Genomic DNA, 72,089 nt, shown 5'->3' with positions numbered 1-72,089 from the left:
AGTTTCTGACTGGGCGAGCCGGGGAGCTTCATCCGGTGCATTACTGAAGGGGAAGAAGGAGAGGTGAGGCTATCAGTGGATGATTTGGGGGTTAGGTGATTGGGTGAGGAAGGGGAGAAAGGACTGTCGTCAAAGACATTCCCATCGGGGCTTTCGCAGATAGGACTTGGTGAACTCCCCGTGGAGCTAGTGCTGTGGTGATGCTGATGGTGGTGATGATGTCCACCAACCCGCATGCTGGCGGCAAGTTTCTGCAGGTAGGGGAATCGACGCTTGGTCGAAGGGGATGGACTGTAAGAATCCCCACTAGCTTTTGCGGAATGGTCGGAGTCATTGCCATGGTCGCTGCTGTCCGGTTTGTGCAGAAGTGTGGTATCTAGTGAACGGACAGCTCGCAGCTTTTGCTTGGGTTTTGGTATCTGCAGAGCCGCCGATGTCTGGACCAAAGCTGGACTAGATTCAGCTCCGGTCGTGGTCATTCGGGCTGAAGGTGGTTCCTCCTTGTATCTAATAGCTCCATTGGTCTTACAGGATTCCTGACCCGTCGGGGTAGGTTCCAAGCTTCGGGTTGACCTCAACTTAAGGTGCTCCCGAGGGACCGTTGGACCGGTTGTACGATAGACCAGTACTTCTCTCCGCAGGTCTAACGTCTTCGGCCTCGAGACACGATTCTTCGCGTCGAGTGCCAACACAGCGGACGTCGCCGTACCATCGCTGTCGGGCGAATCCGACGACGAGCTCTCGTCCGAGTCCAGATACTCAATATCTTTGACTGACATACCAAAGGAATCATCCAGTTCATCGTAGGACATTGGCCAATCCATTGTTTGCGTGCTTGATGTCATGCATCGGCCACCGTGATATCGTGTGGTCTTTCGTGGACTATGGATCGACGTCGGAGAGAGTTTGCTAGGAGGTTCGATCAATACACTTCCAACGTTACTCGAGTTATGTCGCTGCTGACTAAATTCCATAGTATCAACCCCTTCTCCCTCTCGAGAAATGGTTTGTTATATTCCAGGTAATATGGTCCTTGTAAATCACCGCGGCTAAGGAGTGGAGGAGGCGAAATTTATGGAGTCATTCTGAACTTTGGCACAGTACGAAACTTCGTTAACGAAGAGAGAAACGAGTGATGATAGCTAACATTCCACACTACCGGCTATTGGTTAAATGGTATGAGGTGTGATCCGTTATGAAACCTCGCAGACACAGTGATGAAAACACCGAGCCTTCTATCGTTGCTAGCAGACGACGTCAAACAAGTTTGATCCTAAATTGCAGTAAAATCGCAAAGCGACAAGTCAATGGACCAAGCTTCATAGATCAATATGTACACGCTTCGAATTCAAACAGACAATTTACACTGGCGATTGGCAAAAAATGTATTTGGCACATCAAAACAAAGCAAAAATTTGAGTTCGGTAACTGTCAAAAATACAAGTAATTCAACTGGTTGAGAGTTCGCGATGCGTCCTGGCTCGTTGAACGCACGGACTTATACTATTGACTTTTGGAAGTGTTCATTATGCGGGCGAGCGGGATCTTGAATTGAGAGAAGGACGCAGGGCGAGCGAGCGAGTGCGCACTGAGGTGAGGCGTACGCACTCATCTCGAATACTTGTGGTGATTGAAGATCGATGATAACGATATGATGTAAAAGCTGCTCGTTTAGGCAACGAGTTTGGAGCTCCTTGGTTTAGGCAAGGCTACATACATGTACAACCTGGCACCTCCTTGGTTAAGGCCGCCGGAATGCACTTGCACACAGTACACAAAATGAATTCGAATATTTCTTTCAATCTAATCCTTACAAGTACTTCATTTGACAAAAAAAAAGACAATATTAACAACCAAAAATTAAATAGCATACAGTGTGACCATTTTCATGTTTTGCACATAGAAAAAATTTGAATACGGTATTTATGGCCAGGATAAGCCCCCACCTCCGTCCACCCACCCACCCAAACAAACAAACAACAACAGACAAAACAAAACAAATCGTCAGATATCTTTCTTTAATTTTGGAAAACGTTGATGAGAAGCACAATGTTAAGTCCTAAACTAATTAGAATTTGTTATTCATTTTATTGGGTTAAAAACCAATTTAGATCCTAGCCTGGGATGTAAACTCCAACGAACTGCAGTAGACACCTTTAAACAGCCTTGCCACATCTTAGAATTTGAATACCTTGCTTTTTATCAACCCAAATTCTAAAAACCCTTCTCAATTATTTTTTTTTCGGGGGGGGGGGGGAACGAAATTTTGACAATTATTTAACAGTTATTGTAACGAATTTGCTTTAAAACGATATTTTAGTTTAACTTAGACGACAAAGTCATATTGTATTAGTTGTGCAAACAATAGGACTGCTTACACGTCTCACTCTCTCTCTCCCCAGTCCATTTTGTTTGTGTGTTTCTCTCTCTCTCTCTCTCTTTCTCTCTACCTCTTTCTCCCCTATGTACATGTATTTACACTATCTAGATGTGTGTCTGTGTATCTGCCTCTGTCTTTTTCTATCTTCTCTTTCTCATCATATTCACCATATTTGAAACCTTATTATTCTATAATACGCGTGAATATTTTGTATGTTTCTATTTTTGAAGGGGGGGTACACAAAATAAAAGCGTATGTTACCATTACGTGAGCAGAGTGTATATGTCTTTGTTGAATTGCGATGGTATTTCGTGTTGTATTTATTTCTCGAAAAATGTCTTGATATACATGTAGTTATATGAAAGTGGTGAGGGGGTGGTGGTGGACAAATGCATGTATTTGAACCATACGCTCATTGTGCCCCGTATTGTTGGGGCATACAGATTCAGTGCACACAAAATTAGCATCGAAGGCCATTACTAAATGCAAAGATTTCTACACTAGGGGGCGCTATGCGAATTCGCTCCTGATTGTCTCATTGGGTTTCGCACAAACTGAAAAAAATAATCAATGTTTCCATGCTGGTGGTATGTAAACGTAAATTGTAAATTACTTTCGTCATCAACGTTCAATACGTGTATCATGCTTCAGAGATTAGGTGTGTTTTTTGTTTCGGGGTGTTTTTGCTTTTTGTGACGTATAGCCGTGGTCTATATTTTGATTTGAACGATTTAGATATCAGATGTATTTAAAGAACATACACATTTATAGGATTACTGGTAAAAATAATTGTTGTTTGGATGTGAGCCCTACTATTTTTAACCGGATTCTAATTTTAACCATCCCAAATCTGTATCTTGTTGACGTATGTTGCAAACTCAATATTACATATAATTAAACAAAAATGAACAATCTATATATATAAATAGCTACACAATATGTGAAGATCATGAACCACTGTGTTATCATGTTATTTCAACGAATTTAACGAATGAACGCCGATTGAACTATAAAAAAAAAACAGAATACTACTCCGCTGCTTATACTAAAGAACATGGCATATACCTACATTCAAATATAAATGTCAAAGTGGACAGAGAGAGATTCTACTATATTTTGAAATGAAAATGAAGTGAAAATTACCTTGGAATTATTTTTTTCTTAATTCTAAACTGTTCATGTAAAACTCTACAAAATCGAATAATACAGATTTTCTTCAAATTTTAACAAGCGTATATCTTTCCTCCTTTGAATATATATGCATTTTAGAAGTTATTTTCATGACGGTTTTGACATTTTTCAGATAAAACGAGACGAAAAATCAGACAGAAACAAAAATCATTCTAAGCCAGAACATACAACCAAATAATGTGTAGGCGTATTTTCAAGTGCGCCAATATGAATTTATCGACTGCAACCAAATTAATAATTTCTGACCGAAACAATAATTACTCAGATATCCAATTAGAAAGTCTTACTACCAAAAGAATGCTTGATAAAACCTGCGAATGTGAAAATTAAGTTACATGAATGCACTTCAGCTGAAGTAGGGCGATTTTTACACACGAACTCGGATGGGTCTAATCTGATGACGTCATCAAATCATGCTCGACCTTGGATTTGACTTTGTAACTTAAGACGTCCTTCCCCCGCACTCTTCAATTTCCATACAGTCGAGAGCGAAACGTAATAGCAAACCAAGCACGATAGGAGCTACAGATAAATTTGAGTTGTGGTCATGCAATAATAAAATGTGAAAGACACTGTGTGGAAGCCATTGGGCAGGTTGACCATGTAAGCATATAAGTATTGTTGTATACTGTGAGGTTTTAGAATCATCCAAAGGATAAGAAATTGGCTCAGTCTTAATTGCTAAGAGTCACAATCAATGTATATAGAAATTAATTCATGGGACTACACAAACATGAGGCATGAATGTTGTGGTCCACAATCTTTAGTTGTTACTTGTCTTATTTCGATTAGGCGGTCATTTGTAGAGCCATCCTTTTTTCAGGGGACGTTTTTCTATGCTACGTAAAACGAAAGAAAAGGCTCACAAATTATTTTTCACTTTCCCAGAACTCAACTTTTTCTTTAAGGATTTGAGATTGTGATTTTATTAGCGGTACACGATAGACCGGAGGGGCGCTGGGATTCCTTAAGGAGAGCTCCAGCAATAGCCCCCGATCCCCCCCCCCCAAAAAAAAAAAATGAAAAAATGAAAAAATGAAAAAATGAAAAAATGAAAAAATGAAAAAAAATGAAAAAAAATGAAGAAAAAAATGAAAAATGGCAGAAAAAAATAAGAATGAAAAGAGCATGAGGTTTCATAATTATGTTGCACTATGCATCATTTTGATCTGTAACATTGAACTTGAGTAGGAGTGGGAAGTAGTTTGAACATAATGCCGTGAAATGTGTCCAAAAAAGTTTAAGTTTGATTACAATTACTTTCTTAACCCTGTAATTTAAGTAAAACGAAGCCTCAAAAAGTCAAGATGCAAAAATGAACGGCTGAACCTCTTTTGATTTCTAAACGTGAAGTAAAAGCCAAGTTTAATACCATGAAAGAATCATGTGTGGGTGTGTTTGTGTAAAATTTAAGATGGAGAAATATCAGATGTACAAACGGCTTGATCTAGGCCAACTGGGTTCTAGTAAGCGGTGAAGGTTGAAATCCCTCACTCATTTTACGTTTTAGACTCCACCCTCCAGCCTCAACAAATTAATGATATTTCGAGATCGTCGTCAACATCAACAGCGCATTCAAATTGTCAACGTCCAGCCGCAATTGAGCTTCATGCGGGAGTCTGGTGCACGAGTCTAACTCGTTGTAAAAATACCCCGAGAGGACGATGGGTGCATTGACGTCACGGATGAAGATTTCCCTCTTGCTTCTTAACTTTGAAGAAGAGAGAGAAGAGTAGAATGGACAGGGATACCATCATCGAGAGAATGAGAGAAAGAGATAAATAGACGGAAATGGATAGAAAGAGAGAGAGAGAGAGAGAGAGAGAGAGAGAGAGAGAATGAAGAGGGAGGCAAGACAGGGGAGAGAGGAAGTTCGAGAGAGGGGAGAGTGAGAGAAAGGAGTGAGTGAGAGAGGGTATTGGTCGCCATGGTAACCGATCAGTCATACTATCTTGAGATGGCTGTATAAGATGCTTTTGGAGGTTGAAGTTGTTCAAAACGTACCCATTATGCTTGCATCTTTTGCTGTCGTGCATTTATAAGAGGAAAAAAATGGCACTGATCGGCAATGGAAAAAGAAAAGGTTACAACAAAATCGTATTTCTCGTTGAAAGAGTTCTCGATGCAAATTGTATTCACATGATGTAACAGCGTATAAGCTACAAGGAAATATATTTATGCATCTCGTATGTTAACATAGATATAAGGTTATACTCACAAATACTGCATTATAATAGGATGTTTTCGAAATGTAATCATATCTAATGCATGAATCTATGTTAAAGTGACTCGGTAACATTGCCTCAGATTCCGAAACGTAACCCTGGATTTATCTCATGCTGCAATCATAATGATAAACATTTAGGTTTGTCAGGAATCTAATGAATTTTGAAAATCGAAATTTAATTTTTCGTTTTCTAACGATTTTGATAACACTACAGTCTATGGGGGAAAATGAGTATGGTAAAACCTGTCACTCAAAAAATGTTTACTTTTTGAAGCTCATTTTTTAAGGGTTTCAATATTACACCGTATCAAAGACACTTAGGGCCATGCATCTCAGATTTAACATTGTTAAACGATGCCTTTAAGTGCTATATTACAACTTATTTCATTTACCTGTTACGAATAATTGCATTTTAAAAGTCCGAATGCGAATTGCGTACATTACGTATTGTTGGGTAGGGCAAGCCATAATGTTTGTCCTACCTAGCAACAGTTAATGTGAGCATTTGAAATACAATTGTTCATAACAGGTGAATGAATTTATATGTAACATGGCACTTAACATAGATTTATGCATTTAATTTGATTACATTACGAAAATGGTCTATTAGATCACATGCTATTTTTTAATACTAAATGCATGATGCCTTATTTTTTTCGTTTATCAAAAGAATGCTAAATTAAGCCTTTTTTTTTGGGGGGGGGGGTGGTTCATTAAATGAATGACCTGTGACTACTTATTGTTATTTTTATGTTATTATTAATGAATGCAAGTTTATTATACTAATGGCCCTATCGTAGTTTCCATTGATTGATGATTAATTGATTTTATTTGTCAGGTATATATCAAATATCAAAAAGTTAAAATTATGACATAAAATAAATAATAGGGAACAATTGAATTTAATAATGAGAGATTTTAAAAGGAGAAAGACAAAGAGAGACTAGGGACACGAGATTAAAAGAGGAAGAGAGAATGATAGAGAGACAGAGAGATAGATAGAGAGAAAGAGTGAGAGAGGGAGAGATGGAGGGAGAGAGAGGGATAGAAAAGAGATTTGGGGAGGGGGCTGATGAAGGATGAAAGACTGCTTACCTGAATAGATAATGGAAGTTAAACCGTTCGTGCCACCCATTAACATGGTAGAGACGACTTGCAATAGCTGCTTTAAAGAGGCATTTTCCTCATTATCATGATCCCTATATCCAACACATCATATCCAGCCATACATAAAACAGCAGCAGCAGCAGTAATATAAATCAAAATGACTTGAATACTGAATCTAAATATTGGAACTATTCCTGTGACCAAAGCTTTATTCAACATTTAGACAGATAAAGATATACAGAATATGCTTTTCTTTTGCACGCTCTATTGTTATTGTGATGGTACATGTATCTCTCATTAAAAAAAATCTTTCATATTCAATCATTTATATTATTCATTATCTCGATACATGCATTATGAATACAACACAGTCAGAAGAGCATAAAGAGACTGAACTTTAATTTGTATGACAGAGCACAATATTTGCGTTAATTCCATGAATGCGAAATGTAGTTCCGTTCTAATTGACATGCATTGCAGCATGTCATTATCTTACTTTACATTCTGCACAAATTAATGTACTCAAAAACGACTGGTACAATTTGTTCACCCATCCCTTTCAATGTTAAATTCTCCTTCATGCTTCATTGTTTAACGTGATCCAATTTAGCTACGCTTTCACAGAACCTTGTTTCAATATACAGGATAACCTTGAATTATTTTAAATATCCTTTTAACTTGTTGTCTCATGATATCTAACTTCTATCTTTGTCTCGATAAGCACGTGAAAACTTGGAGGTTTACTAGCTTCAAAGAATCAGCAAATGCACACAAAAAAAAATCATGAAAAAGATAGATAGAAAGCGTCAATAAAAAGAAGCATTTTCAATGACTCAATGGCAAGGCTTACCTGAAACAATATAATTTTCTGATATAATATCTGTATAATTGTAGTTTCCTTTGAAATCTGACAACTTACAAGTTAAATTACATTTGGCATCAATTGAATTAATTATGATTCCTAGAATATATGAGATGCATTGTGTTCTTTTTTCTTAAAGTAATAACTTTATAATGTAAATATTCTACTTGGTCTTTATAGCAGAACTAGTAAAAATAGTAATATAGAATAAGGGGAAAGAGACTGATAATATGTAGTCCGACGAAACTGGATATATTCATATGTTTATATTATAAGAAGACAAACTCTCCATTAAACAGATTTATATAATATTTAGGTTTTATTTAGAAGAGTACATTAGGAAACTTCATCACCTCTATCCTTTACTTTCTTTCTTTTTTTTTCTTTTTCTTCTGTTTTGGGTTTTTATCTGATTTTTAAAAAAAATGTGGATATCTTTCCATATGTTAATGTGTCAGCGCTCAAGATATTCTCTCTGTCCTCTCTCTCTCTCTCTGTCTCTCTCTCTCCCTCTCTCTCTGTCTCTGTCTCTTTCTGTCCCTCTCTCTCTGTCTCTCCCACTTCCATCCTCAAATATCGTATACAAATGATAAACAAGTTGTATGTTAATGACGGGAGGGAGGGAGGGTATCTGGCAAAGAAGTTATTTGTATATACTATTCCCCTATATTGGTATCAAAGAGGTCGGCAAGCCCCCCCCCCCCCCCCCCCGTCTCCATCCAACATATCCACTCCTCCACGTAGCATTATCACACTGTCGTCTCTCTCGTTAGATTTGATTAATGGGCATAGTCGTTCTAACACAAGACGAAACAACCAAAGCCAGATCAAACTAAAGAACAAGCCAGCATCATAACGACCTTGGTGGGGTCGAGGTAAATTTGTGTCGCTTATACAATTTCGAAATAGTATAAGAGGAAATAGGAAGTGGAAAGGTTGAGTTTTATAACCGTTGTCCGCTTGACCGCATTTTTTTTCTTTCAAGCTATACTCAAATGTGGTATATAAACCTTATACTCATGGGGACAGAGACGTAGATACAGGGGGCATAGGGGAAAACGTGCCTCCCCCCATCGAAATAGGAAGAAAAAACAACAATTGCAATGCAAATCAAGTTTAGTTAAATATAATGTTTTTATTTTTAGGCTTTTCTTTGGCAATTGTAAGTGATTTTTACTTTCCCCTCTTTTATCTTGTAAATCGGCTCACTCTTACGACCTAAAGAACTTATGATTTTTTTATACTCATGATCTCATGATTTGTCTTTTGCATCTTTTGGATATTGAATTATGTCCTATGTAATTATGTATATTTATATACAAGCGCTATCTGTATCTGTATACCAGCGCTATATAAATCTGAGATATTATTATTATTATTATGTATATTTATGTATATATTTGTGTAAGTTATGTATATTATACCATCAATTAATGAGGAGAGTCTCCTACATATACTCAGTTTCTTTGGGTAATCCCAAAACATTATATTGGTGTTGATGACTTTCAGTTATTGTATTTATTATTGTAATTCTTTTTCTTGTTTTCTTTGTTTATTGTTCTTGGAAATGAAATAAAACGAAAAATCACAATGAAAAGAAGTCACGGGGTAAAGAAAAAGAAAAGTCAGAGATGAAATGCGGACAAAAAAAGTAACAGAAGAAATGGGGGAAAAAAGTAAGAAATTAGGACGATAAAACCTCTCCCACCCCTAATCGAAAGCCTTTTTAATTAGTCATTATTCGAGTGAGACCGCCCCCAATGACGCTTATGCCCCCCCCCCCCTTAGTGGCCGGACTTACGCTACGCCCCTACATGGGAAGATGGAGAAAGCACGAGAATTTTAGGATTATTTGGAAAAGTGTGACAATGACGAGGGGTATATACGGGTGATGATATCAGCATCAAAGTTGTTCTTCCTTCAAAGGCTGCGACTATTACTACCCCAGTAATTGCCACCTTGGTGGAGAGTGTCAAATGTGGATTGATATCTTGCTATTTTATGACATCAATGCCGGGCCAGGATTCGAACCCTCAACCCTAGGATTGAAAGTCAAGTGTATGAACCACTGTACCACGACGTTTCTTGAAGTGAAGCAAATCGACTATGGAAACAACAGCTAATGATTACTGATATAAGTACATCAAGAATTCGTTTAAAAAAAACTACATTAACAAGATCGATGCCATGTATCTCAATTTACCAAATTTTTCCCAACAGCATATGCTATCTGTTTGCATAATGCCCTCTATTCTGATTCCCCCTATCAAACGCTTCTGTACCCTATTTTATTCTGTCACTTTAATTCGACCTTCAAATCTCATGGTTCTAGCACTCCATTAACAGAAGATGGGATGCATGTTTAATGCAAAGACTAACACACTCAATCACACACTCACTCACACACGCACACACAAACACAAACACACGTACACCCACTCACAAAATTCCGCCATGCCTATACTCCTAGCCTATACTGCGTATACGGACGTATTGAGGCACAATAATTGTAAGGGAGGATTTGAAATAGCTACTGTTCATTTTAGAAGGCATTCCACGCGTCACGCGAATGCGAACAAGCTATGTGACCCGTACAACAGATTGTAATGCTCGAGTGAAGGGTTGATGCATGTTTAAGTGATTGTGTATTTTGTTTATCGTGTTATCGTCACGGTGAAACATGTATTTATGGATTTATTTTCATTAGTTTTCCTTATATAGAACATTAATAATTAGATGTATAGTTTGTTCGTTTCTTCAAATGTCTGTGACTTAATATAATCCGATCATTCGGAGCCTCTTATAAACATCAAGCATGGTTGTTTTTAATTCAAGTTCGATTATCTCTCTTTAAAAAAAAAAACCTTTATCAGCTGAAATAATTATGACTGCCAGCATGCCACATGATTTTATATTATTATTAAAGTCTGGCGAATAATATTTATACATTATTTTTAGTATTGTTTGTTTGCTTTTTATTCTTCTCCTCTTATCTCTAAATAGTTATCGATAATACCAATAATTATATAGAGATAAGAGGAGAAGGAAAGAAGCATACAAACAATACTAAAAATAATGTATATATATCGTTCGCCAGACTCTCATACATAATATGAAATCATAATATGTAGATTACGATTATAATGTAATTTGTATGTATCATATGCCTGTTTTATAATGGCGACCCCAAAACAAGCCCTGTGCTTTTAGGAAATTTCGCCTCCTTCCTACAAAAAAAAATGGAAATGTATATCTCATAATATGTTCATTTTGTTTTTGTGAAGGAAATAAATGTTTATTGAATTTAATTTAATTGAATACTGATTAATGAGTTCGTTGGTAGTGAGTACCATGATTCATACTATGTTCATGTTTAGACGTTTAAATTATAATGGAATTATGAAATAAATAAATCTGAAATTTGACAGTAAAAACAATTGAAAAAAATATGTATATTGTTTACATTTACAACGATATGGATTGTTTTGCTTTACATTGTCATTTACATAGAAAACTCATAATTTAATAATGAGTTAGGATTATGATAGTGTCTATTTTAGTGTTTATTTCATTGTAGGTGATAATACCAATACAGGAAACTTACGATAATGATGAGGATGATGATGTTTATTTATAAGTAGTAGTTTAGTTGTTATCATTATTGTTATTACTGTTATTGCAATTATTATTGTTGTTATTATTTTTATCATTATTATTGTTATCATTATTATCATCATTATTGTTATCACTTTTATAAAAAAAAGTACTTATAATAGTTACATTAACGATAATGACAATGGGAATGATAATACAATATCCAATATAGAATGACAGAAACAGCACATAAAATGTGTCAATCTGTAATCATTTGTTTCTCATATACATGTCTAAGATGTGTCTATTATGCTATTAGACCTAGCTTTAACCATTGTGCACGCATGTTAATTCGAGCAGAAATCATATACATGCGAATAAATATTGCATTTAAATTTCAATTAAGAACAAAAAAAATCCTCAGGATATGTATTGAATGAACAGCACAGGTCATATCAGAGTGTCCGGGGTTGTTTATCAAACTCAGGGCAAAAGGGGATTTGCAACGAAAGTGTTTGGTAGTTCCGCTGTTGTAGCCACCCCCCTACAGCTCTGCCATGATTTCGGCGCCATTTTGAAGGGGGGGATCCTTTCTGTTGAAGTACCGGCTAATGTACAAAGCTACTTTGAAATTACGACGAGAAAAAAAATGGATACATGATTATAAAGGATCGGAGTTGAAATGCTCCCAGTGCTTTTATATTTCACACATCATCAATTACTATTTATATCTCTGTAGAAGATATAATTTGTGTTTTACCCTTTTCGTTAATTCTATGCGTAGTGGGTCCAACTATCGGGAGAAATTTGTGTCATTCGGGGGGAAGGGGAGGTGGGAGGCGTTCAAGAGAAGGAGCCACTGTTTAAAACAAAGAAACATAGACCTATCTCTTTATTTATCTTTTAGTTTATTATTCATTTACTTGATTATCAATTAATTTATTTATTTAACTAACTTCTTCATCTATTCATGTATTCAAATTGAACAAGGCAATATTCCTAAGTCCTAATTAGTTACACTGCCGAACACCCGCTGCGCGCACAATGCACACGTACGAACTAATTCCAGAATCAATTATATAAGGCACAGAAAAATGTAAAGAAGAGTAGTAATTATCATTGTTGAACAAATGAAATACTAATTCAAAATGCCGTTTCCCTGCACTATGTTTGATCAGATAATCAATTAGTTATTATTCTATTTTACTTCATCATCAATGATTGTTCTATTGACACTGTTTTCACAGAGATAAAAATAATTGCCGACGATCGGGAAAGCATCCTTGGCTAACACTGCAGGTCGATATTTTGTCGAATAATGCGATTTTGTGCTACATGGTGGTTAAAAAAAAAATCACATTTAATTTTTCCTACACAGCTAGCCTACTATCACACATATTTAAAGATGATTATAAAGTGCGATTTCTTAACGTCATCAAACGTTTATTGTGCGTCATTATCTGCGTTAGTCAAACTTAGAAAGGAAGTCAGTGCATGCTCCGTACACTGTAAAAAAGAATTTGTTCATTGGTAATTTTTACGTATTTTTTCCATGTAGAATTTACTTGAAAACATTAGTTTTGCCACTTACGCACTAAATTTAAGTCTTGCTAACTCAAACTTTCAATTTAGTAGAACATACGTGGAATATTTAAGTAAAATCAAATACATAAGAAATTTAAGTAATTTCAGCTTGTATTAATTTAGTAATTTTAACTCAAAATCAGAAATTATACGTATTACTCAAAAAATTTATGTTGATTATTCTTATCTTTTTAAAGTAAGGACCGATGCAGTGCGTAATAGAAATATTTACATAATTTATGAATATTCATTAAGACCAATTTAAACTCTTTTTCAAATAAAACAATTCTTTTTTGTGGTTGAATGAAAATTTAAGGACTTTAAAACATTTACTAATTCATTTAACATGGCTAAGCAAAGACAGGACAATTTTTAATTGTTACCCAGTTCAAAACAAAACAAAACTTGATATTTCAGGAAATTGTCAACCAATTTTCCTTTTAAGATGCTACGATCAAGTATATATAAAATTTGGAGCCTTTCAATATGTGTCGAATTGAAGCGTATGTAATAGTTTGTGATGGTGGTAGATATACGGTTAAATCTTAAATAGAAGTAGTGAATGATTAATGGATGTTACTTGTTAGATTAGATGGGTACCAAATCGTGCAATATGTAATCCTATCATAGCTTTTTTTTAATTATCTAAAATGATTACAATACTACTTTAATTATTTACGTTAATGTAACTCGATTTAACTGAGTGAAAATTTATTCAGCGAAATAAGTAAATTCTACTTAAGATGCCGTAGGTAATATTTACTTAATAAAAATAAGGCAATTCTTTTCCTCAATTTTATTGAGTTATTTCGACTATTATTTTTTTAGTGTAGTTCAATTCAATATCTGCATTTTACTCTGCGTACGTTTTCATATCGCAAATGGCGTGGCAGAGTGCAAGTTACTGACGCACTCCCACGTAAAGAATTGGCGCCTTGTGCGTACTGGCTGATGCACACTGGCCGTTATTTCGATTGCGACTTTACCTGCGTCGATACAGCCTACGAACATGATGCTAGGAATTAGACCTCACGGCAGTAGTTCAACACAAGTTTGGCAGTCTTCATTTTGCATTCACTTTTTGTAGATAACATTGCGCATCAGAGGCCGAAGTCGGTGACGCAGTGTTACGTCATTCAAATTACACCTCGTGTGAAACAAGCATATGCATAATGTTCGTTAAACACGAGGTGTCATTTTGATGCGATATTAACTGCACTAAATACAGCTTGTACAAGCAATCAACCTTTGCGCCAGTAAACCTACGCAACGTTTGCACTGCTAAGTATGATATCAACCTCACATGGTGCTTTAAAGACTGCGTCAACCGCTGACTCAGTCATGCGCTAGGCTAATGACGCCTCGTTTGCATTGAGCGTGAGACAACTGACAGTACCGATACTTCACAACCACCCGACATAGGCCTACATTAACAAATACAAAATACGAAGTCCGTCTTCCGTTGTATGAAGCAAGATTATATATTAATCATTCATTTAGTTCATCAAACGATATTTACTTTACTAGAGATATTAGTATTCGATAGGAAAATAGTGAACATTCCCATTGAATTTACCTTGATTAGCGTTGATATCTCTTATTTTCAAAAATAATTTCAACGATTTCTTTTTTTCTTACGATTTGAAATAAATTGATGAACGATTTAAATATTTATCCAAACATGTCGTGTTGAACAAGCAGTACCACATAGCTATTGACGTCATGACACTCTATCATTTCATCTGATTGAAGAATGTTTCAGATTTCATCGTTGAGTGTAAAATCGAAGTGAGAGGGCAAGGTTGATATTATTCCTTGTAAATTCAGCGTCTTACCGAGTGCCTGGAATCGCCATCTTAGCTGGCGATTATCCATGACGATAATATCGATCGGCTCATGGCCTGTCGTCTGCAGGGTTGAAAAGTTTGCATGGACGAAAAAAAGGTGATATTTCAACACAATCGCAAAGACTTTCAAGAAACAACCGTGGTAATTTCTATGGCATTGTTTATCGTCTTTTCAAACAGACACAAAATGCAATGACATGCTTCATAACAGGAAAAGGGTTTCTTTATGCAATACAGTAAGGTATTTAGAGAATTGCATTTGAGTTGATTTCTAGAGGATCTTTGCGATTGTTTTTTCTTTAATTTTTGAAGATCAGTGGAGATGCCATCATGAATTTCATGTACATCAAAACGTTCTCTCGGATGTTTCTTCAAATAGTAAAGCTATGATGGGTCTAAATAAAGCAAACATATGGATAACATAAAGCAGCTGCTCGTCTCTAAAAAGACGAAATCTTGACAGACGTTCTGTAATGTATAGGAGGTTATTATTTTCTCTATTCATATTCATTTTCAAATGGTTACCAAATGTCGATTAATGTTTAAGATGATGGCAGTGTAATGGCAACATAAAGATCAAGCATTCAGTCCTTTCATGTCTACCCTTACGCTATCCTCAAAATATTCAAGGAGATGTCCATGTCTTGTACATCTCTCCCTTACATGATTGCAGTACGGACAATGCAATAGGACTATATGGCACACACAATGTAAGATGTATACCCTGTGTTGGCGAGTAACGCACCCCTTCCGGAGAATAGTAGTTTTTAAAGCGCATCTATAAATAGACGTAATCATAATATTGACATTTCGAGAGCGAGTCGAAATCGCTTTAATGCATGCAGATAGAGAAAGATGCAAGAAGAGCCGGAGACAGTCGTATACAGAGACAGACAGAAAGAGAGAGAGACAGAGAGAATGAGAAGATGTAATGTCGTCCTTGTGTTCAATATCCACTCCTTATTATTCGAAGGGATGGAGCAAGTCTTTGTCTCGTATCCCCCCCCCCCCCACCGCCATCTATCCCCTCTCTCTTGCTCTTCTCCATTTCTTGTTTTTCTTCTTCCTCTCTATTTATCTGCTATTCTCGCGCTATTTACCCGCTTTATGTTTCTTGTGACGCATGTATTTACGTGGGGAGCGAGATTATGAACGTAGATCATACATAAATAAAACTGCTTCGAATACCTGTTTTTAGTTGTCTTGTAATAAATATCATCTTATAAATCTACATTTTCTCCGGCATGTTGCCTATGGAAATACAAGGTTTGAAACGTAAAAACTTGATACAGATTTCCCCTTTTCCCAATATGAGGAAAGCTATACTGTATAAAGGCTGATCTATGCGCATGTTTTATAACTGTGCTGATGGTGATTTTGTTCTATAATATATCCAAATGGAAATAAACATGAAATTAATCATTATAGAGGCTTTGTATAACCCTCTCTCTTGATTTCTCCTATCATGAAAGCCAACTTTTCCCTTTGCGATATATTTTTGTGTCTGTGAAGGTTTGAATTTGACCTTCTGAGCTATTTCTTTTACTTTATCCAAAAGTGCATACTACTTTTTTTCAAAAATTGCCCATGGCCATCATTATAACAAAAAAACAACAAAAAAACAACAAAACACCGGAATAGTAGTTGAATCTCGATACAAAGATATGCAGTATGTTCGAAATAGATATTATATTATTATATACACAATTTGTTGTCCGTAAATATTTCAAATTGGAATAATTTTTTAAACCTCTTTTCAAGAAATGATTGTGACAATATGGTATATTCTTAATAGATAGAGTTTATATCTTCTCTAAACGTTATTGATCAATCTCTATGACTCTTTAAATTGAGTAATAAAGTTTGAGAATAATTTATGTAAACTTTATTAATCAATAACGAATCATATTTATACTTCACTTCATAACAAAAAGGGTAAATAACATTTATTCCAACGTTATGGGTGTATAAGACGAATCAGAACGTTTTAAGAGTGAGACATGACATTGTATTACACAAAATGGCCACCAAGGGAATCACGGAGAGAACAAGCACAGAGTGAATTTCGAACACTTTCCTCATTTGTCTGTGTGAAAGCGATTGCTGTTTTATACGTAATACTGCTGTTTTACACAGCGTAAAACACTGTGGTCATCAAAAGAGAAAAACATGTATATCACAGTATTGTCACAGGTGATATGAACTATAAAGTGACAATGCTGTGTTAACTCTCACACTTACAGTGCTTTCAAACTATGTGACACCAAGAGCACAGTTGGTACGCGCCACGATCTAACCACAAGATGAGTTTTTATCACTTTCTAGGCGTTGATGATGAGAAAACGCTGTGTGCCAAGATTATAATATTTTCAGACTGTGTAACACTGTGTAACACACTGTGGTAGACAATTATGAAATGCACTCACCACAGTATAGCCATAGGTTAAATTTTGAGTACTTTCACCATGTTAACTGTGTTTACGTTTTGTGTGTGTCAATGTGCGACACCGTGTGACACATTGTAGTCACACTTTCCTAGTGTGGGCTATGTGGAAACACTGTGGTCACGCTCTTTATGATGTTTATGCACTGCGTAACACAGTAAAGCGAACTGTGGCAACTCAGTTGTAGTGTAGCCGTATTATAAGGGTTTCCGGACACTTTCCGAGCGCTGACTATTGTAAAACACAGTGATAACAACCACTGCTTCTCACTCTGAGACACAGTGTGGCATACTATTAGCGACACACTGTGGATGCCATGTTTGTCACAGTGTGAGGGCACCACAGAGCAGTCACGGGTTGATTTTGCATCACTTTTCCAGGTCAAGAATCATATGCCCATAAAGCAATAGGAATACATGACTAATGGATCTACCTAAGATGTGGAACTACTGAATTGCTGACAAATATACGAAGAGTGTCAAAAATATGTCAAAGAGGTGTTGTGGTGTATTGGATATGTCAACCGATTACAAAACGCAGTACGGGGTTCGAATCCCCGTCACAGCACAAATATCTTTTGGCAAGACATTGCCACTCTCCACCCAGGCGTTAAATTAGTAACGGTCGGAAGGAATTCCTCTAATTTTATGAGCAAATCAGTAGCAAAGAAGAGCCGTGGTAATATCAGAGCGCCTTGAGCACCTTGTGTAGTGGATATTATAATTATTTTTATCATCATTATTATTATTATCATTTGTAGTAAACACACTGTGATAAACTTGGTACCCACAGTGTGTCGTTTATACAATGCTACAATGTGCCTCACACTGAGAAGCAGTGTTGTCGCTGTGTTTTACAATAGTCAACAGTAGGAAAGTGTCCCGAAACCCTTATAATAATTATGTTTCAGTTCACGTGTCCTGATATGTAGTTCAATTCACGTGTCCTGGATATCCTCTGTTCCTATATTTTTGGGGTCTCATTTTCTCGATTGTTTTCTATAATAGCTTTTCACTTCGAAAATATAAAATAAATCACTTTTGTCTGAACTGTCATTGCTTTATTTGTATTTTTATCCTTACACATATTATAACTAACTGGAAGCACAGTGTTAGACTCGAGCTTACACAATCTTGAATGAATGGACAGTCTTAAATGTATTACTCTTTCAACTATCTTTCAAACTGAGAAGATTTAAACAATTATCAACGCTCTCTGATATTATGCACTTCCATAAAATCATAATTACATATTTTATTTATTTATTCGAACAATTGTTTTTATTATTCAGAATGACAAGATCAGTTGCAGGACTGTTTTGCATTTTGGCCATGTTTGATTTACATATCAGCAGATGAGTATCTGCCACTCAAAGAGGCCAGTCCTCGTCATACTGCGCTACATTGCCAAAGGTCTGTTAGCTTTGTCCATCCGGTCGCTCCTATCTAATCCGCCTCCAGGATCGAACCTTCAAAATACCATCAACACAGTGCGCTGGTGACGAAATGAATTTCATATTTATCTCACAGTATTAGCAGGGTTAAGTGATATCCAGTCGGTATATGCATGTATGTATTTGGTAGGTACAAGTTATGTCCCATACGTGTCCAAGTATTCTTGTGTCGTATTATGGAATTGTGAACATTGATTGGTGTAAGATATTTCTTTAACTTGACTGACAGGAGCTCTAGTATAGGCCAATCAACTTGACACAATCGTCAGCTAAGAGTGAAGTCTTAGATGTGGCTGGTATTGGAGGCCAAAAATTGCGCTATTTGGTTTGCTAACAGATAGAAACGTGGAATGAAAGATTACATTATCAGATTATGACCGTGCTCTACGAAGATGGGATAATCTCAGTCTCTAAAATCGTGTTTTACCAAGGAAGATAGACCGGGAGTTAGGTTCTCTATTTTTTTTAAATTAACTTTAAATCATGGTCCGTAAGCTTCATTTTGGCGTCTAAGATCACGTTTACCACAGAAACACTGAGAACTCAGACTGACTTCCATTTTTATACCCGATTTTGAACAAGAGCTTTATAACCCCAAGCGTCAATTTTAGATGTAGAATTCATGCCTTTGTTGCGTTTGTTCAAATATTATTCAAGTTTCGAAATGGTCTGTTCTGTTTTATTCTATCAATAACAGACCACATATCCTGACAGAAGAAAGGTCGTTTCAAATCATTTACACCATTTTAAGAGCTGATAGTAAAACACACCTCAGACACTCTATCATCACGTAGATGTGTTTAGTGTAATCATGCGGGTTAAATCGCATGGCAAGGGCAGACACATGATATTTACAGGAACCGGATTTTTATCTAAATCGGCTCGTTATCATATTTAATGACACGCTGTAGTATTGACACGTTAGATTGCTGCCAATTGATTGATTGATTATCAGCCTTGGCCATGTTATACTGTAAAGCGTACGGCGCCATAAGTCAATGGATAGCTCAAACATGTAAATAATCTGGTCAAATGTTAGGAAGCAAAGAACAACCAGAAACAGCATAGATATACCAGTACATTTTGTTTGGGAAACCCACATCCTCCCCATATGTGACAAACTTGGAAATTACTAGACTGTTCTCCGAAGCTCATGCAAATTGAAGGTCTTTTGTTTTAGATTCAATACTTATTTCTCAGTCCTTTCACTACAATCCTACTCACTAAGTTTATTCTTAGTTTTGAGTTACGATGGTAAAATTATGATTCTCTTCCTGGATCGCATCAATGTACTCTTTATGATACATTGATTGAATTGATATTCATTATTTTAGAATACATTCAATTAGAATCAACACCGTATCAAAATGGCTGAATTTAAAGCTAATCTGAGAGAACATGGATTTCATTCATTTTGGATTGTATATCCTGCAGTAGATTGATTTTTTGAACCAGTAAAATAAAATAAGAACTCACAAAAACTTGCTGGACATCATCTTCAGTAATACCCACAACTCTTATTTGCTCGTAGTGACCGGTGTTAAGCACATGCTGTCGGGTCTATATCACCTTTATTTCCTTTTTTTGTTCTATGCTCATTACTCAGTTCCTATATACACCTACTACCAAAATCATTTGGCACATGTCATTTATTTGTAGTCTTGAACATTCAGTGCAAGTTTTGTTGGATTCTGTGAAAATCTATTATCTATCATTACCAGAACTCAAGCATTTCTTTAACGTAATAAACATGGTAAATTACACGAAGGATACGGTTTTGCGAACAGTTTGTAACAAGAATTAAAAGATGGATTTATATGAACGGGATGTGGTAACAAAGGCTGAGTAGGGGATGGAAATTAGAACGAGAGAGGGAAGGTCACGGGGAAAACAGAGAGACAGAAAGAGAGAGAGAGAAGGGGGATAAGGATGACACGATAATATTGTACTCTCAAACAGTTTTCTCATCAGGGAATTTGGAAAGTATACGCTGAAACCATTTAAAATTTTCAAAAGAATCATTCGGACGTACATCGGAAAGCATTATTGGAAACAATACTTTGTATTAAGCGAGGCCTTGAATTATGAACGAACCAATCAATATTTTGCCACAGTCAAGCTAAATCGCTATGGATCTATTGCACATACAACGGCCCCAAAAGGTCACCCTATGATGATTCTTTCTCGCATTCAGTTGTTTTATATATAAACTGCTATACAATCTTTGTCTCCTATAAACAGTAGGAATACAAACCTGTTATATATAGCATAGTTCAATTATGAGTATCCCAAGAGGTTAAAATAATTTCCGATATAAAAAATGAGAATGGAAATAACGGGTTAACCGAATAACTATTAAAGACAAAATTGAATGTTGGTAGCGAAGGACAACAAATGCACTAATTCATTGTAAAATGTTATATAGTGAGAATGGAAATAGCGGGTTTACCGAGTAACTATTAAAGTCAAAATTGAATGTCGGTATAGCGAAGGACAACAAATGCACTAATTCATTGTAAAAATGTTATATGGTGAGAATGGAAATAGCGGGTTTACCGAGTAACTATTAAAGTCAAAGTTGAATTCATATAGCGAAGGACAACAATAATTCATCGTCACTGGTATTGAATATTTGAATGAATACATTCAACACAGAACAGAAAATAAGTTATAGACAGAAATGAGAAATTAAAGATACACGTTCTTATCGTGGCTATCCACAACTTTGCCCTGTTGTTGTTAGAATGTTTTTTTCGAGAAAAGTCAGAGTTGCTTTTGTAAACATAATAAATATACAAAATTGACTTCGGATCGTTAAGAAGAAAGATACATGGATAACAAGCAATTTACATGAATGTGAATTAAAGTTTGTTCATAAATTTATATCACAAATTCGGTTTAAAAGTTATAGCATTGACTAGCATGATATTTTGTTGCCATGATTATTAGAACTAATTAAAACATTTTGAAATAAACCTGCCAATGTAACTACTGTACATGTACCTGAATAGCCTAATGTAGATTTTTGAAATATATTTGTTTTTCGAAAAACAGAATATATTTCTTTATCTGTCGTTGGACATTTCCTAATTTAATATTTAAATAATCTCCTACTTATCATTAGGGCATCAAACACCGACTCATATTGGCTCTTTTCCGTTGTATGAATTCATGAAAACATACATTTCATGAAGATTAAATGGATATAAACATGAAAACATCCGGATGAAACCATACGTATATACCACCCCAGGATGTTAATAGCCAGGGATGAAACCATAGTATCTGCCAGAGGTGAGGGGTTTTTTTCTTCCTGATTTCAGAATAAGGATACAGCGCAATAACAAACAGGGACCTTCAAGGATTGGATCTTGTTGCAGGACATTCCGAAGGTCATGCCACGTGCCAACTTTCACGATGTTATAACACGATGTGCCACGATGTATCACGATATATTACGAGCGCTAGCCTGTCTTGCGGCTTTGGCTTTTACGGCTGCCAATGAAATTCAGATGGACGAGTCTAAGTTAATCAAATGATCTATGAACAATGAAATTATAGGGATATTGGAGACTAGTGTACCTTGCCTCATCAGTACCAAAACTTCAATGGGCTATGCAGTTATTTTCATTTAGAACAGGGAGTACATTTTTTCGAGAAATTTATCATGAAGAAAAAAACCTCTACCCGGAGGCAAGCTAGAGAATCAGAGCTCGTCCTGCATCGCGTTATAACATGGAGAAATAATATTGGGCGAGTATAAAGCATGATCGACTACAAAATTCAATCTCTGCAGTTTGTTGTATAAAGCTTGGGGAGAAGCTACTATAGGCCTATAGGGATGGTATGACAATCTAGGCTCTAATTTTAGAACCAATCAATTTGCATTTACGAAGATATATATATGTGAGTAGACCTTCTGACCAGACTGAAAACGTCATACACGAACAAACAAGGATTATTCATAGGCATTAAAGCTACAGTCCCATATACGTCCCGGACCGTCCCGGACCATCCCGGACCCCATCCGGGGTGATCCGGGATTCGGTCCGTGTTGACACCGTGTTGGCACCGGGGTGGTCCTGGATGGTCCTGGATGGTCCTGGATGGTCCTGGATGGTCCTGGGCGGTCCGGGAGTCGACCCCGGATGTTTTTGACGGTCAAAAACTGCCGGGGTGTTCCGGGACGGTCCGGGACAATAGTTTGATCCGGGGTGATCCGTGTAGCCACCGTGCTGGGTCCGGGGTCATCCGTAGTGGCGCCGGGGCGGTCCGTGTTGATCCGTGGCAGTCCGGGAGTGAGTTATTGACCGCCCAGGACCATCCAGGACCATCCAGGACCACCCCGGTGCCAACACGGTGTCAACACGGACCGAATCCCGGATCACCCCGGATGGGGTCCGGGATGGTCCGGGACGGTCCGGGACGTATATGGGACTGTAGCTTTTAAAGCATCACACTTTTTTTAACAAACAGCTTTATGCAGCGGTGTTTCTGTCAATATACTGTACACAGAATTCATACATTGAAGATTACGCAATTACGCGAGATCGATAGTTAAAAAGGCACGGGGAAAAGAATTATCATACTAGTACTATGGATATACGTGTAATTAGAGACTGTGCCAATTTCCGTTTCAGTTCTTTCTGCAGCAATAATGTCAATCGAATAATGTTGCATTTTATTCATCTTAGACTGCTTAATGAAACAGATCATCATTTGCAGCGTTTCGTATTTCGCTGTTGCTAAAGGGTTTTGTAAAATATTCAAATTACCACTATTTGGAGATAACTGTAATATATCAGTAATTAATCTACACATGTAAATCTTTCAAACAATATGGAGTGACATTTCGTCATAGTACAAGCAAAGCAAAGCAACATAAAACTTATCAACAATAGCGATAGCAATGACTACAACAACAACACAGAACAAACAAGCAAACTGGTTAGATAGCATCTTCAGTTAAAGCTTTATTTTATTTGTTTTCGGCTTGGTTGGACATAGGGCCTTTATGGTGCTTTAGTGCACATGAGGAGTAGTGTACCTTTGGGAGATCTTGACACTAAATTGATGTGGGGCCCCCAGATACGCCATCATGGTCTGTAACCTCCTCCCCCTCATCCAATATAAAGAATTTGTCTTCTGTGTCAATGGGTGAGTTCTATGAATGTGAATTATTCATGTTAGCATTGCTTGATTACGCAATCAAGGCCTCATGCATATTGCCACGCTTGTTCAGAGACTAAATTCCGCACAGATAAAAATGGAAATGATAATTATGTGAATCAATATCATCGATCATTAATTTAGCGCGCTACAAATGCGACACCCCCAAACAAATGAGCTATATTCTCAGTGGTTCTGAGGGTATGGAAAAATCGTTGAACAAACCAATAGAAATGTCCGAAGATAAAAGAAATGGCCTAAATGAGAAATTACCAAGATTTTTTTTTCTACCTCTGAAGTTTATACACAAAACAAACGTCAACTTATATTATGTGCCTATACGCCTGCTTGGTTAAAAACACATTTTGTTTTTCATAGTTGTGTGAGTTCAAAAGTGCTTTTTACATAGTACAGGGCATTTCAATTAATTTATGGCTGATTAAAAATTAGTATAATTTGATTTTATTCCCATTACTTTTCTAGAACCTTTTAATCACAGATTTTCATGATAAAACTATCATGAGAATTAAATTCAAATTAAGAGTAAATACTTTCTGTTAGTTTCATTGATAAACCAGCACACAAACACACATACACTCGCACATACTTTTTTTTTTCCATCTTGACATTATTCAATGCATTTTCAATTCATATTTCATAGATTGTACGATTGATGAAAACCCCCAAAAAAGAAATCAGTTGTAACATACCATACTCGCGCGCGCACTCACACACACAAACGTATGCACGCACACACTCAGTCATACACATTTAAAGTCGGGTAGATGAATAAATAGTGGTCCAATTAAGTAGACAATATAATCTTTTATTAATATCACTTTGTATGAATAACCTGGTGACAAGAGTTGAAATCAGGCTTTTGATCAGCTGAGCATAATTTTGAATATAATATTAGCATCAACATAATGGTCTTGCTAAATATTTAGGTGTTAGAACTGTTTGTTCGATGTTTGTAATACTGAAATCATAATATCATTGCGTGATGTCATAGACTAGGAACAAAATGAAAAATGTGTGCCAGCAAAATGTCTAAAATATATTATAGGCAACAAATAGATCAGGAACAATTATTTGCTTGCGTGAACTTCAAATATATCATCGAAACATCAAACCTTCTGGCATCAGCAATAGAAACATTAAACATTCTGGCACTAGAAAAATCAATATTCCCGCTGTGGTATACGATAGTACTATGTATAATCATCCTTCCTTGTATAGATTATCTTTCCTTGTATACGATATTATATGAATGATAATAATAATAATAATAATAATAATAGTACTATTAATAATAATAATAATAATAATAATAATCTTTTAAAATCCACTCCAAATGTAATTGTTTGTTTTACGTGTTCATTGTTATGTGTTCATATATTATGTAAATGTATTTTGTTTGAATATAGTTGATGCGGGGCCCCTCGGTGTAGCCCCAAAACTCTGGAATAACTTGCCATTTGAAGTCAGGAAATCACCATCTGTAAATATCTTTAAATCAAAACTGAAAACACATCTTTTTAATTAACAGTAAATCTAAGCATATCAGGAGCTCTTGTAGCGCAGTAAAATATATACTTAATGTTGGATAGTTTCTGCGCTCTATAAATGTATTATTATTATTATTATTATTTAAACAAGGGCTACCCATCAAATTGAAAATGACCACCGATGATATAATAACCCAAACAAATTATAACACCCACACCAAAACATGTGAATACAAGACATGCGAATCACAACTGATTCCTCGCACTCAATCACGTGACGATGCATCTTCCATGGCGTCTTCCATTCCGTCAAGGGTTCCGAGCGTTTTCCGAAGGCTATCAACTCAACGCATTGATAGAACACTGCCAAGCTACATGGCCATCAAGAGCCAGCCGACTGCAATTTACATTACCCATAACCTGTAGCGAATATCGACCTGGTGTCGGCTATGCTATTTGGGGAACAAGGCGGCGTTGGCTTTTAACGCGGCAGCAACGAGCCATCGTGCAAGCCATACAACATGCACACATTAACGTTCCCACTGGCGGTTTATATCCATACCGTATTTTATCAATCTGATGCATTATGTGAGCCAAAACAACTACACGTAGTACTGAAATGTGCATCACATATAAAACAGAAATATTTGAGGAAAGGAAACGCTAAAACGGGCGGAGTCAATGTATGGATACCCGTGAAAATCATATTTCCCGAATGTGTGAACGTTCCTTTACGAGCTAAAGCAATACGATGACCATTATTGAGCATGATGATGATTTCGGAACCCACCCCGCATGATCATATAATACGGGGGCTATTTTGGGGCGACGTCCATAGCTGGATAGAGGTGCTTGAACATGGTATTGGTATGGTGAATAATTTCCCGGATGGGTTTAGTGTGCAATCACATCAAATCATCCAATGTTTAAACGGAGAGGTGTTGACGTTTAGAACTCTTGTGCCGCCACCATTAAACAAGCACAATCTAATCAAAGCGATGTTACTGAAGAATATCATTAAACCGCATCCACTTAACATGTTTAATCCAATCTCTTTCATGTAAATATGAGGTTCCATCGTAGGACTTTGAATATTTTTATTTGCTGCTGCTATTGTTGTCAATATTGTTGTTTTAAATCACAGGAATACTTTTTGATTTAGTGTAAACAATCATTCCTTTTTCAGTAATCATGTGGAGTCGTTATTTTATGATAATATTTCCCATACTCGTCTTCATCCCCATCATGATTATCACTATTTTAGCGTCACCATCATCCTTACCATCACCGTTATCTAACCGACTTGTCATCTTCTTTATCACTGCAGTTTTCTTGCATATTGTGATAAGCTGATTCCTACATAACACACAGGATCAACGAAAAGCCATCTACACATTTTAGTTTCCTCTACACAACGTTCATAATTCTATGTGAAAAGTACATTACTTTTGGGGGTTTCAATTTAGAAGACAATAATAGTTGGAATATCAATAACGAAGGACATTTCTTACAAGTAATGTTGTAGTAATAGCCATATTGGCGGGAGGCCTTGGATTATAATCTTCATGGCCACCTGTTCGTGTAGTCCTATTTGCCCAAATGTGTGTAGCGCTTTTCAGTGTAGATATATTCCTGATGGATAAGAGTCAGCAAGGCTATTTTCTAGATAACCAATATTTCAGAACTTCGTAAATACATTTTCTTCCGTATAGAAATTTTGCGAAGCCTATCTTTTACTTTCACTTCTAACTGCGTGCTTATGATGCAACAATTTTAGCACTATGCCAAGTTATATTGGAAAGTTACGAAGAGACTGAAAATACTGCTAAACTGACACGATTGAAGAAACCTAAAGTACGAACACTTTCCAACGAGCAGAGAAGTCACCACTCACCGTACCCCTCCCCATTTTTGGGGAGGTGTTGATTAAATGGCCAGGGGTAAGTGCCCCACCCCTCGAATTTGGATTCAATGTTAACCCTATGGAGCGTTTAAACACGATGAAAGCATGCATCTGCTTCAACCCCATGCCGAAGATGGTTCCGTACCCCTGTCTGCCTCCCTATATACACCCCAACCCCATTCATCTTATTCTACCACTACATGTGAGAACCATGTAAGAAGTTTCTTTCAGTCAGAAATTGATTACATTAAACGATGCTCACTGTCATGCCTCTTAAATTGTATATCTACAATTTTGAAAATCATCCTCAGATTTTTTGAAAAACATCTTTAAAAAAAAAATATTCACAATTTTGAAAACAATCCTCAAAATATTGTCCCTGTACATTAACAGATATTATACACACATCTTTACTGACTTCATATTCATCGTAACAATCCAAGCCACCCACCTGTCAAAGATAACTCATGCTTCTAACAGCTATATCTCATGGTGTATCGTAAAATTCTAGGATAATTAATTCACGGTTAAATTGATATGCAGGCTTTATTGAAAACGGTTTTCCCTCTAATGAATGCTCATGGTAACACGATGAAGCAAGGACTTTGCAAGAGAAAAAATGTTTTCAACAAAGAGTAATGCGAATATTTGACTCATTTTGTACATCATTGAACTCCCTTTCGTGCTTTTAGCAAGTTCTAAACCATCATGAAAAAGGTGGATCAAAAAAATGTTTCATCAATTTAAGGAACAAACGAATATGGCTAGCACCGCGTTTTATTACTATTATTCCATCTCCGTTTCATGACCTTAAAGAGGCGTCAGAGAAGCGACCACTAGTTTTTTAATAGTGTTATACCCAAAGATTTTAATATAATTACCTATTACACTCAGTGCGCGTGCGCTATTTTGATTGCGCTATTACATGCCCAAATCAAGCCATTGAATCCAATTAGGCATGCAAACATTAGTGCATGCACCAGTAATTCAACGCAATGATACATGAAACTTTCACTGGTTGTAATTAATCATAACATGTAATGTCAGTAGGAGCCTCAATAACATGTAAAATCAAGGCAATGTTATTTTGTACATTTTTACATTCACTTTATGTATATCCAATCCAATCCAATCCAGGTAGTTATAAAGCGCCAATATCTAGTTGCTTAATCGAAGGCGCTGACGAACTACCAAAAATGTCTGTTCATGATTCTAACTGGGAAAGATAAAAAAAGCAGTGAATAATTGTAAGCAATCTGATATAGGTATGTCTTTAGTTGTGCGTCACAGATCTCGCCAGTCGCTGACGCACTCCTACGTCAAACGACGCCTTGTGTGCAAGGGGGATTAAAGAGCTCAACACACTTTCAGATTTTTCTCCATTTCTCTCCATTTCCTTCTTAAACCAAAGTGTTAAGGATAAGAAAAAAGGAATAGAGTGCGTTAGAGTGCGTCACTATAAGGCAGTTCTGAATTATTTGTTTAACCCTTTCCGTATCTCTATTCAATTTGTCAATTCATCTTATTTTTCCAAAAAATATATAGGAATGTATGCTTTCTAATGGCAAGTCTTCGTCTTTGCTGTACTTATTATGAATCCTGAATGCTATTACAATTCCTTCGCACCATCCTCATAAATTATTTACATCCTACTCGAGAAAATTTAGATATGCAGAGGAGGGATGAGATTAAATTAGATGAAGACAGTCCACTGCAACATTTCAGATTTTTTTTCTTCTCATGACTGGAAGATAGATGGCATTCATTATTGCAGTCATATAGGATTATTTCATGTCATAATGTGGTGTGATGTTAAAAACTAAAACAACGAGACATCACACGAGGTCTAAAATCGACCTATGACTAATATGATTATTGATTGGTTAGTTAACACATTGACCAGAAGGATGGAGAAGGAAAAAAAGGCATCAGCTCTTTGCATTCATAATACAATGTACACGTATCTATAGTCATTCCTATGATATGCTTAACCAGGCTATATAGTTTTTTAATGTAAAACATTTCACGGACTACGAGAGAAACACACACCTTAATGCAATACTGTAACTATTCAACCAAACTAAAAACGCATACAAGTTGATGGATAACAATAAAAAGGTGTGAATTTCGTACCAAAAATCAGACATTTCCAACTGCATAGACCAATCTCAAGTATAATGGCGGTTGAGAAAAGGTGAAAATGAGACGCTTACCTCAATTTTTGTATAATCCAGGAGACATTCACATGTAAATATTCCTGCCTGTTCTTTTGTTATGTGCTACAGGACAGAGGGTATTCACGTACTCATCAACAGTCAATTGGCTAACTCCCATTATTCCATCAACTCCAACTTCGCTTTCAATCCGATGACATAGACGATATGGAGGATGATCACGAAGATGAGTTTCCTTCATGTCGTAGTTTCCATGGCTCGGAGATCATCCGTGAAAAGCGAATTGTTCTGACCATAAGGAAGGTATCCGGTACAGTAGATATCAATGGAACCCCGTTAATTTCGTTTTCATTATTTATTACCGTTTGCGACCCGTACAGACGGGAGCATCAAGTTGTACGCGCGGGAATTCGGGAAGGCGACAATAATGAACGAATTAGCCGTCTGTTTTGAGATTGCTCCTTGCTCAGTCGATGTACAGCGATAAGTTATCTTCTACACATGCCGTTCAATGTTGCAATTGTAATAACAATGATATTAAGCAGACACTTGCATGCAACACGTTCTGAGGGTATCTTTTTAAGCTGTTGCCGTCTTACCGATGCTTAATGACCTAACACACTGTCAACACGGCATTCGGAAGCTCGCACACGCATTTAGATAGCAAAACGCGCGCCATAATTTTTTAGCCAGGTCTATATAGGATTTCTATACACGAGCAGAGTATGTGAGCCGCAATATTATGCATGTCCTTTCGAATAATAAAAATGCACTCAAAGTACCATGCAGCACTTGCGTGCAATAATGCTCATTGCTCTCTAAAAACGATTGAATGCACAAATAATTGTTCGAAATCAACCCCCACCCCAATAACTCACTATTATATTTCGAAGAACAAAAAAAAGAAGACATAAATAGATAACGACCAGTATAATATTTCATAGTATTTGAAAAATGTAAATGCTTGAAAACTTGAATTATATTCCTTGTTGAGACTTGACAACGGACATTTTAGCTTCTATGTACTTGATAAATTTCTTCCAATAATCTTTTCAAGATATTGCCTTTTTTATTAAGATTTTCAGTTTTAGATAATGAAGGCGATGAAAACGGTGAATATCAGAAATTACTTCGGAACACTGCACTTGATATTTAAATGTAACATTTTCTCGCGCTATAAATTATTGATGACTCTGGGTTACAAGAGCTGCTCCGGAATTTCAGCTGCATTGCACAAAGGTATTTGTGTGTTCTGAATTAATTAATAATACGCACAGATCTATGGCCTTGATTTGTCGAAAAGTACAAATCTAATTGAAAAGTCAAAGCATTTTTTTAAGAAGAGTATTTGAAGCATTGTCAAAACTTACTCCAAATACATTGGACATAATATATACTTCATCTTTACAATGTGTATACTACAGTCTGATCTGATGTGAGTTTAATCTGATTAATTACCGAACGTGTCAAATGTGATTTGTTTACACCTAGTGACATCTAGAACAGTGTAGACAAAAAGAGGGGACAGACAAAACGGAGATAAGACAAAATGCTCAATGTGGGATGAACAATTCGATAATTTAGACTGTAGTCTAATGATATCAATATATACCCCTGTAGCTTTATAATATACGAAATTACGAGCAATTACAAAATAGATCGAATCACAATCAAACTACTATCCAATTTTCTCAAGAAGGTTAAAATAATTAAAATCCTGATTACAATAACACATTCTTTCGCCCAACATGTTCAATGAAATGAACCAGACATAAATGAGAGACGAAGCATATATCAATTAAGTATAACCGAATGCAACGGTGATTTGTACTGCCAGTGAATCAGACATTGATCTCTTGTGCACTATGACCTTTCCTAAGCAGTCATACCAGAGGACAGACCTGTCACTCCTGTCTTATTAATTAGTATCATCCAACAGAGTGATGTGATCCATCCATTATAAACCTAGTCATATCTGACCTAGTTATTACAGTACATCCCCTCCCATTTCTTGAAGTCTTGTAGCTGCTTCTTGTTCTTTTTCTTTTTCTACTTCCTCTTTTTCTTTTTCTTCTCTTTCTTCTTCATCATCTTCTTCCTCTTCATCATCTCCTTCTTCTTCTTCTTGGTTCTCTTGTTCTTCTTCTCTTCTTTTTCTTTTTCTTCTTCTTGTTCTTCTTCTTTTTCGTCATCATCATCATCATCTTCGTCGTCATCATAATTTTTTTTTCTTCTTCTTCTACAATTTCTTCTCCATTATTCTTCTCCTTCATATTTTCCTCCTCTTCCTGCTCCTGCTACTCCTGCTCCTCCCCCTCTTCTTTTTCTTTTACTACTTCTTATTAACTTTCTTTCTCAGCATGCACAAATTATAACACTATTATTACCGTTTTTGTCAACTATTCGTCAATTTTTTACTTGCCTTTCAGTCTGTGTCTCTTTTACCATTACACTGGTCCACTTTTCCCCTTCTACTTCTTCTTCTTCTTTTCATTCCTTTTTTTTTTAAATATCGACTTCGATGTACTTTGGTTTACCTCGTTTGTAAACAATACCATTCCTATAACGTATTATATAATTTCCTTAATAATAATAATAATAATAATATATTTTTATCTTAATTTTTATAAAACGATTTTAAACTCGTTGTTCCTATTTGATAGTGGTTGCCAGATTTCAATTAAAATAAATGAATGTTTTTATATCCATAATAGACAGTGACGCAGCAAGAAGAAAGGGTACATCCATTGGTGTCTTACTTTGTTAATGGCATTTTAAGGAGATGTATGGACGAGGAATGGGAGGGGTATTAAACTCTTCCGTATACATTTTCCTTCCCCTTCCTTTTCCTTCCTTTTCTTCCTTTATTCTTTCTTGTAATTTTATGGCACACATCTCCCTATGCAACATCGACGTAAATATCGGTATTTGATATTTTAATATAATCATGTATTTATAGTGTAGCCGAAAGATCTATAAAATAGGAACTATTGTCTGATATATCACATAAATATATTCTCATAGCACAGCAGTAACGGTAACTCATTGCATTGGCCTATTATATAAGTTCGCTTGTTTAGCCCTCCACTTGACTCCTTTGATTGTAATTTACCTTACAGTGCAAAAAAAAATAAGTTCTCATAAAAGACATTACATTAATTAATTATTTAAAACAAACATTTAGATTTCAAAGTCATGACATTACCAATACAAATTTGTCAAAATGGATAAAACAATCCAAACTTATATTTAAAATGTTATGGGATGAATGAAAATTAAAAGAAAATATTAATCGTCAATGCTGATTGTTGATTATCTTTCCTTGCAGATTTTTACCTTCTTCATACGTGCAAGCAACGAACATAAACAGGCCTTCGGTAAATAAATACTACGACGTCATGCATTCAGCACACTGGATTTTCGGCATGCAAAGGATTAAGCGAAGTGATATTGCAAATATCATTCTTCCAAGCCCCTGCGGTTAACACGCCACCACGCTGACCCCTTACTAGTACACGCTAGCTTTCAAACGTTACTAGAGGGCGCATCCAGGAATTGACGAACAAGGGGAGGGGGGGGGGGGGGGGGGGGGAGGGAGGGGGGGGGGGGTTTCTCAAACGGGGAACGTGATGTACCGAGGCAGCCTCAGTCACACCATCGTGCCATAAACCCTTAGCAAGTTTAAGTTATTATTTTTTTTGGGGAAGGGGGTTCGGTGGCTCAACCATATCATATACACGCCATGGGGTTATGAAGTACTTTATTTTTGAAAATCAATTGTCCTCTTGAAACTGTCAATTCCATCAAATGAATAACGAGCGCTATATAGTGTATTTCGAAGGAGAATGGGATATTACATGCTCGAGTGCATGCATCGTTTCAAATGTTAGTTTGAATTTGAATTAGAATTTTCATGATTACCAGTTTTCATTTATGGTAAAAGGTGATTGTTGATTTGATTTCTACAAGACGGGATCTATTTAAAAAAAAAAAATCTTTAAAAAAAGATTGATATTCAACCAAAGTGCACAGGAAGGGTTAATGAATAAAATATAATCTTGTCATTGTTTATAGAATTATTTTCCTATGTACAGCTACATGTATGAAATAGCTTAGGCCAAACAGTTCGAATTATACCAAAGAGATAAACTATAGATGCTTTCACGACATGAACTATACATACAAAAAGATATACAAGAATTCAAAGTAAATACAAGAAAACAGGAAATAAGGTTATAAAAATGTACATAAACATATAGTAATTCAATAATAACTAAAAAGAGGGAACATGACTTCTTGTATTAAAAAGTTAATGTAAAACAGTAAATATTATATTGAATTCAATTGGATAGATGTTTACATGATTACTTATAAAGTGGATGAAAAAAAAAATTCATTAAAAGAAACAAGTCTATATACAGTATAACAATCAAAGAAGAATGGCAATTCAGAAGTCACACAAACGCTTTGACTTAATTTGAGAAAATGCTGTAAATGAGGTCAATTTAGATGTTGAGAATTTTTTTTGAAGCCTTTCAATGATATTAATGTTTTTTTTAAAAAGAGAAACCTTTTTTTTATGAGGTTTCGAAATCATAAAGATTAGAACAATATTGCCGATTTGATTAGCATGGAAAATCATCAAGCAAAAACTTTAAACCGTCAAAATTATTCCAAGATAAAAACTAAAGAAGCTTTCACGACATGAACGTATTGTACTTGAAAAAGACATTTGAAATATTTGAAGGTCATAATATTGGTAATATAATTGCAATATTAATAATAAAGGAATCTTTGTTTTAAAAACTCGATAATAGAACATAATTGTCTTTAATTCATTAATTTTGGAGGAAAGCTCCAAACTAAAAATTGAAAACGGGGCATTATTAAATATACCTTAGTCCTGTCATGGAGTTACTAGCCCTATGTGAGTAAGAAATCCTTTTCATGTTTCATTGCTACACATTGTGATATCTAGCCATATAAATCATGATATGGTTTACATCATCTTTTGTTTTTACCAAGCCTACTAGAACTGAATCGTCGCCTAAAGGAAACCAATGAGAAAGAGAGAGAGAGGGGGAGAGAGAGAGAGAGGGAGAGAGAGAGAGAGAGAGAGAGAGAGAGAGAGAGAGAGAGAGAGAGAGAGAGAGAGAGAGAGTGGGAGAGAGTGTGTGTGTGTGATATAACTTGGTATTAAAGAAACTTTGGCAAAGATAAAGAAAAATATGGAGAGGAGGGAAGAAAAGTATAGATATGGAAAAACAGAGAGAGAGGAGAGATAAATGAACGGAGAGATCGAGATGGAGAAAGAGAGAGCTTTATAACATGCTCTAAGAGTGTGTGTCTATGCGAGTCTGTATGTTGTGTGTTTTGTGTGTTTTTGTACAGTATGGTCTATGGTGGTCCACTAGCATGGTACAATGATGCAGGAAGGTGGGAGTATGATGGTATACATTTGCAAATCACAGATTGAATGATACAACCTCCAATTCTTTTATCATTTGATTATTCAGACTCGTAAGCTTTAGTTTATTTCAAAAACGAGAAAAGGGAGGAGCCGAGGAAGAATAGAAAAATGGATATAGACAAATCTTTTTACGACGTAAAGTGTGAAAATAATATTGCTTGCTTCTAGCCGTTTTGGACGGTCTATTAACAGAGACTCTGTAGAAATGTAGTCTGCTAGCCGTTGTGGATACACACTTTAACTGCTATGGCAGGCAGTGTTGTGGAGTATGAAAAAGATTGCAGTGTGTCTTGTATTGTTCGGTCAAGAAAAGATTTTCTGAAAAAAAACTCCTACCAATTACTACTAACGGGCTATGTTACTAAAATAATTATGGTATCTTTATCCATGCAACGTTCTACAAAATAAACAAGGATATCCTACAAATCATTACTCAGGCCCATTTAGAAGTAAACAATAATATGCAGGCCCAGCCAAACCTTGAGAAATGGCCAAGAAGAGAATATACACGGTAACAACACTGAATTTTACTTTCGTAAGTTGTATATCCAGATAAATAATGATCAATGTATAAGTAGTGTGTTTATTATAAGTTTTGGTAAATAATTGTTAAGTCAGAATATGGTGCGCTTAGAGACACCAGTATTAAGCGCCTTATAAATATTGTTTATTATTATTATTATTAATGTGTGTATGTGGCATAGTTCATTGGCTAGAAAAGTCATAGAACAAGTTAATTATAGTTTCGTGCTTTTCTTTTAAAATTGTTGTTATTAGCAGCGATTCCCCCTTATCCGAGGGCCTACATTTTACACAAAATCTAGAGAAGCCATGTCCTGCAACTCTTGGGATGTAAGATTTCAAGATCACTGTAAATATTTTGGAAAATGATTTAGGATGATAATAATACAAAATAAATATGTTGCAAGACTGAAATTTCCTTATAATGTAGGGGCACATTTATATGCACAATTCACATTCATGTTATATGCAGTCAAATGGGATATTGGTGGTTGTGCGTTATAGTATGTATAAACAACAATTTTTACATAATTTTGCAACATTAATCCCAATTAACTTGATAAAATTCAAGTTTTAAGCTTGGTTTTAACAATCATATATCAATTCAGAACGAAAAAGTACCTCATGTGTTCAGGTGGGGTGAAAATGTGGCCCCAAATATGCGAAGAGAGGGAGAAAAACAAAAGATCTCTAGAATTCACATTGTGTAGGTTGTTGCCATGTCAGACAAGCATTTGGCAAGCTTGAGAGTTGGTAAAACATTTAGTTGTGTCTACCGTCACTTCGTGAAAACAGCGACGATATGTGATATGTGAAGCCAATGTGCATGTCAAGTATGGCCTACATATTATCAGTAAATTATGATAAGGTTAAGTTTCAGTTGCTAATTCAAGCGAATGCATTAATTTGCATAGTGATTTTTGAAATAGTTACTGAGGAAAAAAAATGATATCAAATGCTTTATATTTTTTCCACTTATTAATAATTACTCTCTAAAATAAATGCCAAAATGAAGTCGTTTTCACCATTCTTTTAACTTTTATTTGCATAAAATCGAGTCATGTGTGTTGAGTAGATGTGCTTTAACAGTTGTCTTATGAACAATTTTAATGGTTACAGACATCAATTATTACTGCCACCCAAAGTTTACCCACCTAATTGAAAAATATGCTTTATAACTCTTGATAAAAAGAATTCTGTAAAAAAATAAATATATAGTTTTCACATCAATTTGCATGCAACAACCACAGAAATAGCATCTATTGGATTGAGTATTTGAAAAATCCACCCAGTTTAACATCTAGTAAATAATAAATCTAGTAATAACAGTTAGACTGGGAGGGTGTTTCATGAAAACAGGTGGCAACATTCATATCTGAATTCAGCACCAAGAATTACCTTAGGACACAAGTTTTCAAGTGTTGCAAAGAGGTGGACCACAAGCCCTTTGTTAACCAATGGTCTAATCTTCAGTGAAAAAGTCTTTCCAAGATGCTCAGAGAAGCCCCCCCCCCCCCATAAAAATTAAAAAAAAATAACAAATAAAAACATACTGACCCTATTTCTTTAACATTGATATTACAACATTTATATAACAAATTTCTGTATATCCATTAAAAACAAAAGTTATAGCATCTTTCCCTATTACCAACCATCTTCAATGCTTTTGAAACTGTTAAACTATAATTTAAGCTATCATCTGTCATCGATTAAAAATATCTCACATCTTCAAGTATGAATAAATGAATTTGTACATGCTATGTCATATCTTATCAAATGCAAACAAAATGATAATGAATCTTTCAAAGAAAGGAACAAAATTAATGAACATGTAAATTATTTACATGTACATTAACGTTGTTCCTTTTTTTTAAAGATTTCTTATCACTTTTTATGACAATTATGTTTTTAACTGCCATATACATATACATCAAAGTCAAGCATGTTTTACATTTTTGCAAATAGAATAAGTCTATATTAATCAACACAAAGTAATACTTTTGATATTCTCTTTTTAAAGAATATATATATCGTCGATTTTGTTCATGAGTGATATTCCAGAACTGTCCAGCAGCCTGAACTGTACAATATTTTACACATAAAATCAAAATGCATTATACTATACCAACATATCATAAGGAATAAAAGAATGATACATGATTTGGCATGGTAAATGTGAATCATAATAAACACGATTAATAAAATCCAATTTCCTAATTTTTTGTGCGAAGGAAAAGAAAGAAGAAAAGGCAAAGGTAGAAGTAATTGAAAAGAGAAGGGAAAAAGGAATATGGGTCAAAATAAAAGTAAAGAAGTAAGGAAAAGAACAGGAAAGACAGATGAAGAGAAGGAAGAGACTGAATGTAGAAGACTTTATTAAGAACAAATCATAATTGTGACCCTGTGATTTGACCGATGCTATGAAATAAAGACTGTACGATACATTTATATTGAACATTTCTTACAGTAAAATTCCACTGATTCATTTCAAATGATCAGTTTACAATATTGATTGAGTATATATTAATTTGCTTCTTACACTATTTGTATAATCTACAGATATAAGGCACTTATAATGACATAACAATATCAAATTCATGTCTGTGAAAAAATTAATCTCTTATACCTCAGACTTGACTCCCTGGTAGCAAACACACTAGTGGAAGAGCACTGGGCCAAGCCATGTACCTTGTGGAACACCGGGGTTCATAGGAGCTAGGTCATACACGACTTCCTGGTAGCAAACACACTGTGTACCATCAGTGAGAAAGTCCATTACCCATGGAATAATACAGGGTGGACAACAAAAAACAATAAGCTTTGATCGGAATGACAATGGAATGATCCATCCTGTCCAAAGCTTTCGAGAGCCGTCAGTGATCAGGGTAACGGCAGTAGAGGGCAGTATATGGCAGTAGATAACTTGTTTGTATTTTTGGGGCAAGAAATTTCCTTTATTGACAAGGCAGTGAGTTGATGATCTACCAGATCTACTACCAAATTGTTTTATATTAAAGTTATACAAAGTTTTGGTTATATTTCAACAGGATTGGATTATGAAATTTAAAATTTGCATTACCATTGTGAAACCTAGTGTTAGAATAAGCAACTTTGAAAAAATAGGGCTCTTAAATGCTAAGGATTTCAAGAAATTAAAAGATCAAATTTATCGTGCTCCCGATAAATTGTCCTAAAGTGTACTTTGGGGACAGGTACTTGTATTACCTGCTTCCATCTGATAGCACTGTACCATCTGCAAATGAACTGTTCAGAAACAAGCATGACATTTTTCTTTAAAAAAGTTAAAAAAATAGTTCACTATTTTGCATAAAACACTTCTACATGCCCTCTAAACTACATTTCACAATGAGGTAATGCTGTCATTCTCATGAAACTTTTATAGAAAACTACGATACTTACTTCAATGTAACTAACATACTTTTTTTTTTCTTTTTCTGCTTTTGTTTCTTTTTTGGGGTAATTTTTCCTTTTATTGCATTTTTTTCCTGAATGACATAGTTACCATGTCATGTTCCATACTTCAATATGCATGCATCGCCTATGTACATGTGAGGACTACCAAACAAGTGTTGTATAGATTGAACATAATGATGTTTCTTTGAAAAATATTAGAGCAATGTCATGTTAACTAAAAGGAAAATATTCCCTCCTGGTTATATGTACACTTTATGCTTGGAAGTGTACTACTCTATTACTCCAATATTATACATAACAATCATACTACATGTCAAGCTACTATATACATGAAAAAAATGGCCAGCTGGAATCATTCCTCAATGAAAAGCCGGTAGTAGTTCCTGTAAAGACACGTTCTAAAATGATTTTACAATAACTAAAAGGAAAACATTCCCTCCTGGTTATGTACACTGTTTACTGGAAGTGTATTAACTCTATTACTCCAATATTATACATAACAATCATACTACATGTCAAGCTACTATATACATGAAAAAAATGGCCAGCTGGAATCATTCCTCAATGAAAAGCCGGTAGTAGTTCCTGTAAAGACACGTTCTAAAATGATTTTACAATAACTAAAAGGAAAATATTCCCTCCTGGTTATGTACACTGTTTACTGGAAGTGTATTAACTCTATTACTCCAATATTATACATAACAATCATACTACATGTCAAGCTACTATATACATGAAAAAATGGCCAGCTGGTAACATTTCTCAATGAAAAGCCGGTAGTTCGTGTAAAGACATGTTCTAAAATGATTTCACAATATATGAAAATATATACAATGGTACATGTGACAAATATTTGACTTCTTTTTAATTTTACTGTATTTTTTACTGTAGATATCAAAAGACATTCCTCAGATTAGGTAATTACGCATCTATGACTTCGACTAAGCATACAAGTACTAAGATGTCACAGAGGTTCATAGAAATTCCTGCACACATAGCTGTGTTCCAGCCCTCGGCCCCCCCCCACTCAGTATTATTTAAGGTACGTGTATGCATGTTCCCTCTTTTTGAAAGCACCCCCCCTCCCTCTCCTATCTCCGTTGTGAAAGTCAATAGCGGGTCGGACTTTGTTTCGTGAAAAGGCTCCTTTACCAGAGATTTTGGGAACACACATATTAATAGTCATTATTATGTTAATTGAGATTGTATTTAGTCTTTTTATAGAAGTAATATATGAAACTTTTATTTTGACTATAGTACAGTAATATATTTTGTTATACATGTACAGTCAAACCTGCTTTAGCGACCATCTGTATAGTAAGACTACATTTTTTGTTTCCTTTGAAATTGGTATTTCATTGTAACATGTACTAAAGAAAGACCACCTGCCTATACAGGCCACCTTTCTTGTCTCCCTTGGGTGGTCTTTATAGACAGGTTTCACTTTCAATGTATATACATTTAGGCTAACCTTAAAAGGAAAGTTCAAACTGATATTAAAGGTACTATTTCCCATTTGAAAGATAATACTAATTTAGAACTTCCCCCCAAAAAGGGGGCTTGTAAATGTCTTTAAGTGGGAAAATAATATTAGTTGTCAAATCGACTTAAATGCTACCAAGTCAGTAGGAAATGTCTGATTTTCAGACCATTGTACCGAATGGTTGTACGTTTTGTGCTGCACAAAGATTCAATCAGATTAATATTGGCCGTTACAAGAAGTGGGTTATTGATGTAGACAAATGCTCATGTACTCTTTACAGCTCATTCTATGTATGCTATTACCAAAGAAGAAAAAAAGCCAGTCAGTCAATCAATAGTGTCTGACAGTGAAGTCTAGAAAGTTAACGGGTTTCCTTGCATAATTTGAATATTAGGACACTGCTAACATTTAAATTTCACAGATAGGACATACATTACATATTCATAATTCCTGCAAAGTTCTACAGAATTTGATGTTGGCTGCAAAAGGGACATTGTCTTAAAGGGATCGTTTAACAATGTTAAATCTGAGATGCACGGCCTATGTGTTATCAGTGTCTGTGATATGGTGTTATAATGAAGCCGCTTCAAAATGATCGAGAAGTGCCTCAAAAAAGTAAAAACCTTCGAGTGACCGGTTTTACCATACTGGTTTTCCCCAATAGACTGTAGTGTTATGAAAACCGTTTGGCCAACGTAAAATTTGAATTCTATTTTTAATCATAAATATCTTGATAGTCAGAAAGGCGATCCGCTTGTAAAAGTCATGGGGTTCCTGACTGACCTAAAGGTTTATAAGTATCATTGCAGCATGAGCTAAATCAATGATTTTTTTAAAGGACGAAGTTACCGGATCCCTTTAAGTTAGTTTTAATAAAACCAGCAAAATTGAGAGAACAAAATTACTGGTATTGTAAGTTGACCAATATCCAGTTAAAATATGATAGTCATGAATTTTTGAAGTTGTCATTAGTGAAACACAAATTAGTGAAACACTTTGACGTATCTTACGAGCTCCTCTCCAAATCGCTCTGTATAGAAAATTTCATAAAATTCATGATGGAATAGATTTGTTTTTATACACAGATTGTATACAAACATATTTGCAAAATTACATTTAGGATGAACGCATGAATAAATTTGTTAATTTTTTGAGATTTTTTAGGTTTTACAGGGCAAATGGGAGGGGACATAGAAAGATACGTCACAGAGTTGCCAATTTGTATTTCATTGATCGCATCTTCAAAAATTTATAACTTTCTTATTTTTAATCTTTCACAGACGTGTTTCTTTAATTTTTCTGCTTCTATTAAAATCAACTTAATACCAGGGTGGACTTCCCCTTTAATGGCAGCATGGTGACAAAGTGGAAACAATTAGATTAGTCTATGAGGGGATCCGGGTGTATTGTGATGCAGAAAGGAGGAAAGAGATTTAAAACCTGACTGGAGACTCTGGTCCTCGTAGCGTGTGACCTGATCGCAGGGGTCAACCATCTGAGCACAGGGGTCAACCATCTCATCGGGGGACTGGCTAACATCTGCATGTCGAGCTGGGACTTGGAAACCTGCTATATAGTCCCCAGGTTGAAAAGACTTCAAGGAATGGAAATTAGATGGTGGGCCATCATTGGATAAATCTTCTGGCCCGGGTTGTGGTACGTGTGTGGTGTCAGTGGTGACAAAGTTGCGTGTCGGGTGTCCATCTGGGAAATAAGACAAGGCATTTTGTATGTGCTCATTCACTTCCAATATCTTTTCTGAGAACTAAGCACTATTATGTAGCTATAATAATAATAATAATAATAGTGTAAACTTATAGAGTGCATACAACGTCCGGGGATGCTCATGGTGCTAGCTCAGCAACAGTTCTCTTTGATACAAGTAAAGTAAACAATTTTGCAATATTCATTTATATAACCCATTTCAATCCTCAGCTCTGCCCGGTGGGGCCCTGTGCCCTCCAGCTGCTCCGCTCACTGACAATTTAAGGGACTAGCCCAGTCAGCACATTATTCACAGGAGCTCTAGCATCCGAGGCCACATGGGCAGCAAATGAGACTAAAGGGTGATAACTAATTAATTTCAGATGTATATACAAATAAAATATCAATTATGGATTTAGTAAAAAAAAAACTTATACAACTTAAGGAAATACTGGTTTACAGATGGAATAGGTAAGTCTTAAGACGATCTTTAAAGGTGGAGTATGTTGCAACTACACTTAAAGCAACATGATTTTACAGATATTTAGGCAAAGAGTTAGCTGAAATTAGCATGAAACCCATACAAAAAGAATGATATCTTAATATTCTTTGTTTCTCACTGATTAATGTATTGTATTTAAAGCCAGATGGAATTTTTGTTAGAAATCAGAATACAGATTTTTGGACCTGCAACGTACATCCCATATTCTGTGATAATATAAATGTAGCATGAAACAGAAAGTGAGGTTAAATTTACATTGCCCGTTGGAGCTATGTCAGTTTTCCATACAATTACAGCCTTGCACACTTGTTGTATTTCCTTGAATACATGTAGTTTCCGAAAAAGGAATCACTTACAATTTTACTACAGTATTCTTGCAAAATTTTCGACAAGCACTTCATTGTTAATCATCATTTGGAAAAAAACTCAAATCGACTTCTTAGCTAAATGCATGCATACCTTGGTTAATACTGGTATCCACTGGAAGGCCCTCAGGTGGACCAGGTCTGTCAAGTCAGAAAAATAAGGTCTATGTCACCAAAGAGTTACTAATATGTGTAAATCATACACTATCTAGCCTTTAGCTTTGAAAAAAGGTTTTTCTTGATTACTAATGATCTGAAAACTGTTTCAGTTTACTAGTACACAAAAATAGATGGTTTGATGCATATTCCAATTTTAATCAATGTTCATTTAAAAATAATCTGACTGATGAACAATCTTGAAAATGTTTTGGTCTAAGAACTTTCAACATGAATATATATATATGAATAAAAAATATCAGCATAGCCTACCGGTAAACGTTATTACTCTCTCACCATTATGACATGAATGCCCATAAAAGTGTGCTTATGAAGTTTTTTTCCTGCTGTTTAAAATTAAGAATCTCATTCAGGATTTTGTGTACATATTACTGGTAGATTGGGGGGAGAGGATGTTAGAGTATATCTTTTTTAAAACGATAATTTTGAAATAAATAAGCATGCTCAAATTCTAAAAATATTGGGGGGGGGGGGGGGGGGGGGGGCTTGTCAGATTTTTAAAAATATGATATTATGTTAGTATTGTGCCCCATCTTGCACAAAGCTCTGGATCCATCCCTGGTATTTATGTACAACATGTATTTAAATTATATTTCCAATGTGCTTAAGTTCAATGGTTTTTTCATACATGCTTTCTGTTGCTGGATCCAGATGTGAAGATGGAGGCATGAGACCACCCATAGGATTGTTGGCTTCATCCGATGGCGGACCTACAGTACATTAAAGAAAAATATACAATATTGTTCATTTGCTCTTCCTCACATCTTCCTGCAATAAAATTGATAAATTCAGCACAACATAGTTAACTTATTTGATACTATATACACTGGTACTTCTTTCAAGTAAAACCCCAACAAAAAAAACCACAGCAATAACAACATACGCCTGAGTGACCCCCTTAGGTTTTGACGGCATCCTCATACAGAGGGATATCATATCATACTGATATACGCCTTACTAAAACAGAATATCATTTTTGATATTATCAATGTTATTATCTTTTACACAAGAAATTTCTTGTTACGTTGGGTGTACTATACATACGTATGTGCAGGTGAAATTATTCAATTTTTGACATTGCATTCAACCCTGATTTACAATTCAACAGTTTTTGTGAGGACTGACTTTGAAATTTGTTTTACATTGTACATAAATATTTCTTCACTTTTGGTAATTTACCCCTATGTTCTAAACCAGCATTTTTCGTCCTTTGTTTTAGTCATGGTGCTCTTTTAGGAATTAAAAAGTTTTGTGTCATCCCAATCCCAAAATTCATCACAGAAGATTAGTTTTCCATCACTATTAATTACATATGTACACATGGGTGTACAGGAACATTTCTGAGTAGGTGGATTACCTCTTGCTTGCTACTACTAATGTCTGAGCTTTCTAAACTTTGGAATTTGTGAGCGAGCGAAGCGAGTAATCATTACAAAAATAACGGATATGACAATGAGGTACCAATTCGTCATATGAGAGTATATGCAACTGTCTGAAACCATCCTGGTTCCAAATATTTTGAGCAAGGCAAACAAGGAAAAGGAAGCTTTATTATCTATTGGAAAATGTTATTTCCTCCTAAAAGCACTCAAAATTATATATTTCTCAACATTATATTGGGCATCTTGTGGTTTCACATGCTTTGTTTTCATGAAGTTGATTTTATTCCAAAACATATTTTTAACATTTTAAATTTCTCTTGCAGCACCCCAGTTGAAAAACACTGTTCCAAACAAGTAACAAAATAACTTGTACATCATATCACAAAAATAATTCCCTCAATCTAATAGCATGGTGACGTGATACAGGGAAGAAGGCATAATATTCTCCACAAAAAGGAGCTTGTGTTGGGTATGCTTAAAGATAAAGTCGAGTTCTGGTCATACGATTGCATAAGAAAAGGTGTGGAATGAATCAGAAAAGGTTGAACATTTAGCATGTAAGTATTGGTGTGTACTGCAAGGTTCTGGAGTCATCAAAATCATAATAAATTTGGCCCAGTCTTGGTAAAGTAACAAGCACTGTACACAGAAAGATGTATATGGGACTACACAAATGGTGTCGAGCATATACCTTGATTTCCTTATCTTTCTATGCTCATTACTCAGCCAGTATACATTTTCTACCAAATTTGTTTGGCAAACGACATTTATTTGTAACCTTGAAAATTCAGTGTAAGTTTCGTTTGATTCTGTGAGAATCGTTTTCTTTTTTTACCAGAACTCAAGTTTATCTTTAAATGATTGAGAGTGTTTCTGTGAACCAATTGACTATTACCTGAGGGACCAGGTCTATGATGATTGTGTTTCTGCTCATCAGGTCCAACGTACAAGTTTTCCATCTCATGAACATTTGCAGGAGGAGGCACATCTATATTAACATCAAGAAAATAAACCAACAACTATAATTTATAGAGCTTTCCGATTTTTCATTTCTACCACAAATAAACAATACTGAACTTCACCATGGCGTCCTATACTCTTCATTTACATTTGGCTATAATCTAAAAGGGTGGATCACGAGCCCCACAAGGTGTAGTGGTCCAGCAGATAAGTATCCGAACTGTGAACCACAAGGTACGGGTTCCAATCCCTGCCACAACACCAACATCCTTTGGCAAGACGTTAATCTACATTTGCCACACTTCACCCAGGTGAGGTAAATGGGACATGGTAGGATTATTCCTTGAAATGCACAGTATGCTGATAATGGCTGCCTGAGGTAAAGCTAGGGTAATCATTTCTAAAGCTTTTTGGAAGCGCATAGGGACATTATATCGTCATGTGTTATGCACTATACTCCTGTACAGGAACGTAATACTATAACTATTTTTGAGATATAATTTTTTTAATGAAATAGTTGTACTCTACATTGAACAAATAAAATAAACATGAATTACAATTTTTTTTTTTACAGATTCCTGCAACAATTGCTCCATGTCAACTTCCAACACTAGTCTATATATTCTTAACTTCAAACTCTGACGAGGCAGTGAGCTGCTTCAGAAAAAAAAACCTGCTTTGGAACATTGAAATGAAGAAGAAGAAAAAACAGAAGAAGCAAAACTAGGACACTTCATATTTCTATAGTATATACACCACACACATCCAAAGCTATGCACAGTGGCTATTGCTTCATGGAGCTGTTTTCTTAACCCCACAAAGTACCTCTTGTCGATCATTTGAATGTATTACTTTGCTGCAGTAGTATTATGAGTCATGTCTTGACCGAAAGCTTCCCATGAACATGTACATGTATTATGAATACCAAAGAGTACTTGTAATACGTATATGTAAAGTTGGCAGAGTTTGGAGGTAAAAGTGTGACTTCAATCAAGCATGTCATTAACATATATTGCATTTACCTTTTCTCTTCTTGTTTTTCAGTTTGTACAGGATAAAACCAGCCATAAGAACTACTAGTGAAGCGGCAACAGCTACACAGATCAGTCCAACATGCCAGTCACGCAATGCTACAAAACAGTAGAGAAAAGGGAGGACTGAACATTAATTTTTAGATGCCATTTGTATGATCATTGTGTTATGATGTCACAAAGAGTACACTACCCATCACAGGATTAAACACCTTAAATTGCTTTAGAATTGAAATGTTTCATTCATATACATGCATAATCCTAATATGATGAAGTTTCACTCACACCACCCCCCCCCCCCTGATTTCAGAGGTAAAAGTGGCTTCTAAAACTGTATGGTTGAGAACACAGCTGTTGAATTTTAGTGTATGAATTTGCTACTGATATTTCCTTTTATTTAAATTGCGTCTAAAGTGTTGCAAAGCTACTGGAGTATGTGCACTTTGTCTTTTAATAATGTTCTGGAGAGCGTTTGAAAATTAAATCTAACTCTATTCACCATTCTGAGTCTGCGGGTTTACAGCTTTCCCCTGAGCAGGCTTAATTGGGAGAGGCTCTGAAGATGCTCCATCCACTGTTGGTACAGGAGCTCTTGTTGAAAGATCTGGATTGGGTCCTGGACCTGATTGTGGTCCGGTAGGAGTTAGATTTGGTCCTGGAGTTGGATCTGGTTTGACATAGCAATCCTCGTTGGTTGGGTCAGCCAGGTCTCTTTCGGTGCATTCCACACAGGCATTGGTTTCATTGTAATACCACCTGTTATGCAAGTAAAAATAAATACCGGTACAAATGATATTTGAGAGCATACATGTATTAAGGATCAGGGCTTAATTGACACTCATGTGTGTGGGTCACAATGAACCCCCAATTTTCAGATTCAGACCCCTGTAATTTTGGAACTGAAACAGGGGTCCAGCGCATACTTATGTACATGTACCCTTAAATTTTTGGAAATGGAATGACCCCAAGACCAAAAGTACTAATTCCCTAAGGCAATTCCACTGTAAAAACTGTACGATTCATGATCTGACTGATCATAATCACAAGAGGCGTTTAGCATCAGGTCTCTCAAAGATATGCTCACACTGAAGCATAAGTTCACAAATAATTGTAATGCTAGGTCACATCAATGTGTTGAGACCCATGCGTTTTCATTTCGATGTGAAAACCTAAGAAACAAGCCAACACCGATTTGAAATGACATAGATTTGGCTATGTTGCGTTTCCCATACTGGTATATACATTTAAGAGAAAACGGATCGACAACACAAAGGCCAGAGAAAATTTTGGACATGTTCAAATGTCAAATTTTCTGCTGCGTTCCACCTAGTTTTTTCACATCAAACCAGCATCCATGACGGTATCAAAGTGACATTGAAATTAAAATGTATATGCATTTTTGCTGTGACCTAAGCATAAAGAAGCTGAACACTTATCGCTACAGGCTTTACATACCGGTAACAATATGCAGTTTTTGAATTTAGGATAGATTTCATGTATGACCTTCAACAATGTCCATAATGCTAGATTAGATGGCACTCTCCAACCTCAACAAGACCTTAGCATTATCAGTGCAACAATATTACCTAGCTTTTGAGCAAATCTCTGCTAGAGCTTTTTGTTTACCGGTATTGTATTTTTAATTTCAGAAATGGGTGACTTGCATCATAGATAAGACTAACCCTTTCTGGCATTTGCCACACAATGTGTTTCGTTGTCGGGAGCAGGTTCTTTCTATGACGGCGCGCTGGTCGCACGTCAAGCACGGCCGACAAGTCAGGACAGCTATGCCTTCATGGCTTTGATAGTAGCCTTCATCACAAGGTGTGCAGTGTGCTTCCTGGCCGCGGCCGTTTCCACAGGGCTAGTAGAAAAATAGAAACAATCGTTATGATCACCAAAGAAAATAGTTATGAGAAATAAACGCTAATGGATACGTCACATAGTCCACGGTTTAGGGACCTGTTTCACAAAGCCTTTTTTCAACGACAAATGACAAATATCAGTGACAAATCTGCTGATAACCAATCAGAAGCAAGGATTTCAGTAGCTTATAACAACAACTGTCATTTGTCACTGATGACAAGTTTTGTGAAACACCCCCCCCCCCCAGGTCTGGCACTTGTCCTTTGGCAAAACATTAATCTACATTTTCCACCATCGACCCAGTTGAGGTAAATGGGTACCTGGCAGGAATTAATTCCTTGATATGCTAGCGCAACATGATGGTAGCCATGCTAAAGCCGGGGTAATAATCATAGAATGCCAGGATGTCAAGTCCGACAGACATGAACGCTACACAAGAATCCACTATTATTATTATTATTATTAAAGCATAGTCCTTTTGACTGTCTAAATGAAAATATATGTAGTGATAAATGCTTTTTGACAGACCATGTTTAGGACAGCTGTGTTTCACTCTAAGTTGCTGTGAAGTTCCTTCTTTCTTTTGTGGAATATCACACAAATGAGAGGTGAAAAATAATTGAGATCCTAGCCAGGATGTACATTCCCATGTGTGACAAACAAATGATGAACTTAGTGACATTGCAGTGTGGCATGCTGATGAAGCACAGCTGCAGTTAGCAATTACCAGGTTGCGTCAGTTTAGAGGACCTTTCAGATATCTACACTAAATTTAAGCTGGAAAAGTGGACTGAACATTAGATATCTGGCAATCCAAAGATGCAAGTGGAAAAAAAATGAGAATATATTCAATAATATTTTATCTTTTTTTGCCACAAAATCATCAGATTATCTTAAAATAGGATCACTGCATCTAAAAGAGCTTGCACGTTGACTGGGAGAATGTAAGGGCCTTATCAACAAGTTTCACTTGTATCTCTAGGCCTGTCTACATCAGCTCGAGTTTGCCAAATAACCCGCTATTTTCAAGCTTGGAATATTATCCTGAAGCTCAAAATTGCATCCTCACCAGACCGATATGCTCATCACATACTATCTCGGACAGGCGCAAATTAGCCCGCTATTTCCCAAATAGCGAGATATTTTGAAAACAAGACCAAGATTTCTCAGGATATTTTCTCGACCAGATATTCCGCTGATTACAACTGCGGGCTGAGGAAGGTGCAAATTAACTGGTTAATTTGCAATCGGAATAGTTAAAAAGTGGGTTATTTGGCAAACTGACGAAAACAGGCCTTTTTTGTTTCACAACGAGAACTGAACACTATTGTTTATTTTAAGCGATAGCTCCCCATACCTCTTGAGGATCGTGTTGAGTCCCGCGTGAACATCGGGTACAACCTATACACTTCCAGTAGTAGTCACTGAAGTACTCGTCTGGGTAACAGTCATTAGGGTTGCTCTGACTAACATCACGCTCCGCTCTCCGAGGGCCTTGGTCAGGTATCATGGAAACAGCAGCCTTGGACTTTCCAAGTGAAACATTTTGTAATGGAAAAAAATAAATTATAAAACATATGAAATAGTAAGCAACCAGACAAACGGAGGGGAGAGGGAGAGGGAGGGGAGAGGAAGGGAGAGTGAGAGAGAGAGAGATACATAGAGAAAAGAAAGTTATGAATTATTTTGTATCTTAGAGAAAGAGAATACTAGTGGGAGGCATTCTCAGTTTTCTCAATAAAAGTGGAATTATAAGTGAATTGATACAGTTTGATGTATATCTATTTAATATTTTGATGTCTATCCATTTAATGTTTAGAACATACAGAAATGTGACTGATACCGGTATGCCTCCCCTACAATGTACAAAGTCAGATAATATAAAAAATGTACCTTTAATTCATTTGTAATCAATGTGATGTCAACCCCCCCCCCCCCCCCATCCACACACCCATCCACCGTAAATTCACACAAATAACCAGACCCCATACCTCTGTTTCATGCTGGTCCTCATCAGCGCTTCCACAGTGAAGTATTATGAGGAATATCACAAGAAGAAATATCCATGTGCGAAGGGCATTTTCCCGGGTTTTATCCATCATTTACGTTCTGAAAGTATAATAAAGATTGTGTAAAATTACATTCTAAGACTAAAAGATCCACTTTCTATTTCATACTTAAGTTTTATTATTATTTTTAGATCATTACCATTAAAAGCATCATCATCCTCCTCCTCATCACTGCTACTACTATTATTATTATCATTATATTAGAAGAAGTATTATTATTATCATCATCATCATCATGATTATATTATTATCATCATCATCATCATATTCATCACCATCATTATTATTCATTTAGCTGTTATCTAGTGCTTAAAAAAAAAAAAGACATTTGCATTGAAACAATACATTAATGTACAGTGTCGGATGGATTTACCCACATTTAAGGTGATGATGTCACAGTAGAAAGGCTCAGGTAGATTTATTTAGATCTACATTAAATGTGCCATTTTTAGTTCTACAATGCAGAGTTACTCACAGGGGCATTAATCAATCAGAAGGGGGAGGGGGGGGGGGGTCAGGACAGCAGGTGATATTTACTAAATTTACTGAAGATACAAAATTAAATTTTCAGAGGCAGTCAGACCGCAGCGCATATATGCTATAAATGAGGCTTATAGTCAAGATTTATTCAGCATCTCGTTCCCGAACTTGATTGATTTGTGTGCGCTGAAGAGAGTGCTATCTTTGGTTGTCAGGGCAGAATACAAAAGTTTCTGTATCTTCAGAACTTGCTCTTCATTTCTATACCTAACTTAACATAATCCATCATTTGTAAAGTATTATTTTAACAATAGGAATTGCCTGGAATCTGGCAATTTTCATCAGTGATTTTGCATAGTGATGGTGGTTCCTGACCCAGATACAAAAGCAAATGGTATGATTTTAATGGTTTACCAGAGAAATCATTGCAGTGAACAAAATATGTCAAATTGAAGTTGACGCAAAGTCGTATTCCTGCAGATTTTTAGCCCCAAAATACAAAATATTATCATCTGAAACACAGTTTTATCGTTGTAACATCACCGATATTTCCAATTCTGTTTAACTGCGAGCCAAAACCCAACGTTTTCAGATTAAACAATTTTGTTGATTTTTGTTGATTTAAAAAAAAAAAAAAAAAAAAAATTATTTGTGTTTTTGTTGGAAAATTAATAAAAAACACAATATTTACAAATAAATTACACAATTAGAAACAAAATCACTGAACAAAAAACAGAGACTTTACTGTGAAATTAATTACAAAAATATATCATCTTTCAAGCTCATTGTACACATAGACCTATTAGTCCTAAATTGGAGACCACTCATTCACTCAGCACTCAGAAAATTTGTTTCTCATTTACCTCTTTGTGTCATTCATTAGATATTGCACACAACTTCAAGTTCATACGTCAGTGCTTGCAAACAAACTGAATGAGTAATAAAAAGTAATGGTTACATTATTTTGCTATTTCACAATTTAGCTTCATATGCCTCACACCCCACTTGTACTTTAAGTTTAACCAGACACTAAAATTGTGCATATTACACTAATGACAGTACAGAGTGTCTTCAATCCATACCTATATTTCACCATGATGGTGCAATAATTGTGACCCGACTGAGGTCACGTACGAAACCGCACAGTACCCAAGCCCTCTGGCTCTCAGCTCCACGTCGCGTCTACGCCCAAGTAGCACTATTACTTTACGCGTCGATGGCGTTGTCAATTTCGTGGCCAAAAATGCAGTTATTACGAAATATGATCGCCCTTTTTGAATATCTACATCGTCGTATGTCTTTATTAAGATCTCATCACACACACAAAATTCATTCCATTGAATATTAAATAAGAAAACACAAAATAAAAACACATAATTACCGAGCTCTATATTCTACGCCGTCGATGCGACGACATTTTTCTAAGGAGGGGATTCCCAAAAAATTACGTCTTCTGATATTTAAAGATTTTACCATAGTGTCCTCTATCGGCACAAAACAGAGAAACAACACAATTTGCTCATTAAATGCAGAAATGTTGTGAATTCTATGTTTACATGTATAATTTATTTATTCGTCAAATGTTTTATTGAGCATAATGCTTCAAATAAGCAGGCCCCTAGTTTGATGTTTAGGGGGAGGGGGGGGGGGGGGAATACATGTAATCGATCGACGTACTGGGGAGGGGTCTAAAAAAGTTCAACCGATCTTGGAAAAAAATTGGGGGGGGGGGGGGCACATCCCCCCCCCCCCCGTGGCTACGTGCCTGCAAATAGGTGAATGGTGTAGGTGATTATTTCATAAAGCAGCAACTGCGCAATGTGAAGTAGCTACAAACAATATTGTCATGTGCCCATTCCCCCCAAAAGGTCGGGACAAAGCAGTCGGCCACTCACATTACCGCCCCCATTTCTAGATTCGATCCTGGACCTCTGTGCCCGGAAATAAACACATGCTATTATCTGATAAAAAAATTGTAACAGATCCCCAGTTTCAAAGTCTATGGAAAGGCCTAGACACTATACAGAGCAGCATGGTTTGTATTGATTGATTGATTAATTTTATTCGCCAAGCCTCCAACATACAACAATATAAAAAAAATAACAGATCAAAATTAAGTCAGCTTGAACAGGATAACCCACGAAAACTCGAGAGCTTATTTCCAGTGGGGTCCCCGACATACATGTAGAAATTAGCAAGTTAAAATCGTAATATTTACAGACAGATAAGAAAAAATATTAAAGACAATAATGATGATGATAATAATAATACGATATAGAGTTTTGACAAGAACAGGGGGATCCCCAAAACATCATTAGGAGGAGGGGGACCGGAGGGAAGTGGAGGATTGGGGGAGGGGGGGGGGGGGTCATTTGCTATCTATTTGCTGCAAAATTACCGCATGATTAATTAATTACGTGATATCCCTGGTCCGTTGGTACTTATCCCGGGGGTACTACACACCAGGAATATAGATTTCCTCAAACGCCTAGGATCAGATTGTTGTTATCATTGTTATCGATCATCTTCTTCTATACGTCTCCTTCTTCTCAGTTCTTCTCTTTCTTCTTTAAATTATTTTTGTTCTTGTTCTTCTTGTTCTTGTTCTTTGATTCTTTGATTCTTTGATTCTTTATTACGTTATGTCTTCAAAACTCTGGATCTATATAACGCCTAAGGTGTGCCTTACATTACCCTATTTGCAATATGAATGTTGAGCGTCATGGACTGTATAGGAACTGTTCATGACGCTTAATGTCAATGTGTATAGTCTAGATGGCCCGATAAAAAGTCAACGCTTGAAATCTTTTGTATCAATAAGTATGAAAGAATATTCCATGGCAGCAAACCATAAACAAACACATCTTTCAACCTCTCAGCCGATGAGGTGCGGAGTTGAACAATATGGATTACGTAATATTGGATAATGGCACTCCTGCATATTTCTATGTGATCGCGCATCGGCACTACACACTGTCCAAAGAAAACATAATATAAGATCGAGGGAAGAGGGGTAGGGCAGAATGAGGTTGAAAGTTTATGACCCTTTTAATGGCGTATCCTGTATCCAGAATAGGTTGAATGTTTACACCCCAATACAAAATTAGTCGACAGTTGCGAAACTGATTCTATATCTATGTACTTATGATCATATTTTTCTTCTGAATGTTATTAAATGGGATCATGCAGATTTGCAAGTTATACCAACAAAAAAAACCTATTTTACATTTTTATCTTTTCTTCTGTGCATATTTTGCCTGTATCACGTTTATTTTTTTCCATACATGTAGTCATGCTATATAGTTATTACTTGTTTCTGAAAATAGAGATGTGCAAATAAATAAATTTAAAAAAAAAATTAAAAAGGCGGCTCAGCGCCAATGGGCTTTCATCGAAAGGGTGCGGTGCGGCGCGGCGCGGTGTGGTGTGCTCAACGCACCCATTCGATAACAGAGGGGGGGGGGGGCTTTTCTCGAAAGGGTGCGTTGAGAGCGGAGTACCGTTTTAACACACCCTTTCGATAAAAGCGGGGGGGGGGGGGCTTTTCTCGAAAGGGTGCGTCGACTAGTCTTTCGCATCAGTCGTTTAAAATGAGGATCTGGGACAGAAGGTAATAGTTGCCAATTTAAGTATATCGAAAATGTATTAAATAAAATGGAATGGTCTTGATTACAGAGTGGTCTCTTTCGTTATTACTATGTTGATGGGGGAGACAGAGAGAAGGAGAGAAGGAAAAAAGGGAAAGGGAAAGGGAAGATAAAAGAAAAGAAAGAAGAATAAGAAGAAAAGAGGGAAACGGGGGCGAAGGGCTCTTGCCTTCCCCCCCCCTCCCGCCAAAAAAATAAATAAGAGAGGGAGAGGGAAGGGAGAGGGAAAGAAAATATAAAAGGAAAGAAAGAAGATGAAGAAGAAGAAAAGAGGGAAACGGGGGCGAAAGGCTCTTGCCTCCCCCCCCCCCCCCGCCAAAAAATAAATAAGAGAGAGAGAGAGAGAAGGAAAGGGAAAGAGAGGATAAAAGGAAAGAAAGAAGAGGAAGAAGAAGAAAAGAGGGAAACGGGGGCAAAGGGCTCTTGCCTCTTTTTTTTTTCTTTCTTTTCCTTTCTTTCCTATTCTCCCTCTTTTTCCTTTCCCTCTCTTTTTTCCCCTCCCCCTTTTCTCTTTTTTCCCGACGGCAGCGCAATTTTACCGACAATATCCTAACAGGTGGGGGGGGGGGGGGTGTCGCACCCCCACACCCCCCTTTGGAGACGCCCCTACCTACGCCACTGTTGGCGACCACAAGGCTATCAATACAAATTAAGACATATTAATGAAGATTCTTTTTTAATGTTGCAGAGAGATAAGTATTTTTTCTATGAACTTGTTTATAAATAATATTAAAAACATGAATACTGTAGCGGTATAATGATGAGAGAGATGATTTAAGTCATACTTTTTTTCAATGTGATTGGAGTTGACTTGAGGGTGGGGGGGGGGGGGGGTCCCCCCCTAAGATCTCGGCCGTTTCACAGCCGATCGCCGCGAAAATGTGCATCTCGGCATGTCAAGTGAAGTGTATAAAAAACTATGGTAAATTCAATTTTTTGAAAAATTCACTCATTTGCATATTTATGGTAATTTATGCAAACAAGGTCAGAGAATTCACATTTTTACCCATAAATCATAATATAATTCATATTCAAGCGTTCTTTTTCACTACATATATTCGTTAGAATAATAATACGACAACAAAGTTGGAAGAGCCAGTTTATCCCTATGCCATCTCTTGTTTTGATAATTTGTATTTATGTATTATATTGTTTTTGTTGTTTTATTTCATTTCTAACCACAATTCAACTATTTTGACCCAAAAACAAACACATTAACTTGAAAACAAGACCAAATAACCAATGTTTTCTCTTTTTTCTCGAGTCTTACGAATAAATGGTATTTCCATATGTTTGGTACATAAATCACAAAAATGAGCGATTTTAGGGCTGACATGCAAAAACAAAAGGTCACGTGACTCCGCAACTATACGTCCAATTTTCAACAAAAAAAATGTTTCAAAAGATGCGTAAGACTCGAAAGAAAAAAGTCATGAAAGAAAAACTTTATATCTGCCGCGGTTCCGGAGTAGTCGCGAAATTACTAGAGAGCACTAATCTTTTTTGGGGGCCCTCGAAAATTTGAAAATCGTACCCCCCCCCCCTTGAACGCCAGGGAGGGGGGGGGCCTATCTCCCCAAAACGGTAAAAGTAACGTGTTTTTTTACACGTTTTTTTCACAGGGCGGAGCCCTCAGAAGCTCAGGGGTATTAAACATCAAAATTAATGTCGGATGAGCATAATTTTATACCTTATATGTGACAGTGGCAGGACACAATTTGGTGTTGGGTCCAGGGGGCGGAGCCCCGGAAGCTCAGGAGTTTTGTACATTAAATTATTATTATTTTATACCTTATTTGTGACACAGGGGTCACGAATTGGCGTGGGGTCAAGGGGGTGGAGCCCCCGGAAGCTCAGGGGTTTTGGGCAATAAATAACGGTCAGATGAGCATATTTTTATATCTATTTGTGACACTGGCAGGACACAAATTGGTGTTGGATCCAAGGGGCGGAGCCCCAAGAAGGTGAGAGGTTTTATACATCAAATTATCGACAGATGAGCATATTTTTATATCTATTTGTGACACTGGCAGGACACAAATTCTTCTTCCTCTTCTTTCTTTCCTTTTATCTATCTTTCCCTTTCCTTCTCTCTCTCTCTCTCTTATTTATTTTTTGGCGGGGGGGGGGGAGGGAGGAGGCAAGAGCCCTTCGCCCCCGTTTCCCTCTTTTCTTCTTCTTCCTCTTCTTTCTTTCCTTTTATCTTCTCTTTCCCTTTCCCTTCTCTCTCTTATTTATTTTTTGGCGGGGGGGGGGGGGAGGGAGGGAGGGAGGAGGCAAGAGCCCTTCGCCCCCTTTTTCCTCTTTCCTCATTCTTTTTCCTCTTCTTTCTTTCCTTTTATATTTTATTTCCCTCTCCCTTCCCTCTCCCTCTCTTATTTATTTTTGGCGGGGGTGGGGGGGGGGAGGAGGCAAGAGCCCTTCGCCCTCCCCCCGTTTCCCTCTTTCCTTCTTATTCCTCTTCTTTTTTTCCCTTTCCCTTCTCTCTCTTATTTATTTTTTTGGCGGGGGGGGGGGGTAAGAATAGATCCTTTCGCCCTTCCCCCGTTTCCCTCTTTCCTTCTTCCTCTTCTTTCTTTCCTTTTATATTTTCTTTATCCCTTTCCCTTTACCTTCTCTCTCTCTCTTATTTATTTTTTTGGCGGGGGGGGGGGGTGAGGAGGAGGCAAGAGCCCTTCGCCCCCCCCCCCGTTTCCCTCTTTTCTTCTTATTCTTCTTTCTTTCCTTTTATCTTCCCTTTCCCTTTCCCTTTTTCCTTCTCTCTGTCTCCCCCATCAACATATAATAACGAAAGAGACCACTCTGTAATCAAGACGGCGTAAATATTCATAATTGAATGACACACGCCCTTAAAACTAAAACAACAACAACAACCATTCCATTTTATTTAATACATTTTCGATATACTTAAATTGGCAACTATTACCTTCTGTCCCAGATCCTCATTTTAAACGACTGATGCGAAAGACTAGTCGACGCACCCTTTCGAGAAAAGCCCCCCCCCCCCCCCGCTTTTATCGAAAGGGTGTGTTAAAACGGTACTCCGCTCTCAACGCACCCTTTCGAGAAAGCCCCCCCCCCCCCTCTTTTATCGAATGGGTGCGTTGAGCACACCACACCGCGCCGCACCGCACCCTTTCGATGAAAGCCGCGCCAATGCTACTTTAATTTAGGCATTTCTTTTTGTTACGCCACTTTTATTGGTACATTTCTCTCGACATTTGGTTTTCTTGTAAACAAAATTAGTTATGAGTATAAACATAACGAATTCACATTCAGGGCAATATCGAGGAAGCGCATGAAAATAGAAACATTCAGATACTTTTATTCTGTCACCTATTAATAACTGAGAATCCGATGGAGAGGGTTGCAGCCCCCCATTTTTTAAAAATGACCTTTTTAGGCCTATATTCGGACAGCTGTCGCCACATATTCGGACACAAAGATGGTCTATTGATAGATTCATATCTGTTTTTTGTTAAAATGATTTTGATAGCAGAATTAAACTGGCATTTCATGTATTACATTTTTTAAAAGCTCGCTTCGTTCGCGGGCAATTTTTATGGACGGGAAAATTGATTTCAAAACAATTCGATATATAACATTTCAATGTTTTTTTGGGAAAGCTCGCTTCGTTCGCACACAATTTGAGTAAGCCCACTCTAATATATTGAATTGGTTTTGATAGATGCAGGAAAAAGATAGGATTCCGATTGAAAAATTAGAAAGTTATGAATTTTTGAAGTTGTGATCAATCAAACACAGACAGGCAACTCTGTGACGTATCTAAAGAGCTCCCCTCCCATTTGCTTCTACTAAAAAATAACCTTTTTTGGTGCAAACATACATTCACCCTTATTGACCCTAGATATAATTATTGCAAATATGTTACATTTCGTCATCAATAATGAAGAGAATGAAAGGTTATGATCTTGTATTATGTACAGAGCAATTGTTGAATGACCACTTATTTGTTTTGTGGTTATTTTTTTTATGTGCGCCGTGTACTTCTGTACTTTAACGATACAAAGGTCCATAAGCAGTCTAACAAAAGGTACAACAAAGCTTCGCTGCAACAACGCACGGATTCTATAGTGCGTGCTATACAAAGCAACGAACGAAAATACATTGCATTTGGCAGACGAGTTGACTAGTACTAATAATTATACCAGGGCATGTGAGTTAAAGTCTCACCTCCCTGATTATACGTCGCATTTATATAGTCGCTTGCAGACGAAGCAAGGTAGAGGGTGTGTTGCAGTCTCTCTCCCACCAGGGTTCAACTTTCTCTTTCAACCACGCAAATTTGTTTTTCTTCTCGACAACATTATCCATAATCAACTGAAAATGGTAAGTTTTATCCGATAAGTAGATTAATCAGAAGTACAGTCAAACCTGCTTTAGTGACCACCTGTCTACAAAGACCACCTGTCTACAAGGACCACATTTTTTGTTTCCCTTGAAAATGGTTTCTCATTGAAACATGTACCTGTCTACAAAGACCACCTGTCTAAAGGCCACTTTTTGTATAGACAGGTTTGACTGTCACTGTATTATGAATGATATTGGTAACTGCAAATTTCGTGTCATAGTACAGATGAGACTGAAGAAATATTTGGACGCGTTTATTATCTCGTCATTATAGTGCAGGTAAAAGTGCTATAACGTTATCGCCAATGTTGATATCATATTATAAGTCAAATCTAGGAAATTTAAGTAGTCACATTTTGAGGCGTTCTAAATCATTAAGTCAAGGTCCTTCATTGCATGACAAATTTTCAGCACTATAGGCCTATATACCGCATAATATAGTCTATATATTTGCCATTTCAACTCCCATATAGCGATATCAAAATATATGACAGAGGCCGTGAGTGGGAAATAGAAATCCCATCCATGCTCAAGCTCCCTGTATTATATACTTACTAAAATTTATCTACTAAATATTGACAGACCTTCGGACTGCACACTAATTACCGGCAAAGTAAAAGTGAAGTTTATTGCGCGTTTATATGCTATAGTCTTGCTATATATAAAGGAATGTAATTTTATAATACAACAAAACTTCAAAAACATAGGGGTAGTCACTTTCGTCACCTTCGCCCCTCTCGTTCACCATGCTCCCTCGTCCCTCGTATTTCGCCCCCTTCCCGGTCATGAAAAGAAATCGCTGTATATGATCAACAGTATGTATAAAAAAATGATGATGATCAAGCTGCTGCATTCAAAGTATCGTATTTTTATTATAATATGTTGACAAGCAGCAGAAAAACGAATAAAATATTAAATCATGTTGATATTACAATAAAAAAATTTAAAAAAAAAAAAAAAAATGAAACTTAAAAAATGTAGCCTTGTTTGCTAATCATACAATGTACTCAGGCAGTAGATATGTTACAATGCTACTTTGCAACCCTGTTTACGATCAGACATCATTATGGCTATTTCCAGAGGGGGGGGGGGGGGGTACCTTTCTCTCTTGTAAATCTCACATAATCTTCCAATTCTTTTTTTTATTAAATATTTCTACGCATATTTTTGGTATATTAAGTTAGCATCTAAAACAGATGGAAAACCCCTTTCCAGAATTAATTGTGCCATCCCACTTTTTGTAAACTTCTGGATCCGCCCCTGAGACTGATCACATGATTAGATACCCGATTTGTTATTTCAAAATAAAACCACTAAAGGGAAAGTTAAGATTGAAACATGTGAACGGTAATCAAAGTTCAGACTATAATGTTTTTCATATCCAAAAGGGAACTTACCTATTACAAAAAACAAGTTGAAACTTGCTTGGGAGGTGGACATTAAACACCCCCATAATTGTCAAATCTTAAAGTTTGCTCACGTCAAATTCTGTAAACAAAAATCGTTTCAGTTATTTAGATAGCATACCTTCACAATCTGATTTATGTCTACGTCTAAGTTATTAAAACGTTGGCCTGCTTCATAATTTGCAAAATTCCATAAAGTTTAAGGAAACCTGAACAGGTAAAAAGGAAGGGGAGCTGGGTGACTCAGAAAGCGAGAAAAGGGAGAGAGGGCTATAGCTAAAACTAGCTAGAGAGAGAGAGAGGGGGGGGGGGGGGTGAGAGAGAGAGAGAGAGAGAGAGAGAGAGATAGAGGAGATGGATGGGGTGGCGGCTATTTTTAGCCATGACCAAGACATCATTACAAAGAACACCAATTCAGCGATAGTTATATAACAGTGCCTATGGATGCCACACCAGAAGAGCGATTGATTGCGTTGATCCATGGTCGTACATTCACCTATAGTAGCTTCTCAATACTGATCGTTTGGTAAAACTGTATGTGATGAGCGAAGCAGCATCGCCCCTAAACAGGCTCATTTTCTTCATTTTAACTGTACGTTTTTCAAAAAATGAGTTAAATTCAGTGGAATCTGAAAACATCAATAAAAAATAATATCACGATGTAAGATTGTGGCATAAAAAACTATTAAAACTTTTATGAACATTTCTCCACACCCTACTTCATCAATAAGGCGATGAAATAAGTTGGTATTCAGTCCCTTCCCTTCCGGATTCTTTTTTTTTTCTTCTTCCATCCCATGAAGAAGTAATGTTTGAAATAATCATTTAAAACTAGTCTCCGGAAGAAGAAGAAGAAGTCAATTATTATTATTTTATTATTTATTATTTTATTATTATTATTTATATACTGCGCTTTTCCCAGAGTGGGCCAAAGCGCTTACAACAAGATGCTGTAAGTAATAGTTTAAACATCCGTTTCTCCGAGTATTGGCACAATTTTTTTTCCCGGTTAGTTCATTGTTGTCGCTGTTCTCTCTCTCTCTCTCTCTCTCTCTCTCTTTTTTTTTTTTTGGGGGGGGGCATGTTGATAAAGGGAATGACTGTATATGCCTATAGCGTCATTTTTGCGTCCTAAAAGTGCAACAAATGTTCATTGCTTGTAAATTGGTTTTGATAATCCTATGATTTATATTTACCAGGCGGAAGAGAACACATCTCTCGGTATGTCACCGACTGACCCGACAGCTCCTCCATCGTATGATGCAACGCAACAAGGTTAGTTCCAATTATACTATTATCACCACTGACGTATAGGCAATGGGGGGGGGGGGAGCCCCCACCAATACTCTATTCCTGTGTTATATTATATATACATGTATTTGAGTTGTTTGTGTTGATCATGTTCAAAAGTACCGTCGTACATAGGCACACATCCAAGAATACTGCATGCGTGCATGAAATCAGAGTCTGCCATTTCCTGTCAACATCTCCTATAATGTTGATGATTACAAGTATTTTCGACTTTTACAGCGGCGTGTGCATGTGTGTTCACTACATCCTAAAGGGGCATATTCCCCCATAGGACGGGGAAGAGGGATTAAAACAATGGATAGAAAGGGGAAAGAAATGGAGAGGGAAGGGGAACGCCAGGGGAGATGACACAGCCCTATCTCAAGCCCCTCCCATGCATTTTATCGACCTATCGTGCACCCCCCTACTTGACCCAGGCTATATAATACGCATATTAAAAACAAGAAAGAGTTCCTTTTTTTAGTACAAACCAACAGAACACAAAAATAATTTTGTTGTTAAATGTGTTTATAATTATAAATGATTATCATGATTATCATTATTTAGCGTATTAACGCAAATCTCACAACATTATGAACTTAATCCCAATAAATCGAGCTGCGGTCGTGATATTTTTTGTCAATACTCGTGACTTGAAATCACAAGGTGACAGGGTAGGCCTAGTCTGCAGGCACAGACCCTAATTTAACACTTTATCAACATATCGTTGTGCCTTGAGAGAAGTCTAGCCAAGCTACCTACTGGTTGTATCAATATAGGAATATGTGAAGGAGCAGTTACAGTACATGGCCTATGGTAGTCTTATAGTGCAGACTCACTTTTACGACTGACCAGGGTTTATGCTTGCGGACTAGGGTAGGCCTACGTGAGCGGTTAACTGCACTAGAAATATATTTTTTGTCATTATTATATGGTGGGCATGAAATGATATAATTATATAAATCTGTTTATAGTCATCTTTTAGATATAGACAAATTGCAAAGAACTGTTCCATTTGAGTTAAAGGTAATACAAAATTTTGGTATGGGGTCATGAATTTTGTTCAAATGAACATATTAGAAGGAAATGCGATCCTACAATATTAAGTGATCGTTGTCGCGGCTGAAAACGAGTCTAAAGTTTTGAAATTGTAAATAATAAACTCTTTATGTTGTATAGCTCCCTCTCAAGGTCAAGATACTAATTAAGCTATAAAACAATGTTTAAAAACTCAAATCAACCAATTAGCTATTCCCGTTTGGAAATTATATATCAAAACTACATATTCTGAGATTTTCATGATCGCAGCTAACATTGTACGGCCGTAGGCGCTATTTAAAATTTATCAAAATTTCCGGTAAATTTTTATATTCAATATTTCTCGAAAGCAGAAGTGTTTTAGGGGCTAATTTTTTTAGTGCTTCTAATACATTCACAGGGGCATCCAAATATTGTTCTACATAATACTGAATTTACTTTGTTTATATTATATTTGACTGTATTATATTATGTCTGTTTATATTTTGTTTGTTTTGAAACGGAAATAAAATCTGAAATCTGAATCTGAAATATATCAAAATGGTAAAGAATCATTATCCACCCAATTTTCAAAATTTCCCAAAACTTTGTATTACCTTTAACATTCTGCTGCGTTTAATGAGAATATTTTCTGTAGAGGTTCTAATGTAATACCCAATGCATATGATATTAATTAGTTCGGTTATTGTAATTTATCATACTAAAATGGAATAAATAAAAGCCGACGATTTCCCCTTGCGAGAAATGGGGGGGGGGGGGGGGGGCTCAAAGATACGTCATTATGACTGCATGCCATAATGTAGGCACATTCTTTTCTTTTATCCGTATTCCCCCCATATATATTTGGAAAAAAAAACATGAAAAAAGTCAACCACCAGCCACGAAATTGTGCCTCAACGCCTATACTGTGTGGTAATTATAAAATTATAATGATCATCTGTTGTTTTAAGATATCACTTTCATGTGTTGCTTTTCATACCAGCACAATTATACTTACCAGGTGCATGCTTATTAGAAAAAAAAACACTTTCCATAATAATTATTATATATTTTTTATAAACACATCTGCTCGGCTACTTGTATTTCGCGTAGTCCATAACAATATTATGAACAGGAATAAATTTTTTCGTATCATGCTCGGTTTTTTAAAAACATAATTGTGTATTATTTTAGTAGCATAAATCATTGACCGACGTAACATGAAATAATTGATAAATCCTGCCTATTAGTATAATAGTATACAGCACTGAACATAATTTTAATGCAATAGACCAGTTTATTAACATATTCAAATTCTATGCATGCTTTTTAAACAAAGGTTGTTCTTGAAAACATAAAGGTTTGCCCAACATAGCAACAAGTAATGTATGCAGACTTAATTCCGAGTAGTGTAGTTCATTCAATAACTCATGACATAACTAGGTCTAGCAACATCCATAACTTTGAATATGTTAGTGTACCCGGTCTATTCAGTGCAAGTCTAATTGGTACAGTATATGCATGTCCCGTGCGTTTCTTGCAATAAAGAACTACAAATCGATATATATAGCAATCATAGGTGTTGTAATTCAAAGGTTTGAGGTTTTTCTTTTTTTCCATATTCACTGATGCGTAAAATCGTATCCAATACATACACACGTACATTGCAGGCATAGCCATATTGTTGGACTCTTACCACAAAACGTAATACAGTATACATATAAACAAAAACGCATGTACAGTTTACAACTTTACAGGGATATAGCAGCGTATTGGCGGAAAAGAAAGATGCCCGAATAATAAAAAACAACATCCAGGGTTGTCTGTGCTGGAGAAAGTATACTGCGTTACTTCAGAGGTTCTATTTTAGCAATTTGTTCCAATTTTGTAAAAAATGATATCCCTTGATTGTTTTAGTGGCGAGCTTTTACTTTATTGTAAAAGGACGTGATAGAGCGAACATGTTCTTTGTCAAATAAGCTGCATTTAGGACCCGACCCACCATGTTTCCACGCATGCACCGCAGCCAACAATAATTTCGATAGTAACTGAGTAATCTGGCAAGAAGGTGTCGATTGCTATGGATGTGAGATCTCCCTCTTCTTTTATCCTCCCCAAAAATTTAACAAAATATATGCATGTAGGCCTACATAATCTACAAAGTGTAAGTAGAGCATAATAAACTACAACACGATTGATCAATCTGTGCTAGATATCCTAACGCCATATGGCCAGGAGAAATTAACCTATCACTTTTCATTTTGTCGCGTTATGTAGCCTATCCCTGTTACCTTAATATTGAAAGTTTTTAGCAAAAAAGAGGAGGGAAAAAAAAACGAAGTGAAGGAAATGAGATATAGGCCCTTATTATACTTATTTTTCATCTGATACACTGCTCAAAACACTGACATAATCAAGCAGCTATAGCTGGTACATATGAATGACTGTAAACGTCTATCATTAATTTTTGAACATCGGGCAAGGGGAGCTGAGTCTAATGTACAGCGACCCCATTGACCTCCAGACTTGAAAGTGGATATAATGCATTAGTCTCTAAGGAGTGGTTGTTAATGTAATAGTTTTAGTGTTGGTTAATGTGATATATATTCACGTGTCATGTATGTATTTTTTCACGAATTGGCACAGACACAGACAATGAATTCACTACGCAGTGTCCGACTCTAAAGTGACTGAAGATGAGATAGATGAAGTAGTATACAGTATTACTAAAATCACAAAGAGATCTTTGACCTATATTAGTATAGTACTCCCAGACGAAACCCATGCTGCTATTGTGTAGGCCTGTTGCCTATTTGCTTATTGTGCAATAGTGCAATTTTAGACGTCATTAAGGCACCTGAAAATATGATGAAATGTTTTCTTCTTGTCAGAGATTGTCGTGTGCCCACCATCTAGTGAAAGTATCCTGGATCCCCCCTCACACCCCACCCCTGCACTGTCACACCTCTTAACCGCTGCATATTCTTCAGAATTGTAATTATCAACAAAGTGATAAATGATTTACTTAGTAAAAATGTATTAAAATGATAAGGGGGAATTATTTACTTTTATTTTTCTTCTTAATCATCAGATGGATCTCCGCCATCTTACCAATCCATCTTTGGCCAGATCAAGAGTGAGAAAGAGAAGAACGCCAATCCGGTCGGTTTCATCGGATCTGTCGTCAAGATTCTGCTCGGCACATGTAAGTCTACCGACTGACATACGGTCCAGACCAGCGGCGTATCCAGACATCTATAAAAACAACGGGGGCGGCGGGGGGGGGGGGGGGGTCGAGGAGGTTGATTGATGGAAATTTGGTAGACAACCCCCCTTCAATCAAAATGGTCTGGAACAGGTCAAGAGACTCTCCTAGACGTGTCTCGTCAGTCCCTCTTGCACCAGAGCTAGTCTGCAAGCACTGTTGTCTGCAGACTGTAATTTGACACTGTGATCATAATTCCTAAAAGTCTTGAGCGGGGCCTAGATAAGTCAGTCTCTGGCTGTGTCCAGCAGCTGAAGTACAGAGCCTGTAGTAGTCTCATATTGCAGACACTGATACGCACAACGACTGACAAAGATTTGTTTCAACACACTACCCAAGAGCCATTACAACTTTATTTATTTAAACGCGGGAGGGGGGGGGGGGGGGGTGTGATTTGCAAGCAATCTTATTACTGTTAGAATACGAATTATATTAGATAATAAGACCTAAAAATAGATACGTTTAAATAGTCGCAGAGGTCTTACATGTATTGAGCAGAATCCATTTTGCCTATTCTCACTGATTGTTCAAATTTACAGAAATTGATTAATAGATGGAATGGTGCCACATTTAGGGTTAGGACGAATCAAGGGGGAAGGGGAAAATAAACAGATAGTTATTACTTAATGAGACATACTATGATGAGTACTGCAAATCATCATGTATGAATATAATTATTAATTAAATAGATTGTAATTCAAGCTATACCAATGTATAACAAAAATTGCCATTATCATAAGCTATAGAATTCTTGGATTCTTTCTAAAATTAGTTCCGTGTATTTGTTCTTTTTTACAGTCATCGTGACATTATTTATGGCATTAATGCTCGCCATTCCCATTACAATGGTCGCAATTGGTAAGTATGAATGATAACGTCTGCAAATTCAGTATACATAGCAACGTATTCTCATGATCATTGAATGGAGCTAGATGTAGATTGACGTTAATCTCTTTTGATGAAGAAATGATAAAAAGATTATAGAGAGTATTGAAAGAGAAGACTATATAGAAAGGTATAGTCCCGTCCAACTGATTATAATACCGGCGACTATTTTACATATTTGGATTGGCAATAGAAGCATTTTACATGACAACAAAAGTGGTCGAATATTTATATACAATATGAATTTATATTGAAGATATTTATCCTTACATAATCATACTTTAACTTTTTGAAGAGAATATTTTGCCTCTCCACCCTCGATCCACCACTTGTATACGGAAACTGTGGCGTGACGAAGTTGTCGATCCGCATTCCAAAAATGCTTTCCTATTATTATTATAGAGTACCGAAGTGCTAACGTCATATTCGTTCGTCGTCAAGGTTACTGGTTTTAAACAATTGAGCCTGCGCATGACGTTCACCGCGAAATCATGCAAGCAACGGCCTGGAGCAGGGCGAATTCAGTGTTTGGGGCTGGTGCAAGGGCGTACGCAGGATTTTTTCAAGGGGGGGGGGGGTTTAAAATCGGGCCCAAAATTTCGCAACGACTCAGCTTTATTATTTTGCTCCCGAAAATTTGAAAATCGCTCCGGCCGAAAAGTCGCTCAGTGGGGGGGGGGGGGGGGGGGGGGGGGGGGGGGGGTTAAGGTCACCTTTTTAGGTCAGCCATGGGCATAATTTTTTTTCAAACAAAAAAAATCAAAGGGGGGTTTTAGGGGGGTTTACACACATAAAAATACCAAAGGGGGGGTTCAACACCCAACACCCACCCCCCCCCCCCTGTGTACGCCCCTGGGCTGGTGTGACCAGCACACCATTGTTTAGCACACTTATTGTTTGGAGCCAGCAACCTTGACAACTAGGCCAGTAAGCCGTCACACTTTAAGAGGTACTCTATTTAGCCAAAGGTAAATGGTCTCACACTAAACTTGTAATAAATTGTATGATAGAAAAACTTATACTCCGAACGCACGCAATGCACAAACATTTTCTTTTTCGGCCATGCTATAAATAAATTTATAACTTGACAACAAAATATATAAACAAACGGCAGAATATGAAAGAAAACATCCCAATAGACTGACGCATACGAGGCCGAGAGCCATGAGGCAGATAGCCCAATAGACCGACAATGTCGGTCTCCTGAAAAATTGAAAAGTTGTCAGCAGTTCCCCGAGAACGATATATTGGTATCGGGGGCCGCCAGTCTCGCCAACCTTAAAAATTAGTATTCTGGTCCGCGAGACCGACAAAGTGGTCCCATGTGCAGCACATGAAAGTGTGATATTTTAAAGGACTTACACCAAAGGAATTTAAAGTCGTCGTTGCTAACAATTCAATATCATTCATTTCACTAACCACAGGAGCCGTATATCTGGACGACTGCCCCGCAGAAAGATTCATCCCTATTTATTTGATCACCATGGGGGTGGCTTACATAGTAAAGTCATTGATCGATCTGAAGGGGAGGGCTCAGCGCTCTAGACTCCCCAAGAAGAACAGGCCGACTTCAAACCCAACAAAGTGGAGGGCGGACTCAGCCATCTCATCGGAGTATTCTGCTTCGCATTTTTCATTGCCGGTGAGTATTTAATTGTTGTCTGTCTTCTTCTTCTTCTTCTTCTTCTTCTTCTCTTCTTCTTCTTCTTCTTCTTCTTCTTCTTCTTCTTCCTTCTCCTCCTCCTCCTCCTCCCCTCCTCCTCTTCCTCTTCCTCTTCCTCTTCCTCTTTCTCGTCTTCTTCCTCTTCCTCGTCTTCTTCCTTCCAAAGAAAGAGATGTAGTTGGTATATAGTCTGTTTATTGTGTCACAAGTAAAAGGTCTTTCATTTTCTGACAAAAGGTATGTTATTTCAACAAACAAGAGCAGGCCTTGCAAACACGTGAAAAAATTGGGACCCCATGCTGAATCTGTCTGCAAAGTCCCAACATCAATATCAATTTGATCATCTGTTTTATAGACAACATGGATTTGCTGAAGGAAAGGAACGTTTTAGTGGTGAAACCCTCATATTCAAAAGGTCGCTCCTTCTCGTTAAGTATAATCCTTGATTCTTGTAATAGTTTCCCTCTGCTCTCCTCATTCTTCTTTTGAGATGCCTGCGTGGAAGACGTTCTTGCATAATTCCTTTCATGCCATTGTCGTTTGAAACTAACTTCATACAAACAGACAAATGAATACAGTGGGTTTTATTTTCCTATTTTCACCAATGCTTTCATCCAGGAAATGTATGGATCTATCGAATCTACAAGCCAAACACCACGGTCAGTTCTGATGCAGACTACTGCAACCCAACGCTCTACTACTTCGCCTTCTGGGTGACAACTGTCTGCTACATCATCGCCGCTTTCTTCTGTTTCTGTGGCTGCTGTATCGGCTGTCTGGCCTGCTGCGGCGCCACGGCCACTGCGGCCAATGGGGCTGCAGAAGCAAGCACTGAAAAGAGAGACATCCCCTAGATGAATCTTGATGACAAGGACGACGATGACGATGATTATGATGTCGAATATGATAGATGATGCTGTTGATGGTGATGACGACGATGATTCCTGCACTTATGTAAATGGTGGCACCATACTTATACCCCCAAAACGCAGTTTAATAGTACAGTAGTGCGTTTATCATGTCGCATGGTGCTACCCATTTATTCCCCAACCCTTTTATTTATTTATCAACATTTCTGGATTTCGATAATGTATTGAAATTTTGGTGGGTGTTTCTTTTTGGAGGGGGTGGGGGCATATGCCATTTTACCCAATGCTGGATATAATTTATGCCACAGATAATTACATTAACAAATTCATTGTCTGTGTTTGCGTCACAAACGTTTTGAAAATATAAATTGTCTTCATATGCGTTTTCCATTCAATAAAGAAAGACGTAGGCGTTGTGTGTTATTGACCCAACAGATTTTTAGATGACTCATTCTTAAACATACTCTCAGTATCTACACATCAAAAACACAAATTAGCGATTAAAACAATAAATAGGGTTAGTCATTATAGCTTGGTAAAGTGTTTCGCCCTGTGCCCTCTACGGGGAGAAATATAAAGTACGCCTAAACGTTCTTTTACATGGTGAAACAGCGCCACCATGTTGGTGGATGCTGAGTCGGGCCATCCAGCCATTTATCTCTTATAGGATGTGTACATATTGTGTAATGTTTAGATTATCGTACTTCTAAGTTCTTTTCATATGGAAATAAATTCAAATAAATTCAAATGTAACAACTATCAGGCTGTATGTTTACAGGCAACGAGGTTTGTATGGGTTTCTATCACTCTTTGATGTTAACACAAAAACACCTTTGAATGAAGAAGTCTGTTAAATATATAAAAACTTCGTAAAGACATTTCATTCCAGACTGTTATAGTGTGCTCCTGCTGTTTTAGACGGTGACAAGTCTGTAGGTCGGTGTTAAATTATATTTGTTCATAGGCTAGTTTTTCTTTCTTCGGTTACTACTGTCTTAGTCCGAGACGATAGTGCGTATGGGGGCCAGAGTATAAGGCCTAGATATTGTTACTTTAACGTCGGATAGAGTATGGACCCCCTGTCAGGGCCAACTAACTCTGTCGAAAAATATACGTGGTGTTACCGTAAACCTCGCTCAGATCAGATCTATCCTCACCATCATGGAATCCTTCAAAGATTATATATTATATATACATATATGATTATTTGTAAATATAGTTCAATAACTTTGATAGATTTAAAGTGTGATATATTCCCATCTCTGTTTTAGGTTGCAGTGAAGAGAAACTCGGCTAAAAGAGCTTGGGCTCTTATCAAAAGCAAATATGATTTGAAATACAAAAAACACACATACAAACTGCATGACAACATCACCAACTGTGAAACTCTAAATCTTGGTATCATGAATAATTTACCCCTAATCGTTTATGTCATATAGCTATTATTGTATCTGTGTATATAAGATTAAGTTATATACTATGACGATGCAGTGCATGCATATTATAAACAGTTGTGTGACGTCAAATCTTTTATGAGCTAAGTTACAACTTGTGCAGTTTTATGAAAATTATTTCGTTTGGCTTTTATCCCTTTTCGTTTCTTTTAAATGTAACAATATAAAATATGCATGCTTTGGCGATAAACAAATGGTTTGCAGGGACATAATCCTTTCAATAAACAGAGGTTTTGTAGAAGATACGAATAATTTCTGTACGATTGAATTTTTTTAAATGTCGTTACTCTTGCAAAGTTTTCACAATCGTATTTGTATTTATATGTTATTCCACTTACATTGGCCTTTTCCTCTTAATTCTGATTTTATCTCCTTCATATAAAAAGGCATTTTGTGTTTTAACAGTAACTGTACAAGTTCTTATTTGTTTGAAGAAAAAAATATTAATCAGGCTTATTGAATTTTGCTTGTGATTTCCCAAAATATGAATATTCGCCTGTGAAGTAGTAACTACATAGTTTTGGGGGAAGAAAAAAAATCGTGAAGGTGTTGGAACTTGAATAAAGTAGTATTTTCGATTAATATGCAACAAATTATTGTTCAAATCAAAAGTATATTATATTCTTACTAATGTGTATGTGTAATCTAGATATTTTTTTCGTATTCGTATTTATTGTTTATTGATGAGTAAATAAATGTTTGCATTAACAATTTTCGTGGACATTTTGTAAAAAAGTCTTTTGTTTGCTGTAATATTTATTCGTTTACAAAACATTTATTTGTATGCTACAACACGATTCCGAAGAGTTTTAAAAATCAGTCAGGCTTAATCCGAGGCAATGTCAGTAGGCTCGTGCGTCACCTTTGTGGAATGGTGACATTACCCTGGCTCATGAATAGTGTATAGCACCTCTTATAGCTTTCATAGGTGTATAATAAAATGAAGTAAAAGTGTTGATCTTTCTAGCTTCTGGCAATCCTCATGATCCCTTGTACTACATATTCACTATGTTGGAATTAAGGTTAAACAAATATTAGAAGATGAAAAGACAATTTACCGAAACTATTCCAGTCGTACTTTTTGATATACACTGACATCGGGTTATGACAAAATCATAGCGACAACCTATTTGACTTATTCAACACAGACACGAGAGAACCTACAGAGTTTTTTTGTATAAATTACTATGCAATGATAACCTGGGTTATCCAAAAAGAAGGCGAAGGGATGGGTGTATTTTGAACAGTCATTGATTCCCACTCCTTAAATAGCTTACTAATATTTTTATTTAATCAACATTAAATTTATCAATAAATTGTTATATACAATGTA

The 72,089-nt window shown here is 36.5% G+C and overlaps 2 protein-coding genes across 2 annotated transcripts; one reads left to right on the top strand and one right to left on the bottom strand.

Moving 5' to 3' along the window:
* Positions 1–41,606: 41,606 nt before the first annotated feature.
* On the bottom strand, positions 41,607–52,323 carry LOC100893152 (tumor necrosis factor receptor superfamily member 16). The gene is made up of 10 exons (XM_030980556.1): positions 52,271–52,323; positions 50,332–50,449; positions 49,698–49,868; positions 48,157–48,338; positions 46,974–47,230; positions 46,466–46,573; positions 45,379–45,471; positions 43,730–43,811; positions 43,019–43,065; positions 41,607–42,057 (listed from the first exon to the last, which is right to left on the bottom strand). The coding sequence occupies exons 2-10, from the start codon at positions 50,440–50,442 to the stop codon at positions 41,729–41,731; spliced, it is 1,380 nt and encodes a 459-aa protein (XP_030836416.1). The 5' UTR covers positions 50,443–50,449; positions 52,271–52,323; the 3' UTR covers positions 41,607–41,728.
* Positions 52,324–58,738: 6,415 nt separating this feature from the next.
* Positions 58,739–71,477, top strand: LOC754214. The gene is made up of 6 exons (XM_030980555.1): positions 58,739–58,886; positions 61,513–61,588; positions 65,712–65,825; positions 66,684–66,743; positions 68,195–68,412; positions 69,052–71,477. The coding sequence occupies exons 1-6, from the start codon at positions 58,884–58,886 to the stop codon at positions 69,148–69,150; spliced, it is 570 nt and encodes a 189-aa protein (XP_030836415.1). The 5' UTR covers positions 58,739–58,883; the 3' UTR covers positions 69,151–71,477.
* Positions 71,478–72,089: the final 612 nt, after the last annotated feature.

The sequence above is a fragment of the Strongylocentrotus purpuratus genome, unplaced genomic scaffold (genome assembly GCF_000002235.5).
Source record: "Strongylocentrotus purpuratus isolate Spur 01 unplaced genomic scaffold, Spur_5.0 spur5_scaffold_11, whole genome shotgun sequence".
NCBI lineage: Eukaryota > Metazoa > Echinodermata > Echinoidea > Camarodonta > Strongylocentrotidae > Strongylocentrotus > Strongylocentrotus purpuratus.
This window is presented reverse-complemented; position numbering and strand designations above follow the sequence as displayed.

Coding starts and splice junctions, on each gene's coding strand:
- LOC754214 (XM_030980555.1), top strand. Junction 66,744..68,194: donor CATTACAATGGTCGCAATTG/GTAAGTATGAAT, acceptor CACTAACCACAG/GAGCCGTATATCTGGACGAC. Junction 68,413..69,051: donor CTTCGCATTTTTCATTGCCG/GTGAGTATTTAA, acceptor GCTTTCATCCAG/GAAATGTATGGATCTATCGA.
- LOC100893152 (XM_030980556.1), bottom strand. CDS start 50,442: ATGATGGATAAAACCCGGGAAAATGCCCTTCGCACATGGATATTTCTT. Junction 49,869..50,331: donor AGGACCAGCATGAAACAGAG/GTATGGGGTCTG, acceptor TCACTTGGAAAG/TCCAAGGCTGCTGTTTCCAT. Junction 48,339..49,697: donor CTCAACACGATCCTCAAGAG/GTATGGGGAGCT, acceptor TTTTTCTACTAG/CCCTGTGGAAACGGCCGCGG.